Source organism: Musa acuminata, chromosome BXJ1-8 (genome assembly GCF_036884655.1).
Source record: "Musa acuminata AAA Group cultivar baxijiao chromosome BXJ1-8, Cavendish_Baxijiao_AAA, whole genome shotgun sequence".
Lineage (NCBI taxonomy): Eukaryota > Viridiplantae > Streptophyta > Magnoliopsida > Zingiberales > Musaceae > Musa > Musa acuminata.
In genome coordinates this window covers 24,148,308-24,220,396 of record NC_088334.1, presented here as the reverse complement: position 1 = coordinate 24,220,396, position 72,089 = coordinate 24,148,308, and the positions used below count along the sequence as shown (strand labels likewise).

At 38.7% G+C, this 72,089-nt stretch overlaps 3 protein-coding genes across 3 annotated transcripts; 1 reads left to right on the top strand and 2 right to left on the bottom strand.

Annotated features, from left to right (window-relative positions):
• The first annotated feature begins 31,946 nt into the window (after positions 1–31,946).
• Positions 31,947–34,289, top strand: LOC135589048 (probable calcium-binding protein CML18). The gene is made up of 2 exons (XM_065081361.1): positions 31,947–32,616; positions 33,363–34,289. Exon 1 carries the CDS (start codon positions 32,016–32,018, stop codon positions 32,547–32,549), a length of 534 nt encoding a protein of 177 aa, XP_064937433.1. The 5' UTR covers positions 31,947–32,015; the 3' UTR covers positions 32,550–32,616; positions 33,363–34,289.
• Positions 34,290–40,616: 6,327 nt separating this feature from the next.
• Positions 40,617–53,646, bottom strand: LOC135587687 (uncharacterized). The gene is made up of 5 exons (XM_065079352.1): positions 53,041–53,646; positions 51,758–51,794; positions 51,398–51,634; positions 51,281–51,328; positions 40,617–41,309 (listed from the first exon to the last, which is right to left on the bottom strand). Exons 1-5 carry the CDS (start codon positions 53,640–53,642, stop codon positions 40,908–40,910), a joined length of 1,326 nt encoding a protein of 441 aa, XP_064935424.1. The 5' UTR covers positions 53,643–53,646; the 3' UTR covers positions 40,617–40,907.
• A 1,827-nt stretch (positions 53,647–55,473) lies between these two features.
• Positions 55,474–58,106, bottom strand: LOC103994878 (protein SAR DEFICIENT 1). Its single transcript, XM_009415330.3, has 8 exons — positions 57,922–58,106; positions 57,654–57,729; positions 57,452–57,504; positions 56,844–57,337; positions 56,523–56,683; positions 56,223–56,417; positions 56,040–56,136; positions 55,474–55,957 (listed from the first exon to the last, which is right to left on the bottom strand). The coding sequence occupies exons 1-8, from the start codon at positions 58,008–58,010 to the stop codon at positions 55,830–55,832; spliced, it is 1,293 nt and encodes a 430-aa protein (XP_009413605.1). The 5' UTR covers positions 58,011–58,106; the 3' UTR covers positions 55,474–55,829.
• Positions 58,107–72,089: the final 13,983 nt, after the last annotated feature.

Below are 72,089 nucleotides of genomic sequence, written 5' to 3'. Positions count from 1 at the left end.
TCCTCCGTTCAAGTTCATTGTTTATTTTAGATTTTTGTTTAATAAACTTATTAAGATTTAGTGTTCGAAGTTCAAGTTCATCATTGTCCTCATCACTTTCATCGCTCAAGTGGTATTCATTTGTCTAGGATTCCAAATCCTTACTGTTCTTTGGAAGGTTGTTTTGTTCATCATGTTCATCATGTGCATTGTGCACCATTTCATATGTCATCAACGAACCAATTAGTTCTTCAAGTGGTAAGTTGTTTAGGTTTTTAGCTTCTTGTATTGCAGTTACTTTTGAATCCCACTTCTTAGAAAGAGAACGCAAAATCTTGTTTACGAGTTCAAAATCCGAAAAACATTTTCCAAGAGCTCTTAAACTATTGACGACATCCGTGAAACGGGTGTACATGTCGCCTATAGTCTCACTTGGTTGCATTCAAAAAAGCTCAAAATCATGCAATAAAATGTTAACTTTCGAGTCTTTGACTCTACTAGTTCCTTCGTGCGTGATTTCAAGTGTTCGCCAAATGTCAAAAGCCATTTCGCACATAGAAATCCAATTGAACTCATTTTTGTCCAAAGCGCAAAATAAGGCATTCATAGCCTTTGCGTTTAAAGAAAAATACTTCTTCTCCAAATCCGACCATTCGTTCATCGGTTTAGAGGGAAGTTGAAAACTGTTTTCAACGATATTCCATAAATCCAAATTCATAGAAATCAAGAAAACTCTCATTCGAGTTTTCTAATAAGTGTAGTCCAATCCGTTAAACAACGGTGGACGAACAACCGATAAGCCCTCTTGAAAGCCATGAAGAGCCATTTCTCTCGGGTGTAAATCTGAAATGAGAAATACCAGGCTCTGATACCAATTGTTAGGATCAAGAGCACTAAGAGGGGGGGATGAATTAGTGCAGCGGAAATCTTTCTACGATTAAAAAACGTTCAAACGATAAAAGCGATTTCGGTGTGAAAGCTGATTTTAAGATTACTTTAACTTAAGATCAAGCGAGATGACGTTAAAGTAAATCTATGAAGGCAGTTTGCAGTTATGATGAAAATCATAATATAAGCGCAAACTGAAATACGACGTTCGTACGATAAAACTGATTTGCATCTAAACGCCGATTCGGAAAGCACTGAACTTTGAAACACGTTCGTAAAAGCACAGAAGGCAATAAGCTATTGAGGAGGTTTGCAGTAAAGATAAGATACTTAAAGTAAATGCAAACCGAGATTTAGAGTGGTTCGGACCAATCTCCCCCTATGTCATTGGCAAAAAGAATGGAAGACCATTTACATTAATTTCTAAATCATGACAAAGGTAAGTTTCAATCTTATTTATGCATCATTATATTTTCAAATTCGAACATGCACAATTTTAAAAACCTTATATTTCATTCATGCATGATACTGAATAAATCAATCAATATTATGAGCATATTATACATGATACTTAAATTTTTAATTATTTATCAACATTTTGATCATGATACCAAACATTCATCATTTAGAGTATTCATGACATTAAATTAACATTTATAATACATCATTTTAGTAACAACTCATAGCATTTTAAATCATGTTTTACATCATATGCAATACATCACATCATAATTAAAAAGCTCAAGTATTGCATGCATCATTGCAAATCATAAATGCTTCATATCATGATGGTATCAATTTTGTCAAATTATATCCTACCATGCATGATCATAACTTTTCATTTGTATACATCAAAATAAATTAATGAATATTTCATATATTCATATCATCACATAAGGAATATCAAGAAGAATTGGTAATGAGATTTACGAATCATGTAGACAAATTATGAATATTAAGAGACATATTATGATTCTTTTTAGATAACTCAAATAGCAAAAAGAAAGAATCATAGTAAGTTATTTTGATTTATAAAAAGAATTCTCAAGTTATAATTCCAAGAAATCACGATTCATTTCAATAAATTTCAATAAGAACACAAAGTAGGTGATCTTGATTCATAAATAATTTCAAGTTATAAATCATGGGAAATTAAGATCATGATTTCGATAAAACCCATTAAATTCAAATTACTTTCAAGAGATTCAAAATGGCATAGATAATTTTATTAATCTCTTAGTGAAAAAGTCAATAAGGTAGAGAAAAATAAATTTTCAAGAAAAATACTTTTCTCTTTTTAGTTTTTTTAATTCATATGATTTTATTTCATCTATGCCAAACATGTAGCATGTTTTAAAATCGAAAGTGCAAGTTTTATTATGACAAAGATCAATAAGGTACTTTCATTACCATGAAAATCGAAAATTGCAAGATTCATCATCCATAATTATAAAACCAATAAACACGATTTTAAAATCTCATGCATAGAATAAAATCATGGTATTAAAACATCATTATATCATCAAGCATGATTTCATATTTTCAATCAAAATCATTTTGTTTGTTTATCATAAAATATGTATTTTTCATGATTATTTTCAGAACTACTAGCATGATCATAAATTTTGCATTTTCATCATTTTTTTTAACATGTAATTTTTAAGAAAATTAATTCTATACTAAAAAAGAAAATGCATTATGAAGAGCATCATGTAATTTCGAAATAAATTAAGGGGGTTTTGATTACCTCATCGTTGAATGTCGTTAAGGCGTGTTTGCCACCTCGCCTTTCTTGATTTTCTCCTCGTCTTCGAAGGAGCTCGATTCATCCCACTTTATGTTCTTCTTCTTTGGCCTCTTTCTTCGTTCAAGTTTATTGTTTATTTTAGATTTTTGTTTAATAAACTTATTAAGATTTAGTGTTCGAAGTTCAAGTTCACCATTGTCCTGATCACTTGAGTCATCGCTCAAGTGGTATTCATTTGTCTGGAGTTCCAAATCCTTCCTGTTATTTGGAAGGTGATTTTGTTCATCATGTTCATCATGTGCATTGTGCACCATTTCATATGTCATCAAAGAACCAATTAGTTCTTCAAGTGGTAAGTTGTTTAGGTTTTTAGCTTCTTGTATTGCAGTTACTTTTGAATCCCACTTCTTAGAAAGAGAACGCAAAATCTTGTTTACGAGTTCAAAATCCAAAAAAAATTTGCCAAGAGCTCTTAAACCATTGACAACATCCATAAAACGGGTGTGCATGTCAATAATGGTTTCGCTTGGCTTCATTTGAAAATGCTCGAAATCATGCATCAAAAAGTTGATTTTCAAATCTTTAACTCTAGAAGTGCCTTCATGTGTGATTTCAAGAGTGTGCCATATGTCAAAAGCTGTTTCGTACAAAGAAACCCGATTGAACTCATTTTTATCCAAAGCTCAAAATAAGGCATTCATAGCCTTTGCGTTTAAAGAAAAATACTTCTTCTCCAAATCCGACCATTCGTTCATCAGTTTAGAGGGAAGTTGAAAACCGTTTTCAACAATATTCCATAAATCCAAATTCATAAAAATTAAGAAAACTCTCATTCGAGTTTTCCAATAAGTGTAGTCCAATCCGTTAAACAACGGTGGACGAACAACCGAAAAACTCTCTTGAAAGCCATGAAGAGCCATTTCTCTCGGGTGTAAATCCGAAATGAGAAATACCAAGCTCTGATACCAATTGTTAAGATTAAGAGCACTAAGGGGGGTGAATTAGTGCAGCGGAAAACTTTCGATGATTAAAACTGCGTTCGTACGATAAGAGCGATTTCGGTAGAAAAGTCGATTCGTAAATCACTTTAACTTGTAATCAAGCAAGATAAAGTTAAAGCGAATCTACAAAGGTAGTTTGCAGTTATGATGGAAATCAGATTATAAGCCAAACTGAAATATGATGTTCGTACGATAAAATTGATTTACGTCTAAACACCGATTCGGAAAATACTGAACTTTGAAACACGATCGTAAAAGCGCAGAAGGCAGTAAGCTATTGAGGAGGTTTGTAGTAAAGATAATATGCTCAAAGTAAATGCAAACCAGAGAGCACCGCGATTTTAGAGTGGTTTGGTCAATCTTGACCTACATCCACTTCTGGCTTCCTCCACCAACAAGGTCACCGACATCCACTAGAGACCTTCCTTCAATAGGCGAAGGCCAACCACCCTTTTATAGTTTCACTCCTTTTGACGGGCTTAGAAGACAACCCTTACGGAATTTTCTCTCCTCTCTTGACAGATCAAAACTTGGAAGAAAAGAGGAAGGAGAACTTTTAACTCATACAACACTTTTGAGCTCTAAAAATCACAAAGTAAGATCAGGATTTTGGTGCCTTTGAGTTTGTCCTTTCATTGCTGAAAGGGTGGGGTATTTATAGGCCCCAACCCAATTTGAATTTCGAGCTCAAAACTGTCATCTCCCGGAATTCCAAGGTCTGGCGGTTGCACCGCCTGATTGGGGCAGTTGCACCGCCTGGCAGAGCTCGAAGACTGAGCCTCTGGGTGGTGCCACCTCTTGTTAGGGGTAGTTGCATCACCTGCCAGAGCTCAGAGACCGAGCTCAGGAGGTGCCACTGCCTAACTGGGGCGGTTGCACCTCTATCAGGGGCAATTGCACCACCCAGCCTCGCTCGGAGACTGAGCCCAAGCGGTGCCACTGCCTGCCTGGGGCGGTTGCATCGCCCAGCTTTCCTGGGAGATCCTCTCTTGGGCGGTGCCACCGCCAACCCAAGCGGTGCCACCTTTGGCCAAGAAATCTGGGTCAGAATGGGTTGATCCATTCGGCCCAATTTGTGTCTGTTAAGGGCCTAATTGCCCTAAGATTAAGTTAATGGGATCACCTCCCATTTCTAACTTAATCATCGTGCTAACTATGAATTTCTTAAGACATTTACTACAGCGAGCTTCCGGTGAACTTCCAGCGAACATCCGACGAACCTCCGGTGATGCTCCGACAGACTTCCGGCAAATTCCTGGACATGCGACGATCCACTTGGCGAGTTCCGACGAGCTTCTTTTGGCAAGCTCCTGGACTTCTCGGATTTGTTCCCGCAGAACCTTCGACAACCGTCCGGACTTTCGTCGAGCTCTCGAACTCCCAATGTGATCATAGTCTTGACTCTGGCGCAACTCCTACTGCATGTCTTTCTTTCATCGTAGTTAATCCTGCACACTTAAAACAAAACTTTGATCGAGACAATTAATCATAAGCAATTAACTAAGTTGTCCGGCATGTCATTGGTCCCTCGACGCTTCGTCCGATTCTTCGGCGCATCGTCCTCTCCTACGGCCTATTGCCCAATTGGTCAGTTGACTCTGCAACTCCAATATCCTTGGCGCAATACCCGCTCGTCTTGGCCCGATGCCCAAGTCCACGGCCCGAAGCCTTCTGTCGATACGTCGACCGATCAATCGGCCCAACGTCCAATCTTCTGACATGTTCCTCCGGCACAATATGATTTTTCCTGCTTTAATTGTCTCATCCTGATCAGAGCATCCTACGTCACTCAAAACGCAGATTAAAACATAAACACATATCAAGTGGTTTCATTATCAAAATACGAGATTCAACAGAAATATATCATGGATATGGCGCAATGATGGTGGCAAGGCAATCCTGTAAGCGATAGAACCAACCCTCTCAAGAATCTCAAAAGGTCCAATAAATCTTGGGCTTAACTTTCCTTTCTTCCCAAATCTTACAACTCCTTTAGAAGGGGAGACCTTTAGGAATACAAAATCCCCGACTTGAAACTTAATATCTCATCTTCGGTTATCAGCATAACTCCTTTGATGACTCTGAGTAGTCTTTAACCTTTTTCTTATAAGTTGAATTTTCTCAATAGTCTCTTGTACTTTTTTTGGTGCTAATAACTTTCTATCGCCAATTTTCTTCCCAACATATAGGCGTCCTGCACGTTCACCCATATAAAGCTTCATAAGGAGCCATCTGAATACTTGAATGATAACTATTATTGTAAGTGAACTCAATAAGAGAAATATCTTTATCCCATTCACCTTTCCAATCCATAACATAGGCTCGAAGCAAATCCTCAAGTGTTTGAATGGCTCTTTCTGATTGACCATCAGTTTGAGGGTGATAAGCTAAACTTGACTTTAGTGCCAATAGATTCCTATATCCTTCTCCAAAATCTAGATAAAAATCTAGAGTCTCTGTCAGAGATGATCTCCTTTGGAACACCATGAAGTCTTACTATTTCATTGATATATAAATCTGCAAGCCTATCAAGAGAATAAGTCATATTGATCGGTAGAAAATGTGCATATTTCATTAACCTATCAATGATAACCCAAATAGCATCATGCTTTCTAGAAGTTCGGGGTAGTCCTGAAATAAAGTCCATGGTAATACATTCCCATTTCCATTTAGGAATATCTAAAGGTTGCAACAAATCTCTAGGTCTTTGGTGTTTTGCTTTGATTTGCTGACAAGTCAAACATTTTGAAACATATATTGCAATCTCTTTCTTCATGTCTTCCCACCAATAATGACTTTGGAGATCTCTATACATCTTAGTGCTACTAGGATGCATGGTGTACTTTGAATTATGACCTTCCCTCAGGATTTGATTTTTGATATCTGGGTTATTTGGAACACATATTCTATCCCTAAATCTCAATAGGCCATCCTTTGAAACTTGAAAATTCAGTTTCAATCCTTTTTTCTACTTCATTCCTTAAGCAGATTAAGTGTCGATCTCGTAGTTGCCCTTCTTTAATTTGTTGAATGAGATCATATTGCACTTGGATGGAGGCTATTAATATCATTAAGTCTTGCTCTTTTATTTTCATAACATTCAAATCATAATTCTCTTCTAATAACTTCCATTGCTTCACATCCAAAGTCGCCATAAAACTTATAGATTTTCTACTAAGGGCATATGCTACAACATTAGATTTTCTACTAAGGGCATCTGATAACGAATGGTACAATCATAATCCTTTAGAAGTTCTATCTATCTCCGCTGCCTCATGTTTAACTCTCTTTGAATAAAAATATACTTTAAACTCTTATGATCAGTAAAGATTTCAAATGTTCGCCCATACAAGTAATGCCTCCAAATCTTTAGAGCAAAAGCAATTGCTGCCAATTCCAAATCATGAGTTGGATAATTCAGTTCATAATTCTTTAGTTGTCTAGAAGTATAAGCAATCACTTTCCCTTCTTGTATCAAAACACATCCAAGGCACTTTCTTGAGGTATCAGTATAAACTATAAATCCCTCATCACTACTTGGAATAGTGAGAATAGGGGCACTAGTCAATCTCCTTTTTAACTCTTGAAAACTTTGCTCACAATCATCACCCCATACAAATTTCACATTCTTTTGAGTGAGTTTGGTGAGAGGTTGAGCGATTCAAGAAAATCCCTCCACAAATCTCCTGTAATAACCTGCGATGCCCAAGAAGCTTCTAACTTCTATCACGTTTGTTGGTACTTCCCACTTAACCACATCTTCCACTTTCTTTGGATCAATAGATATACCCTTCCCTGAAATCACATGGCCTAAGAAAGCAATTTTATTCAACCAAAATTCACATTTGATGAACTTTGCATACAACTTCTTTTCTCTTAGTATGGACAATATATTTCTCAAGTGTTCCTCATGCTCCTGATTACTCCTTGAATATACTAATATGTCATCAATGAATATAATCACACAATCGTCTAAGAACGGCTAAAATATCATATTTATCAGTTCCATAAAAGCTGTAGGGGCATTAGTTAAACCAAAAGGCATTACTAAGAATTCATAGTGATCATATCGAGTTCTAAAAGCTGTTTTTAGAATATCCTCCTTTATGATCTTCAACTGATAGTAACCTAACCTTAAATCAATCTTGGAGAATACTTATGCACCTTGCAATTGATCAAACAAATCATCAATTCTGGATAGGGGATACTTGTTTTTTATGGTCACCTGATTCAATTGTCTATAATCAATACAAAGCCTTAATGTTCCATCCTTCTTCTTAACTAATAGCACTAGAGAACCCCATGGTGAAACACTGGGTCGAATGAAACCCTTATCTAATAGTTCTTGTAGTTGCTTTTTCAATTTCTCTAGCTCAAGTGGTGCCATTCCGTAAGGAGGCTTAGATATTAGAGTTGTCCCGGGGACCAAATCAATAGTAAATTCACCCTCTCTATCTAGAGGTAAACCAAGCAAGTCATCTGGAAATACATCAGGCAAGGAGGTAAATCATGCCCAATACTCTCAAAATAAAAGATGAGATGATCTAGTATGCAAAAAGTGATCATTTTGTATAACAATCTATACTGGTATGATTGGAAGATAGTCAATCCATACTTAGTATAATATCAAAACTCCAAATATCTAAGAGAACCAAATCAGCAAGAAGTTCATGTTCTCCAATAGAAATCAAACAAGATGACCAGATCGAGTTTGTTATCAAATAATCCACAATAGTCATATTTACATATAGCATATAATTCAGTGGTTTAGGTTGAATGCCCATGTGATAAGCAAAATATTGCGAATCAAATCATAGATGAGATACATGGTCAAACAAATATTTGCATTCTTTCAAAAACATGAATAGTACCTTCGACCACTAATTCAGAAGCTTTAGATTCATATTCCGTGATAACATACACTCTAACATGGGCTGATATTTATGAGGCAGTGATTCTTTCTTCTTGTTCAAAGGGTAGTGTTTTATTTTATGATCCAAATTTTCACAAGCAAAATAGGCTCCAATCACCTACAAATACAAACTTATTTCATAATCTAACTCGCGTCGTACACAAGATTGAATCTTTTGTGGTGACTTCCCTTTTCAAATCGATGATGTCTTGACCCTCTTATTATCACATTCTGATTCTGATTCACTTCTAATCTTTTTTTTTTTCGGTAAACTTGTGCTTGCTATTCTTGTCCTTGATCTCCAAAAATTCTTTTGATCATCAGAACAATTTCATACATCAAATATCTTCTCCAATCACATCATCTATTTTTCTGCTACTAATGTATTAGGTTCACCACGCTTCTACTGGGCCACTCTAATTTAATATCCCCGATCAACCCTTTTATCGTACTTAATTAATCAAAAGCAGATGAAGTAGGAGGACTAAATGTCCTTATCATCCTAGATTCCTAAAATGCATCAAAGAAAATTTTCATCAATCACTATAGTTCACTAGACCTCAATATATTTTGCACGTCAATATATCAAATATTTTAGTGATCCTCAAACCATGCTCTGATAACAACTCTGTCAGGCCCCCCCAAATTTAATTTTCATTCAGGAGGTATGAACCTAACTCAAGATTAATAATATTATAATTCAACAAACAATCCAAGATCCAATCACACATTTGAGGTCACTAAGAAAAACATTCAAGTCATTCACCTCTACAATCCACAATTCACAAAACCTATGCAGTTTATAATCATACATCATGTCACTAGATGATTCTTAAAATCCAAAGGCAACTTAACTAAACCATAACCACATCATAAATCCATAGTTGTGAGAATCTATACAATTACAAAACCAACATGTACCACATGTTTGCTAGTCATAAGTGCCCAGCAAGCCAATCACGTGAGTGATGGCACGTGTGACTTGATACAGAATCTTTTTGCTTATTATATTTTGGCGTATATCACTTTATAACTATTGCATAAATGCATATATATTGTGATGTCCTTGGATTTGTGCAATGGGAATCGGATCGTGATGAGATCACGATAATGAGATCGATTCACCTTTAAACACATATCCTAAATAATCCCGGTCATAGGTTACTCGAGAGGGACATCGTGATAACCGGATAGACTGGTGTGCTGTATACCCGTCCATATGATGGATGCAGCTGGTCTCATAGCTGCTCGTGTAGGGACACTAGGGATACAGTACAGGTGCTCATTGGAGAATGAGTTCACTGAATGATCCGCTTACGGAATGCTGGATGGTTGATGATGCCTTATTGTCAGACAACGATTCCGTAGTCCTAGTGGTGCATCTGGTTCTTAGACTTGAGACACCAAGGATGTCCTGTATGAGTGCTCCACTCTTTGATACCAGACTTATAGGTTTGGCTGTTCCCAGATCTAGTACAGTTGGTCATTGGGAGTGGTAGTCGACCTTACGAGGGCTATTGAGTGTCGATAGAGGATCATCCACTCTCGGTATCATGAGAGGAATATCCCATGTGTTCTTGCTCAGACAAATCCCTGGCCAGGGTCATTCGGGTTGAGAGAGAAAGAGTTCTCCGGGAGAATCCGATTAGAGCGAGACTCGAGTAGAAACCGTATGGGTCTGACAGCACCATGCTCGATATACGGTCTCTGGGATATTAGATGGATGAGGGACTATAGGTACATGGTAACTGAGGACAGACAGGTCCAATGGATTGGATTCCCCTGTATCGTCTGGGGACTACGGCGTAGTGGCCTAGTACTTCCGTAGTCGATGAGTCGAGTGAATTATTACAGAGATAATAATTCACTGAGTTAGAAGGAGTTCTGACAGGTATGACTCACGGCCAGCTCGATATTGGGCCTAGAGGGTCACACACATATGGTAGGCATTGCGATGAGTAGAGGTTCGGATATGAGATATCCGACGGAGCCCTTGTCTTATTGGATGCAGATCCAATACCCACTAGGGAAAGGACCCATTAGGGTTTTGACACGGGATCTCTATAAATAGGAGGGATTCACAGCCTCATAGGCTAGAGTCTTTGCTTGCCCTTCCTATTCTCCTCTCCCTCTCCACCTCAGAGTAGGCCTGGAGTTTTGAGGAGCGTCGTCGCAACCCTGCTGTGTGGATCACCGCTAGAGAGGAGGACGCTTGACCTCCTTCACCCTCTCCTAAGGATCTGCAAGGAAACAGGGATATACGATCTCCCTAGGTAACACAATCTCTATACGCAGTTTTTGTGTTTTTTGCGGATTTTGCGCACCAATCTTCGCACGACGATGAACATCTTTTTGGGAATCGGGGATTTTTGTTTTCTTGTTCTTCCGCTGCGCATATGATGTCGCCCCCCCTATGATTTCCCAACAGTGGTATCAGAGCCAGGTTGTTCGTGCGAATGATTGGTTTTGAACTGCGTGTATTGTGTTTAGGAAGAATTTTGACGTCAAAATCGTTGACGCAAAAGCAAGGAAGGGCAACAACAGTTGCTGCCCTCGATCTGCATGCCTGCAGCCACCTGCAGCGGCAGCCGCAGCCGCAGCCAGGCAGCACAGCGCCGGCGCATGCGCAAGCGCTGTGCCTGCAGCAGCCGGCCGGCGGCCTGCTTGCAGCAGGCTTGCTGCCGGCGGGGCTGGCAACCCACGGGCAGAGGCGCCGCAGGGCAGCGGCGCCTACCGCCGAAAGGAAGCGACGCCTGCCGCCGCAGGGCAGCGACGCGCGACGCCTGCCGCCGCTGCTCCCGCGGGCGAAACCCCCCCCACAGGGGCGGCCGCCCGGCGGGACAGCACCGCCTGCGGAGGCAGCGGCGCCCGAAGAGGGCGCCCACCCGCAGCGGCATCGCCGCCAGCGGGCGTGCCGCCTGCAGGCGAGGGCAGTGCCCTCGCCCCGCCGCACAGGCCGCCGCCGGTAGGGTGGCGGCGGCGGCAGCAGCGAAAAGGGGAAAGGGTATTAGGGTTTTCTGCGCAAAAGACAGTTTTGCCCCTCGGAATTTGAGAAATTCCAGTTTCTGTCTTTTGTCCAAATTACGAAAATACCCTTAGGAATTGAGAAATTCCCTATATATCCCTGATTTCAGAAAATATTAATTAATTAAAAGGTTTAGTTGATTATTATTTTTATTATTATCTAGTAGTCCTACATGATGATGATTATTTATACATGTGATGTATGATGAGTGGAGGGATGATCATGGACCGTGTGATGTGTGTACTTGTGATTATTATTATTGAGGTCTGCGAACCTCGATTATATTTCTCGTTTATTGTCGGGCCTGCGTGCCTATGATTAAGTTGTAATCACATGAGGAGGCGCAGCGGGAGCGTGGAAGCCAAAGCGGGACCCACGAGACGGACGATCGTGATGCATGGAGATGCATCAAGATGTCGACGGAACCGACGAGGACGAGATGGACGATCACAAGGCATGGAGATGCACCGTTGCACACATAGATCTTGATGTGAGTGATTAGGCCTACTGGCTCGGGCCTAATCATATTAGGTTGTGGTCCATGATCATCTGGTGTGATTGCTTATACACATACTAGATATGTATATATATTTGCATGCGATGTAGATATATATTAAATATGTATATGTGTGACATGTCATATTAGGAGACCAAATCATAGAAACATCTCTCGATAATATTAAGTCGGTAAACGTGAGGCAATTAGATTGACCCACGTGGCCTTCCATCGTTATGAGTAGGAACCGAATCCCGGTGTAGGTTGAGTTGGTCGAGTCCCTCGAGACTCACCTATATCGCGATTCGCTATCTTGCTTACGACATAGAGATGTCACCGGTGACCTGAGGGCATGATATGCTTGGTCGAGTCCCTCGAGGGTATATCATCAAATCAGACTCATCTTGTAACGAAGGTGTTGACTTAACCGAGCATCATGGTTGGTCGAGTCCCTCGAGGCCATGGTGATTCGGAGGCCGAACAGGACGGGAATCACAAGGAGTTGTGATCGGCAAGAGTTGTCTACCTTTTAGGCTTAGTGTGATTGGTCGAGTCCCTCGAGGTTACACTAAGACGCTGATTGGATCCTGATCCCCACTAGAAGTCTGCCGGAGACTTCCGTTTCACGTGCTGAGGGTGTCGCGTGACTCGTTAGTAAAATAGTGGGAGCATATTAAGATAGAAGTCCATATCTTGATAGTTTATTTCTTGCAAAATCTGCATGTTATTCATTTTTGCTACATCTTTATTTTCAGAAAATGTCGCTTTCAAATCCCTTACGTGGCATACTTGATGTCAACCGCCTCACTGGTCCAAATTATACGGATTGGCTCCGTAACTTGAGAATTGTTCTCACAGCGGAGAAAATCGTGTACGTCCTTGATACAGCGATGCCTACGCCCGAAGAAGGGGCAAGCGAGGATGAGATCGCTCGCTACGTGAAGTACATTGATGACTCCACTCTTGCTCAGTGCTATATGTTGGGCTCTATGACTCCAGAGTTACAGAGACAACATGAAAAGATGGATGCCAGATCCATTCTCCTACATGTCCGCAAATTGTTTGAGGAACAGGGAAGGACTCAACGATATGAGATATCCAAGAGCCTTTTCCGCGCTAGGATGACTGAGGGGACACCGGTTCAGAACCATGTCCTAAAGATGATTGAGTGGATAGAGAAACTCACAGGTCTAGGAATGGTCCTAGAGGATAACTTGTGTGTGGACATTGTGCTTCAGTCCCTACCAAATTCCTTTTCACAGTTCATAATGAATTTTAATATGAACAAGCTTGAGGTGACTCTCCCAGAGCTCCTCAATATGTTGAGGGAGGCAGAGAGTACTATTAAGAAAGAGAAGCCAGTTCTCTACACTGGTGAGACCAGAAAGAAAAGGAAAGCAGAAAGGTCCCTTAATAAGGGAAAGGGCAAGGGCAAACAAGGTAAAGCAAAGGTTGCTAAGAAAGACCCAACAAAGGACAAAGGCCAGTGCTTCCACTGTGGTAAAGATGGGCACTGGAAGAGAAACTGCAAAGAGTACCTTGCAGAAAGGGCGAAACAAAAGCTTGATGAAGCTTCAGGTACATTCATGATCAGTCTCCATTTGTCAGACTCTTATGATAACACAGGTATTAGATACCGGTAGTGCTTATCATATATGTAATTCGTTGCAGGTTCTGGCAAGACCTAGGAGACTAGAGAGAGGCGAGATGGACCTCAAGATGGGTAATGGAGCAAAAGTTGCTGTATTAGCTGTTGGCGAGGTCGCCCTACATCTGCCTAGTGGAGCTTTTATTGCATTAGATGCATGTTATTTTGTTCCTTCTATTATCAAAAACATTATCTCCATTTCATGTTTAACAGTTAGTGGATATAAATTTGTTTTTGAGAACAATGGTTGTTCGATATTATTAGATGATAAGATCATCACGAAAGGAACATTGCATAATGGTTTATTTATGTTAGACACCACTCCACATATCATGAATATAAATGTGTCCAAAAGGAAACAAGATGAGTTGAACAGTGCATACCTATGGCATTGTAGGCTAGGTCACATCCATGAAAGAAGGATTCAAAAGTTGATAAATGATGGATATCTAGATCCATTCGACTACGTGTCATATGCAACTTGTGAACCTTGCATTCGTGGAAAATTGACCAACTCTCCATTTAGTGGAACTGGAGAGAGAGCCACTGAGTTGTTGGAACTCATACATAGTGATGTATGTGGACCCATGTCAACTTATGCCATTGGAGGTTACTCCTACTTCATTACATTTACTGATGATTTCTCAAGGTATGGATATGTGTACTTAATGAAGTACAAGTCCGAGGCTTTTGAGAAATTCAGAGAGTATTGGAATGAGGTAGAGAACCAAACTGGAAAGAGTATCAAAACTCTTCGATCAGATCGAGGAGGTGAATACTTAAGTACAGAGTTTACTCAGTTCCTCAAGGACCATGGGATATTATCCCAATGGACACCTCCTTATACACCTCAGCTCAATGGTGTCTCTGAAAGGAGAAATCGTACATTATTAGATATGGTACGGTCCATGATGAGTTTCGCTGACCTACCCATCTTATTCTAGGGATATGACCTAGAAACCGCAGCTTACCTTCTGAACAGAGTTCCAACTAAGTTGGTGGTGTCTACACCATATGAGATATGGAAAGGGAAGAAGCCTGATCTTAAAGTAGTTAAGATTTGGGGCTGCTCTGCCCATGTTAAAAGACACAACCCCGATAAGTTAGAATCAAGGACAGGGCGATGTAAATTTGTGGGATACCCCAAGGAAACTTGTGGGTATTACTTCTATCATCTCGAGGACCAAAAGGTCTTTGTAGCTAAGAGAGCAGTGTTCCTTGAGAAGGAACACATTCTTGACGGAGACAGTGGGAGAATGATAGAATTGAGCGAGGTTGGAGAACCAAGCTCAAGCACCACTCTACAGCCCGAGTCTGTTCAGGTATCTAATACACAAGTTTCAACTTTACGCAGGTCTGATAGAGTATCCCATCCTCCTGAGAGATATGTGGGACATATTAGAGCAGAGGATGTAGAGGATATTGATCCTCAGACCTACGAGGAGGCTATTATGAGTATAGACTCCGGGAAGTGGAAAGAAGCCATGAATTCTGAGATGGATTCTATGTACTCCAATAAGGTTTGGAACCTAGTTGATGCACCCGAAGGTATTGTACCCATCGGTTGCAAGTGGATCTTTAAGAAAAAGATCGGAGTAGATGGAAAGATAGAGACCTATAAAGCAAGGCTAGTGGCTAAGGGGTATCGTCAAAGGCAAGGTGTTGACTACGATGAAACTTTCTCACCCGTAGCAATGCTAAAATCCATCAGAATTCTATTGGCTATTGCAGCACACTATGATTATGAGATCTGGCAGATGGATGTGAAAACCGCATTCCTCAACGGGAACCTGGAGGAGGAGGTGTATATGATGCAACCTGAGGGATTCGTGTCCAAGAACTGCCCAGATAAGGTGTGTAGGTTGCTTAGATCCATTTATGGACTAAAGCAAGCTTCCCGAAGTTGGAACATAAGATTTGATGAGGCAATCAGATCTTATGACTTCGTTAAGAACGAAGATGAGCCTTGTGTATACAGAAAGGTAAGTGGGAGCGCTATTAGCTTTTTGGTGTTATATGTGGATGACATCCTCATCATTGGGAATGACATAGGAATGCTATCCACAATAAAGGCTTGGTTATCTAGACACTTCTCCATGAAGGACTTAGGAGAAGCATCTTATATCTTGGGGATTAGAATCTATAGAGATAGATCCAAAAGGATGCTTGGCTTGTCCCAGTCCAGGTACATAGAAACTATTGTCAAAAGGTTTGGCATGGAAAATTCCAAAAGAAGTCTCATACCGATGAGACATGGGATATCGCTTTCTACGAGTATGTCCCCAAAGACTCCAGAAGAAAGGGCGAACATGGATATGATACCTTATGCCTCAGCAATAGGGTCTATCATGTATGCCATGCTATGTACTAGGCCTGATATAGCGCATGCTCTGAGTGTCACGAGCAGGTATCAGGCGGATCCAGGCTTGGAGCACTGGAAAGCAGTAAAGTGTATCCTTAAGTACTTGAGAAGGACTAAGGATCTTTTACTAGTATATGGAGGTAATAGCCTTAAGGTTGAAGGCTACACTGACTCAAGTTTTCAGTCTGATGTCGATGATAGCAAGTCGAATTCAGGGTATGTGTACACCTTGAATGGAGGAGCAGTGTGCTGGAAGAGTTCCAAGCAAGATACCACTGCTGACTCGACCACAGAGGCGGAGTACATTGCTGCATCAGATGCAGCAAAGGAGGGAGTCTGGTTGAAGAAGTTCATCACAGATTTGGGAGTCGTGCCGGTTAGTGAGGAGCCGATTTCCCTATATTGCGACAACAACGGGGCAATTGCTCAAGCGAAGGAACCTAGGTCTCATCAGAAATCTAAGCATGTTCTGAGGAGGTTCCACCTTATCAGAGAGATCGTGACCCGAGGAGATGTAGCAGTGGAAAGAGTTCCATCCGAAAATAACATTGCAGATCCACTAACAAAGCCATTGTCTCAGATTGTCTTTGAGCGTCACAGGGGTCTGATGGGGATCAGACACATAGGTGATTGGCTTTAGGTCAAGTGGGAGATTGCTAGTCATAAGTGCCCAGCAAGCCAATCACGTGAGTGATGGCACGTGTGACTTGATACAGAATCTTTTTGCTTATTATATTTTGGCGTATATCACTTTATAACTATTGCATAAATGCATATATATTGTGATGTCCTTGGATTTGTGCAATGGGAATCGGATCGTGATGAGATCACGATAATGAGATCGATTCACCTTTAAACACATATCCTAAATAATCCCGGTCATAGGTTACTCGAGAGGGACATCGTGATAACCGGATAGACTGGTGTGCTGTATACCCGTCCATATGATGGATGCAGCTGGTCTCATAGCTGCTCGTGTAGGGACACTAGGGATACAGTACAGGTGCTCATTGGAGAATGAGTTCACTGATTGATCCGCTTACGGAATGCTGGATGGTTGATGATGCCTTATTGTCAGACAATGATTCCGTAGTCCTAGTGGTGCATCTGGTTCTTAGACTTGAGACACCAAGGATGTCCTGTATGAGTGCTCCACTCTTTGATACCAGACTTATAGGTTTGGCTGTTCCCAGATCTAGTACAGCTGGTCATTGGGAGTGGTAGTCGACCTTACGAGGGCTATTGAGTGTCGATAGAGGATCATCCACTCTCGGTATCATGAGAGGAATATCCCATGTGTTCTTGCTCAGACAAATCCCTGGCCAGGGTCATTCGGGTTGAGAGAGAAAGAGTTCTCCGGGAGAATCCGATTAGAGCGAGACTCGAGTAGAAACCGTATGGGTCTGACAGCACCATGCTCGATATACGGTCTCTGGGATATTAGATGGATGAGGGACTATAGGTACATGGTAACTGAGGACAGATAGGTCCAATGGATTGGATTCCCCTGTATCGTCTGGGGACTACGGCGTAGTGGCCTAGTACTTCCGTAGTCGATGAGTCGAGTGAATTATTACAGAGATAATAATTCACTGAGTTAGAAGGAGTTCTGACAGGTATGACTCACGGCCAGCTCGATATTGGGCCTAGAGGGTCACACACATATGGTAGGCATTGCGATGAGTAGAGGTTCGGATATGAGATATCCGACGGAGCCCTTGTCTTATTGGATGCAGATCCAATACCCACTAGGGAAAGGACCCATTAGGGTTTTGACACGGGATCTCTATAAATAGGAGGGATTCACAGCCTCATAGGCTAGAGTCTTTGCTTGCCCTTCCTATTCTCCTCTCCCTCTCCACCTCAGAGTAGGCCTGGAGTTTTGAGGAGCGTCGTCGCAACCCTGTTGTGTGGATCACCGCTAGAGAGGAGGACGCTTGACCTCCTTCACCCTCTCCTAAGGATCTGCAAGGAAACAGGGATATACGATCTCCCTAGGTAACACAATCTCTATACGCAGTTTTTGTGTTTTTTGCGGATTTTACGCACCAATCTTCGCACGACGATGAACATCTTTTTGGGAATCGGGGATTTTTGTTTTCTTGTTCTTCCGCTGCGCATATGATGTCGCCCCCCCTATGATTTCCCAACAATGTTTATATCATTCATTATATAATTTTAACTTAACATTCCCAAAATCATAATATGAGAGGTACTTTTCAAATGTTTACAGGATACATCAATCTAGATTTATCATTGATACATACAAAAGAAACTTATACAACATCAACATATCAAGTACGAAAGATTTGCCCCAAAATCTTCTAGCTTCCCACTGCCTCAACCCAAACTACATATTTTAGCGAGCGATAAGCTATCCTGAAAAATTTATATATCAACGGGGTGAGCATATAAAGTTCAGCAAGCGACTAACATATCCATAGCAAAGAGGACAAATTTTCAAACAAATAAGGTATCAAAAATATAAAGCAGAGATATAAGATGAAACAGAAGCATGTGTTGTTTGAATGCAGAATTACGATGTCATTTCGTACGAAGCATGTTTTGTTCATATAATTGAGGAAGGATAATTGGAGCATATCATTGACATAAGGAGCATATCCATGGCATATGATAATTTCAAGTTATAACAAAGACTTATAACATTTCGAAAACATGAATAGAACAAAACATGAATAGAAGCTCAAATGTCACATGACGATGTATTCATTTCATTCTTATACAAAGCATGCATAGAAACATAGCCAAAGCTTTGGATATCATATCAAATACATATAAGGTGAAGTGGAATCATAACATAATATGGTCCATCCATTTCTGAATGACCACCAAACATAAGTCTCTCACGTCTGGGAGCTCCATCCACCCACGTCTGAGTGAAGTCATAGGGGGCCAGTAGAGCATCGCGGGCTCTAAGCATAACTCCCTTTACAATTTCTAGCAAAGATTCACATTTATCCCACAAACACCAGAGTACAAAGGGACAATATGAATAATGAAATTAGCATATATTAGAAGCACATGCGGAACAACGAAATGTACATATGCCTTTCGAGTCAATACAATACAAACATAATCTTTCACAAATGTATTCAGATTTGAAAGGAAATAAAAGCAAGAACATACAAGGATTTCAAGAAATCATATATAGCTCAATTGAAATAAGAAAGTTAGATGAATTCAATATCTAAAGAAATGAAATAGGAAGAGGCACATATCGAAAGCAAATGCGGAATAATGGGATGCATGCGCCGAATCATTACGATGCAAACATTAACTTTAGATGATAGTTGCAGATGTACAAATAAATAAAGGACAAAAGTATATAGGAATTTAAGGTAGTAATGTAAAGCTTAACTAAAGTAAGAGTTTTTACCAAAATCGATTTCCAAAGAGAAGAAACAAGAAAAGCCGAAATCGACCAAAGCTCAATTCTGGTAGAATTTGATAGGAACATTGTATAAACTATTGGGATAACCAATTATGCTCTAATTTATACCAAATAGGTTTCATTAGAAAGCTTTGTCAATCTAGTTTTAGGCAAATGAAGTTTTATAAGAATTTGAATTTACAACAGGGTGTTACAGATAATTTCGTAGCCAAAGGTCTGAAAATATTAGCTCTGTCTTACTGAATCCATAGGGTCGATGAAAGTAGATGTTTTAGTTAGCAATTGTACTCTAAAAATTTCAAATCAGGTATATACAGAAATCATTTTGAGTCTAGCTTCGAATAAATCATACTTTGTATGAATCTGAGTTCACGGCAGAAAGTTATAAGTAGTTAAGCAACAAGAGGTCAGAAATTTCAGTCCCTGTTTTGCAGAATCTATAGGGTTAATTTAAACAGAAGTCTTAGTAGGCATTTAAACTCCAAATCATTCGATCTTTATATCAAAATAAAGATTTTTTTTGTCTACTTTCAAATGGAATAGGTTTTGTCTAAATCAGAGTTTATTACAAAATGTTATGACCGAAACATTGCATAGAGGTCAGATTATCGAAAAATTACAGATTTATAGCTTTATATCAAAACGAAAGAAGGTCTAGGTCTCAGTTGAAATCTTTCAAATTTTACAGAATAAAAATGGAAACAGAGATTAAGGTTCCTGTGGGATAGGGTTAGAACACTTGTCTTAAAATTATTTGAATCCCAAATGTGGAAAAATTGATGAAAAAAACTCAAGCTCTTCTTCTTCTTCTTCTTCTTCTTCTTCTTCTTCTTCTTCTTCTTCTTCCCTTCTCTTCTCAAACTCACGTTGGCTGCAACTCTTCAGGTTTGTTTTTTTTAACCTTTCATTTAGTTTTTTTTTTTTTTGGGTTTTGGCTAATGCAAAATTTGCAAGGTGTCATGAATGCATGAAAGGGGCTAGGTGTCACCTTTAGAGTAAACATAAGTGGCACCATTAGGTTAGCTAGTGACACATGTCCACTATTTATTTTTTATTTTTTTTATTTTTTAACTTAAATCTGAATCTTTTATAAATTATATCAAACTTCTAATATTTACTCTTAGGTCACTAGCCATAAACTTTTAATATAATATTATTTAATATAAAATAATTATTAAATAATCCTTATTTTTAAGACAAACCTTTTACTAAATTTTCAAAAATGGGGTTACACAACTGGAGGAGGAGACCAGCTTCAATTAGCAGTCGGCTCTGGTGAGTGGCAGGGAGGTGGTTTACTATTGCTAGCGAGGATGTTGGTGAGGATGGAGTAGTAGAAGATGGCACTGAGGAGAGAAGAAGAGGGGTCCGCTGGCAAATTAGGTGGTCAACGAAAAAAATGCAGTAGTAGAAAGCGTTCTCCTCTGCCATTGGAAGAGGAGAAGCAACAGTGAGGATGGAGAGTAGTGTCGGTGAGGGAATAAGCATCAGTGTTTGTAGCGCTAGAGGCATTAATGCAAAGTGGTAGCAGGAGAAGACAGGCATCATTCACCGAGGAAAAATGAGAGAGGGTTCTCGGCGTCGAGCACCTTCGCCAATGAGGTTGATGAGGAGTCGGATAGCGAGAAGAGAGCTTGCTCTAGGCAAGCGACTCTGATACCATGATAGAGTATGAAATGTAATTACAAATTATGCTTGAGATAGTGAACTTGATGGCTATTTATACATATTAGCATAGAGGATTTTCCTCAACTACTTAAAGATTTTCTCGTGCAATTGAGGAAATCTTATATGCGATCAGCTTCCACCTAGATGGTAAATGATGAAGTTGGCAGCAGCAGCAATAGTGGTGGCAAAAACAAGCGGGTGGTGGAGGTTGGAGATTCGGGTCTGTAGGGGGCCTCCGATGCTGGGGGCTATGGAGGGCTTAGCAACCTATAGTCATTGCTATTTTGGAGAGTGACTGATACCATGTATGCTTCATGTCGATGCCCCTTCCTTCCTCTTGACCTCCTCCTTTATTTACACTAGGTCGGTCATGAAGACATGGACCTCAAGGTTATCCATCGCGTGGACTAAGGTGTTGGCGAGGCTACGATAGAGGTCTCCCCGATGTGTTAGAATTTTTAGATCACACATGTATAATTAAATATATTAAGTTATTATTTTGATTAGTCAAAATTAAAATAATCTTATTAAAGTAAAATTATTTGACTAAGGGATATAATTATCATAAAAATTAATTATGTGAATACTATCAGTAATATTTCTAACTTAGTGATGAGACAAGTTAGAAATATTAAACATCCTAGGGCATAAATGTAAATATAATTATAAATATAAATAAGGTTATGGTCCCCAATTGCAATATCAAATTCAGATTTCTCTTCACTCATCAAAGAGAAATCGAAAGGTTCTTAAGGATACTCTACAATTAAAAGGCTAACTTCGATTAATTCAAAAAAAATACTTCGATGGATTCATTAGGTACGCTTCCAGGTTAATATATTTCATAATTATTGTAGGATTTCATATATATTATTATAGATTTAATAAGTTTTATGAAAATATTTTACATTTTGATTTTGGGTCTATAAAGCATGTTTGATCCATATTTGTTATGTTAAATTATCAACACTTGGTATTAGAGCCATCCTACAATGATTACTAAATATCTAAGCTTGTTTTTTATGTATTTTAATAGTATATTGGTAGTATTTCACCATGATTTGGTTCTATCATCATTAGGGAAGATGACGATTTTATGTAATCGTGTTGTAGTGTGCTTCACGGTTTGTCATGCCTTTACGTTGTAACACATAAATATCCTCACTATAGTGTGTCCTCTAGTTTATTTTTTAAAATGTTTCTTTAATGCCTTTTTTTTAAAACACTTGCTTGCTACAGCAACATAACTACTCACTTTAGCACCTTTGAATTTCGTCTAACTAATGAAATTTATACAAATTTAATTAATAATAGTTGGTTTAAACACAATATTGGTTCTATAAAGTTGTTTGTTAACATTGAATAGTTTACATGCATTAAATGTTTGAATCAAGGTCAAGCCAATTAAACTAATATGGTTCAAATTCAATTAGTGATTATATCGTTGTTTAATATTAGATTAAGTAATTTGATGCATGAAGTCGCTAAAGTGACCTATGATGTGTGATATTTTTCATAAAAATATTAAATATAGTGTGTATTTATATCTATGCGATAATTACCCAGCCCAAAAAAAGGTTAATAATTGACAGGATTTTATATACACATGAACAATTATAAAGTTACACATGTAAATGATAAATCAATCTAGATGTGGGTTTATCATTTGACATACCTTATTGTTAGTGTTTGATCATTACAATAAGACTACCACTAGTAATTAATATTAAAGTTCAAAGATAAGATATTAATGTTGTACTTAATATCTTGAGATAGGTTATATCATTATTTGAATTTACTTAAGTTTATGGTAATATATATTAGCATAATTTCTAGTTGTCTATTATTATCTTATTTATGTTCTCTTACTATAATATCTATTGACCTCAGTTCAGTATCAGTTCTAAACGGAATTAACTTTAAGGATTGGAAGGAAAATATTCTGGTCATTTTGGGCTGCATGGATCTGGACCTTGCACTAAGGGAAGACTAACCCGCTTCTCTTACGAAAACTAGTACTCTTGATGAAAGGAGACTATATAAGAAGTGGGACAGGTCTAATCGCATGAGTCTCATGATCATTAAGCATGGTATTCCGAAGGCCTTTAGAGGTGCGGTGTCTAAAGGGATTACTAAGGCTAAAGATTTCCTTACCGAAATAGAAAAGTGTTTTCTTAAAAACGATAAGGTGGAAACAAGCACTATGCTTCAGAGCTTGATTTCCATGAGGTATAACGGCAAAGGAAATATAAGGGAGTACATTATAGAGATGTATAATCTTACTTCAAAGCTTAAAACATTAAAGCTTGACTTATTAGAGGACTTACTTGTCCATTTGGTTCTAATAACTCTCCCAACACAATTCAGTCAGTTTATGACTAATTATAACTACTAAAAGAATAAATGGTCTCTTAATGAGCTCATTTCATATTATGTGCAAGAAGAGAAAAGATTGAAGTAAAAAAAGACTAAAAGTGCCAACTTGGTTAGCACCTCTAAGGGCAAGGGCAAGAAAAAGAAATACAAATATAGAAAGAATGGGGCTGATAAGGGTCCAACACAAAAGAAATAAAATAAGGATGATACTTGCTTCTTTTGTAAGAAATATGGGCATTTGAAGGACTGTGTCAAATATCAAGCCTATCATGCTAAAAAGGGAATGTTCTTTACTTTGGTTTATTCTAAAGTCAATTTAACTTCAATACCTAGAAACAGTTAGTGGTTAGACTCCGGTGCAACTACTAACATCAGTGTTTCAATGTAAGGTTGCCTAAGCTATCGAAGGCCCAATTATATTAAGAGATGCATTTATATGGGTGACAAAAAATCGATAGATGTGAAAACTATAGGCACATTTAAATTATTATTGTGTATTGAATACTATTTGGATTTGAAAGACATTTTTGTTGTACCATCATTTAGATGAAATTTAATTTATGTTTTTTATTTGGACAATTCTGGTTATTCTTGTTCATTTTGAAACAATCAGTTTACTTTGTCTTTAAATTCAAATGTGATTGGAACTAGTTCACTTATAGCTTATGACAATCTATATTTGCTTGATACTATAGCATCCTATCATGAATCCACGAATGCGAAATTGTGAGGTACTAAACGTAAAATTAAAAATTTGGGTGTATTATAGCACAAATGTTTAGGTCACATCTCTAGAAATAGAAGTAAAAGACCTATGTCAGAAGAGATTTTTAATCCCATTGACTTATTAGGTTTAGATATTTGTGTTGAATGCATTAAAGGTAAATAAACCAAACATAAGAGATCAGGTATATATAGAGCTACGAATTTCTTAGAATTGATACATGCGGATATTTATGGGTCATTTCTTATACTTTCATGAAATTGCCAATAATACTTTATATCATTCATAGATGATTACTTTATATATGGGTACCAATATCTAATACATGAAAAATCTCAATCTTTGGATGTTAAATCATTTAAAGCTAAAGTTGAAATTCAACTCAGTAAAATGATAAAAAGCATCAAATCTGATCGTGGAGAGGAATATTATAGCAAAAATGACTGCTCAAGTGAATAATGTCTAGGACCATTTGCTCTATACCTAGAGGAGTGTAAAATTGTCCCTCAATATACAATGCTAGGGTCACCTAGCATGAATGGTGTAGCTGAAAGATGAAACCGCACACTTAAGGATATAATAAGAAGTATGATTCCTTAATCTACTTTGCCATAGTCACTCTGGAGAGAAGCAAGAAAGATTGCAGGTTACATTCTTAATAAAGTATTAACTAAAGCTGTTAGAGCTAGCCCTAGAAAATTTACCAAAGGATAATTTTGGTGACCCAACAAGACAATAAAACGGAAAGAATATAACCGAGACAAAGCAATGAATTAGGAGTATAAGTTCATACAAAACAATAAAGTTTAGGAACTTGTCCCATTACCAAAACGTGTGAAACCTATTGGTTGTAAATAGATTTTTAAAATCAAAAGTCATTCTAATGATAATATAGAGAAGTATAAGCACATCTTATAGTAAGGGACTATACTTAAAAAGAAGAGATTGATTTTAAAGTGACCTTCTCTCTAGTTTCAACGAATGACTATTTTAGGACAACTATGGCTCTAGCTATACATTTTTTGATTTGAAGCTTCATCAAATGGATGCCAAAATAGTGTTTCTTAATGGAAACATTGATGAAACAATTTATATGTTACAACCAGAAAACTTTATATCATGAGACTCGAAGAAAATGGTTTATATATTGATAAAATATATCTATTGGCTAAAACTAGTATCCCGTCAATGGTATCATAAATTTCATCAAGTAATTCTCTCATTTAGTTTTGAGATGAATGTTGTTGATGATTATGTGTATCACAAGTTTAATGGGAGTAAATTTATTTTTTTTGAGCTTGTATATGGATGATATTTTACTTGCCACAAATGATATATGCATATTGTACGAAACCAAGGGATTTCTATCAAGAAATTTTGATATGAAAGATCTTGGTGATGCCTCTTTTATATTAGAAATCAATATACATCAAGATAGATCTCGGGGTATTCTAGGATTATCACAAATGAGCTATATTGATAAGGTACTCAAAAGATTTAGCATGCAGGATTACAAACCAAGAGACACTCTTGTCGCAAAGTGAGACAAGTTCAGACTCAATCAGTGCCCTAAAGAAAATTTCGGAACTCAAGAAATGTAAAAAATTCCCTATGCATCAGCTATAGGGAGTCTAATGTATGTACAGGTTTGTACGTGCCCTAATATAGCATATATTGTTAGAGTGTTAGGTAGATACTTAAGTAATTCTGGAATGAATTATTGGAAGGCAACTAAAAGAGTCATAAGATATTTAAAGAGGACAAAAGATCATATGCTTACATATAGGAAATCAAACCATTTGAAGATTATTGGATATTTTGATTCCAATTTTGCTGGATGCCAAGATAGTAGGAAATCCACTTCGGACTACATTTATATATTGGCTGGTGGGACGATTTCTCGACGTAGTGTCAAGCAATCTCTTATTACTTCTTCCACCCAATAGGATTTGTAGTATGTTTTGAGGCATTCAATCATGAAATTTAGTTGAGGAATTTTGTCACATGGCTACAAATAGTACAAGGGGTTGAAAGACCACTAAAGATATACTATGTCAATAAATTAGCTATATTATACTCCAACAACAATAGGAGCTTGACTAAGTCAAAGCACATTAACATCAAGTTTCTAGTTATCAAAGAAAGGGTACAAAGTAGATAAATTTCCATAGAACACTTAGGGATAAACTTTATGTTAGCATATCCTCTCACAAAAGGTGTACCACCCAAGGTCTTTCATAAGCAAACTGCTTATATGGGTTTATTAGAATTTAAAAAAAACTTCAGTTTAGTGAGAGTTTGTCATATGTTTGTTATATATTCTATACCAGATTCTATATTTGTATAGATATTTTTTGATCAGAAATAAAGCTATAGTTTATTATACTTTGTATATTATAACTATTAAAGTTATTAATGATCTCATAAAGATAGAGTTGACAAGTTGAAAATTGATATGTACATATCATATTCATATAATTTTCATGCTACACATTTCATGATTGATCTATGTCATTTGGTTATGTTAATATTAGTGATCATGGGTGGGTTTAGCGAAAACCACTTTAGTCCTATACTAATATGGCTAATAGACGTGAATGTTTTATATGTCATGTTTAATAATGATAACAGTTTTGAGCTCATAAAGTATAACATATTTATAATGATACATATGTGATTGCTAGAACTTTTAGGGTCACACATATATAATTAAATATATTAAGCTATTATTTTGATTAGTAAAAATTAAAGTGATCTATAAAGTTATTTGGCTAAGGGGCATAATTATCATGAAAATTAATTATGTGGATACTATTAGTAATTTTTTATAATTGGATGACGAGATAAGTTAGAAATATTAAATATCTTAGGGCATAACTATAAATATATTTATGAATATAAAAATAATTATGTTCCCCGGTTACAATATCAAATTTAGATTTCTGTTCACCGTCAAACAAAAATCAAAATCAAAAGATTCATAAGGATACTCTCCAATTATAAGATTAATTCACTAATTGATTTAAAAAAAATACTTCGATAGATTCATTAGGTATACTTCTGTGTTAATATGTTTTGTAATTATTATAGAATTTTATGTATATTATTATAAATTTAATAAGTTTTATAAAAATATTTAAAAATTTGATTTTTAATTTATAAAATATATTTAATCCATATTTATTGTGTTAAATTACCAATACGACGAAGTTGAAGGGTCTCGGACTCGAGGGAGAAGGGGCCGAAGGTGTTGCTGCGCCTTTCCGCGTCATCGATCGGGTTCGGAATCCGTTCTACTAAAGCTTTGGGTTTCTTCCTGAACGTGGTGAGAGAGGAGGTTGTTAGGATCAAGAGCACTAAGAGGGGGGGGGGGGGGGGGTGAAGTAGTGCAGTGGAAAACCTTTTACGACTAAAATAAAAACTGCGTTCGTTCGATAAAAATGATTTCGGTAAGAAAGTCGATTCATAAATCACTTTAACTTTTGATTAAGTGAAATGCAGCAATGATATAAATGCAGTTTGCAGTTATGATTCAAATCAGATAGCAGGCGCAAACTGAAATATGATATTCGTATGAAGAAACTGATTTACGTCTAAATGATGATTCGTAAATCACTTGATTAAGCATGATGCAGTTTAAGTAAGGATATAAAGGTAGTTTGCAGTTATGATAGAAATCAAAACGTAAACGCAAACTGAAATATGATGATCATACGAAAAAGCTGATTTACGTCTAAACGCCGGTTCGGAAAGTGCAAAGCTTGAAACCCGATCGTATATGCGCAGAAAGCGGTAAGCTTTTGAGGAAGTTTGCAGTAAAGATAATATGCTCAAAGTAAATGCAAACTGAGATTTAGAGTGGTTCGGTCAATCTTGACCTACTCCACTTTTGGCTTCCTCTACCAACGAGGTCACCGACATCCACTAGAGGCCTTCCTTCAATAGGCGAAGGCCAACCACCCTTTTACAGTTTCACTCCTTTTGACGGGCTTAGGAGACAACCCTTACAGAATTTTCTCTCCTCTCTTGACAGATCAAAACTTGGAAGAAAAGAGGAAGGAGAACTTTTAACTCATACAACACTTTTGAGCTCTAAAAATCACAAAGTAAGATCAGGATTTTGGTGCCTTTGAGTTTGTCCTTTCATTGCTGAAAGGGCGGGGTATTTATAGGCTCCAACCCAATTTGAATTTCGAGCTCAAAACTGTCATCTCCCGGAATTCCAGGGTTTGGCGGTTGCACCGCCTGATTGGGACGGTTGCACCGCCTAGCGGAGCTCGAAGACTGAGCCTCTGGGCGGTGCCACCTCCTGTCAGGGGCGGTTGCACCTCCTGCCAGAGCTCGAAAACCGAGCTCAGGCGGTGCCACCGCTTGACTGAGGCGGTTGCACCTCCTGCCAGAGCTCGAAGACCGAGCTCAGACGGTGCCACCTCCTGTCAGGGGAGGTTGCACCTCCCAGTCTCGCTCGGAGACTGAGCCCAAGCGGTGCCACCTCCTGGCTGGGGCGGTTGCATCGCCCAATCTCGCTCGGAGACTTAGCCCAAGCGGTGCCACCTCCTGGCTGGGGCGGTTGCACCTCCCGGCAGAAATCAGGGTCCGAATGGGTTGATCCATTCGGCCCAATTTGGGTTTTTCAGGGGCCCAATTGCCCCAAGATTAAGTTAATGGGATCACCTCCCATTTCCAACTTAATCATTGTGCTAACTACGATATTCCCTAAAACATTTACTGCAACTTGCTCCGGTGCGTCAATCGCTTCTTCCGGCAAGCTTCCGGCGAACTTCCGTCGATCATCCAATGAACCCTCGGTGATGCTCCTACCGACTTTCGGCAAACTCCTGGACTTGCGACGATCCACTTAGCGAGTTCCGATGAGTTTCTTTGGCAAGCTCATGAACTTCTCGGATTTGTTCCCGCAGAACCTCCGATGACTGTCCGAACTTCCGTCGAACTCTCGAACTCCCAACGTGATCATTGTCTTGACTCCGGCGCAACTCCTACTGCATGTCTTTCTTCCATCGTAGTTAATCCTGCATATTTAAAATAAAACTTCGATCGAGACAATTAATCCTAAGCAATTAACCAAGTTGTCCGGCATGTCATTGGTCCCTCGACGCTTCGTCCGATTCTTCGGCGCATCGTCCTCTCCTGCAGCCTATTGCCCAATCGGCCAGTTGACTCCGCAACTCCGATATCCTTGGCACAATACCCGCTTTTCTTGGCCCGATGTCCGAGTCCACGGCCCGAAGCCTTCTGTCGATACGTCAACCGATCCACCGGCCCGACGTCCAATCTTCTGACATGTTCCTCCGGCACAACATAATTTTCCTGCTTTAATTGTCTCATCCTGATCGAAGCATCCTGTGTTATTCAAAACGTAGATTAAATCATAAACATATATCAAGTAGTTTTATCATCAAAATATGAGATTCAACAGAGGTGTGTCACGTAGTTGTTTAGCTTCGAATCTCCATAACGAGGGTAGGTAGGTGGCATCATCTGAATGGCTCGGGCAGGTGACCGGTAATGCAAGTCTTCGATTCAGGCATTTGTGACCCACGAGGCTTCATGTGATCCTGATCGAGCCAGACACCGAAGTTTTGGGCTTTTATGCAGTCCGTGAAGAATGTATACAATTAGATATTTCATGTTTGTCAGTTGACAGTGTCCAAGGTCTGTCTGTACTCGGTAAATTCAAATCAAAGTTTGTCTCCCAACTATTTCTGAAGTTTCCTTCTCAAAGTAAGTTTTTCTAAAGAAAATAAAATTATTTATTCAATAAGGACCGACGAGTATATCCAGAAAATGATAAAGAGTCCTCCTAAATTCTTACCTCATTGGCAAGGTAGTAAACAGAAAAGCTTACTTGTCTACTAAAATAAATCCAACCTAAGACGTTGACCTCCCTTACTAGCTAGTAACAAGATATTGCTGTAGAGATAGGGTAGGGACAAATGGTGCAACCTTGTGCGGTTGAAAATTGGAACCAACTCAAAGGCATCGATGTTAAAAAGGAGAGGAGGTTCAATATCTTGGGTTTGGTGTGGTCCATTCCACACAATCCAATACTCAGTTTGTAGGGGACTATAAATAAGCCCTACGATTGTTTCTCCCAAATAACGCCATTAATATCGTAGTTGATGTTTACCAAACCAAGTAGGGTTAGTGGAAGAACCATCACGGTAAGCTGAAACTACACATTTTGTGGGGAAAATAGGGATGAAGAAGGGGTTGGAGGTTGGGGATTACACGCTTGAGAAGAGGGACAAGAGCTTAAACTAAAGAGTGATAGCCAGGAAGAGCATGGTTTGTGGGAAAGTAAGGTGGGGAGTCCTTATCATTAGTGAGATCAACATGCATATTTTGAGGGGGTCGAGGGTGGGAAGTCCTCATGATTAGTGAGATCAACATGCTTGGAAAGGGACAATAGCTTAAGCCGAAGAGTGATGGTTAGGAAGAGCGGTTGCAATATTTATACTCCAATTTCTATTCTTCGAAAACAACCAAGTGAGGAGACAACAATGGTAGTGATGCTGAGATGAATAGTCGGATTTAGTTGAGATACCTCTTTAAGCCAAAATTTGTCGATCGCTAATGAAGTTCACCTACAAGATTGAATTTAACTTGCAAAAATTTGTGGAGAGTAGAATCATTACTTACCTAAGTCAGATTGATTCAAATTCTAAAATTCCATTTGACTCGATGAGTCTCATGACCAAACACTATTTCAAAAAAATATATGGAGTATATAAAATCTTTCCCATGCTAAATATAACAATGTAGATTATAGGAAGGAAGAAAGTCTAGGAACAAAATCGATCAATATAAAAGGACTAGGAGTCCCATGCTTACAAGTGAGGATTTTCTATCAGAAATAATATTAAGATTTATTTAAGGATGGAAAGTATGCGTACAAACGTAGAGCAAGGTTAATATCCCTCCCTCATTCACAGACATCGACATTTTTAGGGGCAGAAACCTACTTTAACTGATAAGGTTAGGAAAAGGAGAATCACCCCAAGAGAAGGGGCAGTTCAAACTAAGTTAAATACTCTGTACTATTAGATAGATTGCTTGAATTATCTAATATGATTTAATAGAAAATAATCGAGAATTTATGATAATTAATCCTACTCGAATCCTCGTAGTAACAACAATTAAATCTGTCTAAATCTTTTTTTTTTCTAAAACAAAAAAAAAATGCTTCAACTTTTGGTCCCCAACCAAAAAGTAGGTCACAACATCATGAAGAAAATAATAGAACACTTTTAGTCTCTATCATGAAGAAAATATGTTGCCACACAATATAAAAAAAGAATTTCAGAATTTAGGGATATTTTAATATATTTTTAAGGGAAACAAAATAAATAAGAATTTTGATTTCCTTGGAAAGATCAAATCAACGTAAGAAGTTTGGATGGATGGATGGATGGATGGATGGCTTTCCTATTTGGTTTGATTAAGAAACCAGTGAATAATAATATATTCAATCGTAGTTTAAATAAATAGCAATCACAATAATAAAGATGGTTAAATTTCTCGCATACTGAAAAACAAAAAAAAAACACACACACCTCGTTTTATAGATTTAGATTTTGTATTTTCTATATTAAAAAATGAAATAAGAAATAAATACGTTCTCAAATATATAACGACGTTAATGTCGTCTCACCTTTGGCGATAAATGTGATGCTGATATCTCACGTTCCCTCTTATAAAGGAAACCGAATCCTTTGGTCGCTGCTTCACACACTTACATTAATCCTCCCCCGTTTCAATGGCGAAATCACAGATCTCGTCGTCGTCTTCCACGCCCTCGCGCTCGTCTTCCGTCGGGTTGCACCGGATGGACGAGCTCGAGAAGGTCTTCGCCCGCTTCGATGCCGACGGCGATGGCAGAATCTCCGCCTCCGAGCTCGCCGCCGTCCTCCGAGCCCTCGGATCCGACCCTTCTCCTGATGAGATCCGCGACATGATCGCCGAGATGGACGCCGACTGCGATGGCTTCGTTGATCTCCAGGAGTTCGCCGCCTTCCACCTCTGCGGCGTTGGCCGCGGTGGCGCGGAGGCGGAGCTTAAGGACGCGTTCCGGATGTATGATCTCGACAGCGACGGGCTGATCTCGGTGGACGAGCTCCTCCGGGTCATGAGGAGCCTGGGGGAGAAGTGCACCCTGGAGGACTGTGCGCGGATGATCAGGTCGGTCGACTCGGACGGCGACGGCAGCGTCAGCTTCGAGGAGTTCAAAACTATGATGACCGGCGGTTGTGGCGGTCTCGGCAGCAGCGGGAGGAAGCCGGCCGCAGCATAAGAACGTGTCGTTGAGATTAAATTGGTAAAAGTGTGCTGATAATATGTCAACAAAGTTTTCCAAAAAGGTATTAGGATTTTGTCTTCTCAAAGCTTATTATCAGTCAAAATTGACTAATCGCTAAAATCAAATAGGAATGCTTTTTATTTTCACGAAGAAAGAAAGTTTGATAGATGCTCTGTTTTTGTTAATGTGCACTTCAAGTGTTTGATAAATTGAAGTTTCTTTAATCTGTTTTTTTTTATTTTTTTATTTTTTCCCCCTTTCTTCCAAATCGAGGTTTAATATTGACGTGAATGCAGATGATATTTTCCATCGGTTGCTGTATGCTAGCTTGCAAGTATCATAGTCTTCTCCTTTCTTCCAAAACCTGTTTCACACTTGCAAGTATCATAGTCTTCTCCTAAACCAGCTTTGTTTCATGTGGTAATTGATATGATCCGACGAACTACTTCAGATCCTCCACAATATTGATCTTCTCATTCCTGCGAACCAAAGCCAACAACAGTAAAGCAAAACTGGCTGATATGTTTACCTTTTTTCCTTTTTAATTCTATATTTCGATAAGAGTGAGTTATGCAATATTTAAATGTCAATTTTGAATCCGAAACAAAGAAATGGAATAGCTGCATATGATTTGTTATTCAACTAGAGCAATACCTACATCTTTTTTTTGTTTTTTAGACACTAATTTTCATCTTTTCAGCAATGTGTCTGTGATTCTCTGCAATTGTTCAGAACCAATTGAGAAAAAGAATGCGTTGTGTAAGATTTGTTGGTAATCATTCTAAATTTCTCCACAAACTATTAAAGGCATGAAATCATTACCGAAGACACGAAGGAAAACAAAGTAAATGGTTTCGAGCCTTGGTTGTTCAACGAGGAGAAGCAATGCGGCGAGGATGCAGAACCGAGTAAGTGGCAGAGAAGAAGCAACTCGGGGTGCAGGTAGAGCAGAACCGCACTTGAGGTGAGAGTGAAGTGAGTGAGGCGTTGTTACCTTTTTTATATTAGTTGTCGTGCATATAATCTCTTACTTTCTTTTCCTACTTCACACTTGAAACTTGAACTCCTCCTTTGGCACCCGCTCCAGAAAGCCTAAGCACTAAGGCTGCAATGTGGTGAACAAAGCATTTGCTGACACTACTAACAGATGGTATGTTCTGTTTAGCAATTTCAGGTGAATCCTCGTCCATAAAAGCCATTATTGGCAACTCAAATCAACACTAAAATGCTGACTATAGAAATGCTTTCTTTTTGGCACATTGTTCTGTTGTAAATAGAAATGCTTTCTTGGATTCAACTATTGTAGTAGTGAAGGTGAGGACTGATTGAGAACTGATGGTGGTGTTGGGTCCAGTCGGGCTTGGACAATTGGGTCTTCAGAGCCCAAATCAATAATTAAAAAGGAAGCACCGAATGAGGGCAATCAGTGCAGCGAACTATGGCAAAAAAGAGAGAGAGGGTAGAGTGCGTGCGTGCAGAGAGAACGACGACAGCGCACAACGAGGAGAGAGAGAGAAAAGAGTAAAGAGATAAAGATTAGGATCTTGAGTTTTCTACTTGATAATTAGTGATCAAATATTGTCAATTTTGATCTAAATTTTATGCAGATAATTCTTGTAGTAAGCTCTATAATCCTAACGGTGTTGATCTGCAGTTTACCCTCTCTGAGGTACTTTCTTGCTATACCCACTTTGTGAGACATAGAATTCTCTTTTACTGAAATTCATCCTATGTGATGATGATATGTTATTCTTGAGCCAAGATCTATGTTCTTGATGTTATTATGATCCTCTGGTTATTCTAAAGAAGATTTACTGTAAACCTATTATCATTACTATTGATAGCGGAAATTTGAGGTGGATTACGGTCCTGTGGTTTTTTCCCGCATTGAGTTTTCCACGTTAAAAAGTTAGTCTCATTATGTGATTGATTTATTGCTCTATTGTTTATGTTGTTCTGGTTAATATTTGCATTTTGATATCAAGTTGGTATTTTAATGAGGAACTCATTTTGATACATAAAGAGGGAAAAGAATTATTTCGCTTTAATAGTTTTTTCCCAACAAGTGGTATCAAAGTGGTATCATAGCAACAGGTTATTTGGTGCTAGTTTTTCTTGTGTGATTGAAATGGAGCAGTCAGATGGTATGATTAAATTGAACTCATCAAATTATTCTATTTGGAAGCATATGATGGAAGATCTGCTTTATTGCAAAGATTTATATAAGCCCATCAAGGTTAACGATAAACCTTCTATTATGGATGATGAAGAATGAGAAGTTTAATATAAAAAAGCTATTACTTATATTAGAAGATAGATGGATATAAACTTGCATGAGTATATTTTAGATGAAACCAGAGCTGATGTTGTTTGACAAAGATTAGAAAATCTCTTTACGAAAAAGACAGCGGGAAATAGAATCTCTCCTCATAAGGCTTGTAAATTTGAAGTATAAAGATTGTGGTAATATTATTGAGCACATAAGCCTATTTCAGAGTCTTGCAAATAAGTTAGTTACTATGAAAATGAATATAGATGATGAGATACAAGGATTATTACTTCTCAGCTCTTTACTAGAAAGTTGGGAAATGTTTATGGTGACTATTTATAACTCCACGCCAAAGGAGACTCTAATTATAGATATGGTTAAAGATAATTTGTTAAATGAAGATGTCAGAAGGAAAGAACAGAGTGAATATTCTTCTGGTGCATTTGTTACTGAAAAACAAGAAAGACGTGGAAGAAGTCATAGTAGAAATCTACATGGTTGTAGAGGAAGATCCAAGTCTATAGGAGATATCAAATGTTTCCACTATAACAGACCAGGTCACATGAAGAAAGAGTGTAAGTTTTGGAAGCGAGAACAGAATGAAAGGAAGAAAAATGAGAAAGAGACTAATACAATTGCTGCTGAAGGTGATATCACTATTGTTTATGATGATGGTTGTGTCAGTCTTGTAGCTCAGGACAATAACTAGGTAATTGATTCTGGTGCTTCATTTCATATTACTTCTCACGGTGATTTCTTCAGGTCTTACACGACTGGTGATTTTGGTAATGTTAGAATAGGAAACAATGGTACATCTAAGATTGTGGGTGTTTGAGATATTTGCTTAGAGACTAGTATTGTGAGTAATTGATACTCAAAGATATAAGGCATGTTTCAAATACTCGTCTTAACTTGATATTTATAGGCAGACTTGATGATGAGGGCTTTGCACATTATTTTGGTGAAAGCAAATAAAAACTCACTAAAGGTTCTCTAATTATGGTAAGAGGAAAGAAGTTTAACTCTTTTTATGTCATGGAAGCTAAGCTACACAAAGAAGAGATTAATACAATTCAAAAAGGTGAAAGTATGGATCTTTGGCATAAGAGGCTTGGTCATATCAGCGAGAAGGGACTTCAAACTCTTGCTAGAAAGCAGTTCTTACTAGAGTTACAAGGTACATATCTTAAATCTTGTGATCATTGCTTATCTGAAAAAACACATAGAGTTGCATTTCATATATATCCATCATTTAGAAGATTATATGTTATTGATTTAGTTCATACTGATGTTTGTACTATACAAACTAGAACTCTTAGATGTGCTCTTTATTTTGTTACTTTTATTGATGACCATTCTAGAAAAGTGTGGGCTTTTGCTTTGAAATCTAAAGACCAGGTACTCGATATTTTCAAGGAGTTTTATGCTAGTGTTGAAAGAGAAACTGGCAGAAAGCTAAAGTGTGTTCGATCAGATAATAGTGACGAGTACAGGGGTCCTTTTGATAATTATTGCAGGTTCCATGGTATCAAGCTTAAGAAAACAAATCCTAAAACTCATCAACAGAACGGAAAGGAAAAGATATATCTTATAATCATTTGAGAGTATTTAGGTGTAAAGCATTTGTTCATATTTCCATAGATGAAAGGTCCAAGCTTGATAGTAAGGCAAAAGCATATATCTTCTTGGGATATAGTCATTAAGAGTTTGGATACACATTATGAGATCCAGTGAATAAGAAGATTATTAGAAACAGAGATGTTGTATTTCTTAAATACCAATTATTTGATGATGATGATGATAATATTAAGAAGCCAGAAACCTCTATTTATATTCCTTTAAGTTTGAGTCCAGTTCCTTCACTTGTAGTTCATGATGATCATGGGGGAGATGAACAAGAAGATTATGGTGAGAATGCCAGTGATGATACTCTTACAGTTGATGATGTACAAGCACCTCCACCACCAGTTGAGATTCCATTGAGAAGATCCACTAGAGAGTGACAACCATCTACCAGATATCCTCCACATGAGTATGTTATGCTTACTGACGGGAGACAGCCAGAAACTTACTAAAAAGCTATTCTACATGAGCATAAGAATGAATAGGTTAAAGCCATGCAAAAAAAAATAAGATCCTTGCTTAAGAACCACACCTATGACTTGGTAAAGTTGCCAAACGAGAAAAAAACTCTCAAGAATAAATGAGTTTACAAATTGAAGTCTGAAAATAATAGCTCACAACAAAAATACAAGGCACTACTAGTTGTAAAAGGATTCAGTCAGAAGAAAGGTATTGACTTTGAAGAAATATTTTCTCCCGTGGTGAAAATGTCCTCTATCCAAGTTGTTCTTGGTTTGGCTGCCCGCTTGAATTTAGAAGTTGATCAACTTGATGTGAAAATAACATTTCTTCATGGTAACTTAGAAGAAGAAATTTACATGGAGCAACTAGAAGGTTTTAAAGTCAAAGAAAAAGAAAATCTAGTGTGTAAGCTTAGGAAAAACTTATATGGACTCAAATAGGCACCTAGACAGTGGTATAAGAAGTTTGATTCCTTTATGATGAGCCAAGGCTATGATAGAACCATATTTGATCATTATGTGTTTATGAAGAAATTTTCAGATGATGATTTCATTATTCTCCTGCTATATATTAATGATATGTTGATTGTTGACCATGATACTAGTAAAATTAAAAAGCTTAAAAGAGGGCTAAGTAAGTCTTTTGCCATGAAAGACTTGGGATTGGTGAAATAAATACTTAGCATGAAGATTTTTCATGATAGGAAGAAAAAAAAGATTTGACTATCTCAGGAGACCTACATTGAAAAGGTTCTTGAAAGATTCAACATGAGTAAAACCAAAGCAGTTTGTTATCTACTTGTAGTTAATTTCAAGCTTAGTTCGAAACAATATCCTACAAACGAGAAAGAAAAAGAAAAAATGTCCAGAGTGTCTTACTCATCTGCAATAGGCAGTTTGATGTATGCTATGGTTTGTACTAGGCCAGATATAGCTCATACAGTTGGGGTTGTCAGCCGATTTCTCTCTAATCCTAGAAAGGAACATTGGGCAGCAGTGAATTGGATATTAAGATATCTAAAAGGTACTTCCATGTTATGTTTATATTTTGGAATGATGAACCTGTGTTAGAAGGGTATATAGATGCAGACATGGCAAGTGATATTGATTACAGGAAGTTCACTTCGGGATTCTTGATTACATTTGCAAGAGGAGCAGTCTCTTGACAGTCTAAGTTACAGAATTGTATTGCTCTATTAACTACAACAACAGAATACATAGCAATTACTGAAGCCTGTAAGGAAACTTTATGGATGAAAAGGTTTCTACAAAAACTGGGCTTGAAATAGAAAAGATATACTGTTTACTATGATAGTCAAAGTGTCATTCACCTCTCCAAGAATTCAACATACCATTCTAGATCCAAACATATTGATTTGAGATATGACTGAATTTGTGATGTGCTTGAGATGAAAGAATTACAGTTAGAAAAAGTGCATACCAATGAGAATGGTTCAGATATGCCTAAGGAGAAGCTTGAAGTATGTAGGCGAAAAGCGGGTTTGGTACAGCCCACCATATGAGTTGGAGGGGGAGAATTGTTAGGTCCAATCCATATGTGGGCTTGGACAATTGAGCCTTTGGAGCTCAAATCAATAATTAAAAAGGAAGCACCGAACAAGGGCAATCGGTGCAGCGAAGAGTTTTTGTGTGTGCGCAGCGAGCAACGGCGGTGCACAGTGAGAGAGAAGGCAGAGAGCACGAGTGAACTGTGGCGGAGAGAGAGAAAGAGAAGAATAGAGAGAGAAAAAAAGAGAGAGAGGGCAGCGTGCATGCGTGCAGTGGCAACGCACAACCAGAGGAGAGAGAGAGAAAGATTAGGATATTGAGTTTTCTGCTTGACGATTAGTGGTCAAACGTTATCAGTTTTGACTCAAATTTTATGTAAAGAATCCTTGCAGTAAGTTTTACAATCCTAATGGTGTTGATCTACAGTTTACCCTCTCTGGGGTACTTTCCTGCTATACTAACTTTGTGAGATCTAGAATTCTCTTTTGTTGAGATCCATCTTTTGTGATGATGATATGCTATTCTTGAGTCAAGATCTATGTTATTGATGTTATTATGATCCTCTGATTATTCTAGAGAAGATTTACTGTAAACCTATTATCATTACTATTAATAGTAGAAGTTTGAGTGGACTACGATCATGTAGTGTTTTCTCGCATTGGGTTTTTCATGTTAAAAATTTGGTCTTACTGTATGATTAATTTATTGCTCTATTATTTATGCTGTTCTGATTGATATATGTATTTTGATAAAGAATCCATTTTGATAGAAAAAAAATTATTTCACTTTAACAAGTTTTTTCCTTGACAAATGACACGTGCCATTAAGCTTGCAGCCAAAGGTACCTAAAGGTTGAGCCACTCGGGTGGCTTTTGCAAAACTGTCGGGGGTGGGTTTCGGACGCGAAATAACACCGACTCTTTGCATGAGAAATATGGAACGATATTAGTTAAATACGATATTGTTAAGCTTCTTCTTTCCATCCTCGTTTGGGTAAGAAGGATCGCAGACTCGCAGTGTGTGTGTCGATGCCAAATTGGTGACAGACGAAGTCTAACTGATAGATAGATACATCAGCAAGAAATATTTTTGTGAAGGTCCTGTCCTGGGTTCGAAGTAAAAAATAAAAATCGTTACTTATCCAAATGTAACACAAAAAAATAAAAATTTCTATCCTCTAAAACTTATATATATATATATATATATATATATATATATATATATATATATATATATATATATATATATATATATATATATATATATATATATATATAGTCCGGTATATATATTTTCTTAACTTCGTGCTTGTTGAGGTAATGGTTTTAAGATATTATCGATAGTTGATTCTCTCATACGTGGAGAATCAGGAGGGAAAAGCGGGTGTATTCTTTTGTGTTTCTGGGCCCAACCAGGAGGAGTAGGCACCAAATAAGCAAACCACGTCGTAGAAACAGAGGAACAAGATGACGCTTGCGGAGAGCAACGGACGTGTGAAACATGCACACGCCGTGCACTGCGTGAATCACACGGGTAACACCGGGCATGAGTCCCGAGATGTACAGTATCAATTAGAGTATCTCTTGAAAGTATCGCCGAAGGTCCAAAGGGAAACTTGGTACCCCAAGCCAAACAAATTCACCCGAGAAAAAGCATGCACAGTAGCAACTGGGCGCAGTCTCAATTTCCGAAACGAACACACGATAAAAAAACAAAGAAAAATGTGATCCTAAATTCTAAACCGATTTTGGGTTTTTACCTATTAAATGGACGAGAGGAGGAATGAGAGATGGTTAGTCAGTCTTTGCTTGTTCTTCATCTATTGCAAGACACGTAAGAAAGATGTGCCGGATTGAATAGGCTTTATTACGATGCCATCAACACGACAAATGCAGACTCGAGCTGCCTGAAGCTGCCAATGCAGGCAGAGCACGAGAGAAGTGAAAGAAGAAGCTGCACAAGGTACTCACTTTATACGCCATTTTCACTCTTAGAAGAAATGGAAGAGGCTGCTGAAGCCTTTGGACTCTGCATCAGAGGTTGTCGCTTGGGTTCCAACTAATTTACATTATGCGACCTCACGGAGCACAAATTATTGGATTGACACAGAGCACGGAGCACAAATTTAGAGTGTCGAAGAAGCCGTTTCCTCTTCTCGTCTTCCGTCCGACAGGATTTAGAAGATAATTGTCTTCTAGATCGAAAAACTCAATACAATCAATTGGCTGCTTTGGCACTTCAAATTGATTGGTATGTCACAGGGAGAGCTCAGTTATATGGAGTCACCATTTGCATCTGCATCAGTTTTGCCTTCTTTTGACAATTACCAGAAGATAACCGAGTTATGCACCAGTTAGATACATGTGCATAGTATTATCATTTTATCAAAAACAGAAGAAATTTTTTTTCCCCTCTTAATGCTGGATCATGACTGGAGGCTGTTCAGCTCCCGATACACTATCATTCGAAGAAACCGGCAACAAGTCATCTTCACCATACCAAGCCTTTCCTCCTCTTTCGCTCGCCAAGGTCGGTGCTCATTCGTGACTTCTCAGGTTGGTCCGCCTTTGGTGGTTTCCTAAGCTGACTGTCCAAACTCTTTCTTGCAATCTCAGAACAGCTGCATGCCCTGTGCTCATCATCTGCGGCTTTAATCTCTGATTGACCGCATTCATCATCCCTAGTCGGTGGCTTGGTCTCCTTCAGATTGCTCCTTGCGGCACTGTCCTTTTGAGTAGCCGAAACAAACTTCTTGAGGTGTCTGATGTATTCAGGGTATAGCTCAAGGTTACAGTGGCCTCCACCGTTTAGCCAAAGAGGCTCATATTTCTGTTTGCTTAGCTCCCAAAGCTGTTTCCCATGTGAGCAATCAACTACTTCATCTGAAGTACCCTGCAACAAGATAGGTGGATTATAGTCATTCTTCTACATCTACCAACGAGCTCTAAAAAGATTAATAGTGACATATCACAATCAAACTACTAGGTTGAACCACAATCAAACTATCACATTCTATGCATTTAGCATTATCATTATCTATCTAGTAATCTCAGAAATTATATCCAAGTACTGGAATTCTAGATTATCTTGTTAAGTTATTCAAAATCCAAAACAACAAGGTCAACCAAAGAGGTTCTCATTTTCGGCAGACATCAGTATCTTCAATGAAAAATTAAGCAGCCATTGTTGAGATACTGTTTGAAAAATTAGTGCTTTGGTACTTGGTAATGGTTAGCCTGTTAATGAGCTGACACCTCCAAGACATTCCCTAAGTTCCATAAAATTTTTGTAATCATATTTATTGTGTTAAGCAACAGAAGTTGTTAGACAACATTGATCTAAATGATTCAAACAACTTGCTGAGACCTATTAGAGATTAGAGAAGAACCTTGATGTGTTCCACAGAGTATTGTCTATAGAATGACCAAAACACTAGTTTTCTAAAATCCAATTAATCTAGATCCTGAAATAGTTAAGATATCATGCCTTGCATATGTGCCGTTTCTCTCCAGTAATATTAAACTCATTTCTGCTAATATGAAAAAAAAAAAATTATATGTTTTAGTAAATTGGGTTGTTTGCTCATTTGGCAGATGAAGCACATTTTCATGATAAATGGCATTATGGGCCTCACTTTTAAATGACAGCTTCAAGGAGTAATAATTTTCCACTTTACAGTTTGAAGAACCCTCTTGTTAATATTATGTATAATTTTATGGCTAAAGCATTTACTTAATCTAACATCTGGGCCACCTAGTTGTTAGGAAAGCCCTAAGAATCCCCAATATCACACAATTGTAACTCTTGTTAAAGAAGTACTCTAATCGGAGAATTTGAGCTCACATTCTGCTGATTCCTGTATTGCAATGATTCACAAAATCATGGCCATCTTTAAAATTCTTTCTTTGGTTTGCTTCATTATTCTCTCAAGTCTCACCAGCACTAAATTAGATACTGAATTTCTGGCAATCTTGTGTGTAACCAATTTGCAATTGACCAAAATCAATATGATTTACCAAATATTTGGGAATTAGCTTAAAATGCTCCCCTTTCAAGAATTGATAATAAAACTAGCAAAATCTTGTCAGATAAAATCTATTGCTCCCTTAAACCAACCTCAGTGAATGTGAATATTCTCGATGATTATAATTTTGTTCAGTAAATCAACATGCATGTGGAACTCTGAAAAAAATTTCTCACATCCTTATCACTGGTATGAATTTATCTTATGAGCTAAAGGATAATATGTGGGCTTGGAAAGATGATTCTAATGGGCGAGTCACTGCTAAGACAACATATATAGATTCCTAGACCTAGAGAATTGGTGGTAGAGGTTGTGGAAGCTCTCAATAACTCCAAGAATCCCTTGTTTTGGTCGAAGCTCATCCATTGTTATCTCCCCACTATGGAGAGAACATGAAACTTGGTCTTGGTGATGGACACACATGTTATATATGTCAGCAAGGCCCTGACTTTATGAATGATATCTTCTTCAATGTAATTTTTTTCATTATTTTGATATTTGGTACTCTAGAAATTGGCTTGCTGAAGGGAAACACAGACATGCCATTTTGGTTGGCATATCCGTGTCAGACACGGATACATCACTGATATGGTCGAACATGTGTCTTACATATTTATTTATTTTTTGGGACACGACATATCCATGTCGGACATCTCTTACACCCTTCCTCATCACTCCCGCGCCCTTCCTCACGTGATGCTCACGTGTGTCGCTAAGTTGTGTGGCCTTTACGCGGGGACGGGAAAGCATGATATCAAAGGAGTAGAGGCTTAAAATCTAGAGAATTTGGGGATTTCTCGCCAAACCTGGAGGATCGGCGACATTAAATTGTGGACCTCAAGAGTTTGGGGAGACATGAAATCGAGGATTTGTACAGTGTGTGAACACCAACGACAAGTGGCAGCATAATTAGAACACCACATTGCATCAGAAGTAAATTCATCGACAATAAGGAACGCCAATGATAGCAGAAGCAGTAGAACATCATATTATAGTTGCACCGGTGGCGCCGTTGTAGCTCTGCGCTAGTGCTCGGAGGCCACTTCCACAATGTGCACCATGACCCATCGTGTGACGTGCACCCTCGATGACTCGCGACCTCACCCTCGTTGCATGGCGTGTGCCCTCAATAGCTTGTTGCTATCACCACATGCCCTCGATGTCCCTCTTGCCCTCAAGAACCCATCGCCTATCACCGACGACCTCACTCGTGGGTTTCTCTCGATGCACCTCTCGTTGATTCATCATTGGCAACAAGGATCATGGGTTTCCCTTGGCATCCCTCTCGTCGACCTATCCATCGTGTGTAGAAGAGGTGACCCATCACTTGTGCACAAAAGTAAGTCGATTTCAATCCTTTTGTTTTTGTTTAGTTTTTCTTAATCAATTGATCACCTTTTATATTTGTATTTTGATGTCTGCATAAATTATATGTTAAGAGATATAATGTCGGCCTCTTATTCATAATAAGTCTGTGTATAACAAGAGGAATAGGTTAGATCTTATTATTATGCTTTTTTATTACTACCTCTTATTTATAATAGGTTAGATGTTATTTGTTATGCTTTTTTAGCCATGATATATGTTACATTATGAATATATCATGATTATTGCAATAAAATTTTATTTCTTTCGTTTTTATGAGAACATATATAAAATCACTAATTAGAAATATAATTAAAAAAATCAACCAGAATTATAACTAGAAAGTTTAATATGAAACCATTAATTGAAGTACTCTATCTTATGTGACATTTATAAAATATTGAATTATGCTTTAGGTTCTTAATGATCACAGTGATGGCTTTCAAATTTCAATTATCATAATTATGTCGGTTCTCCATTTTATTGCATTTCCTTGGTCAATTTCTTGTACTTTAGAGATAACAATCTAAATCTACAATTTTATTACATTTCCTCCTCCATTTTATTAATAATCACTTTTATGTTTTTTTTCCCATGATATTCGATGAAAAGGAGAGTCATCCACTAAAACTATCAAAATGAGTTCGTCAAGTTCTATCAATAGCTCTTCTGTTCATCGTACAGCTAATGATGAGGATGTTTATAAACCGTTATAGAGAAATGTTACTAAAATGGACAAATTAAGCAGAGAGGGTGGGAATATTACATGACAATGTAAGTTTTGTCATTAGGTCAAGAAAAGCTCTTATATAAGAGTTAAAGCACATCTATTAAAGTTGACCATCAAAGAATTATAGTATGTACAAAAATAACAATAAAAGATGCCTCTGATATGTGTAAAGATTAAAAGGAGCTAAAACAAGACATCAACAAAGTGCTCCGAAAAAAGTACCATTACCCCCCTTGTACTATTTGTACATAGCTAGATGAACAGTTATACACGATTAAAAGAAAAGAAATTTAAGTGGCAGTGACAAATGGAAAGGTATCATAGCCGCATTTAATATGACAACATGTGATTAGTTACATTCTAAGATAGCTAGAATGTTTTTTAATGCTGGTTTACCATTTCACCTAGCAAGAATTTCATATTTTGTTATTGTTTTTGAATTTGTGGCCAACAATCATTCATCTCGTTGTTTACCATATGGTTACAATTTATAGAGAACTATTCTATTTTAGAAAGAAAAAGCAAATATTGAGAGGTTATTATGACTGACTGAAGGTACACGGAATGAAAAAGAAGTTAATATTGTAAGTGACGAATTGAGCGATTTACAGATGATGCCCTTAATTAACTTTATGGCTATAACTAATAGTAGAGTCATAAATATTTTACGTCAAATCTAATGAAAAAAGTTACTAATGAGGTTGGTTATCAGAACATAATACAGATTATTGAATTAAAACATAATGTTTGGACAAATTATTGAATCATAGTTTTCAAATATTATTTGGATTCTATATGTGGTTCACACTCTCAACCTAGCACTAAAAGATATTTATATAATAATGAATATTGAACAAAATCAATTAACATATAATGCATGCAGTTGGATATCTGATATTGCTAGTGATATTACGATGATAAAAAGTTTTACCATGAATCATTCGATGATATCGTACATACTTAATGAGTTTGTGCCATTAAAGTTACTTTCTATAGTAGACACACGTTTTGCCTTAACAACTATTACGCTTTAGAGGTTTAAACTTATCAAAGGTGTACTTCAGTCTATGGTTATTAGCAAGGTTCGCCGAACCGTATCGTACCGGCGTTTCGACGCTGGCTCGGTACGGTACGGTATGGCGTACCGAGCGGTATACCGAGGTGTACCGCTCGGTACACCTGATTTCACTGATTTATCCCTCCGAAAATACCTGAAAATTAAAAAAAAAGTTAGGATAGAGTTTTCAAGTTACAAATAAATATAGTAATAATATAAGTTTAGCAAAATCAATGTAAATTTGGTAAAAATAACATCACATATCTTTTTCGGGCTTTGAGGTAGTCTTGTTCGAGGTTCGTATTTCAGCTCGTTATAGATTGAAATATCTATAGAAAAATCAGTTGAATTGTTAGACTATTTTGTTACAATATAAACTCTAAAATTCAAATGAATTAAATAATCATATATCTAGATATACCTGATTGTTAATTCTACCACCAAAACGAACGACAGGCCTCCACGGGTGGTGGATCGGGGTCCTCGATCCGATACATATCAATATGATACGTTTGTTTGACCCAATCATGAAATTGATCACATGACATAGTGTATTGATACACCGTATGCCATTGATGCATCAATGTGGTACTGATCGTAGATTGATCGTCATAAATCATATTTGTCCGAGGCAGCTCTTAAGGCATATATTGGTGTTGTTCTGTATCATGCTGTTGCTCAGAGAAGGATGACCAACTATCACCATACTGTTGTTGCCCATATGATTCTTCATAATACGATGGCTGTGAATACGATGAGTCTCTTTCTGTGTCTATATCATGTATGCTCTGTCGCATTTGTTCATATTCATCCACTGCCTTCCCCTTCCCCTTCTCCTTTCCCTTCCGCGCATAAACTTAACCAGTACCTTGTCGAGTTCCATGATCTAAATCTTGAGTGGCATGTGTAAAATATTGCTCCTCAGTCCATTCACCACCCTCAAGTTGTACAGACGAGACCAACGACTGCCCGGTATCACCGCCATCATCTGTTGAGGCACTGCTGTCCGTGTTGCTGTCATGTCTCTGGACCGAACGAGAAAGAGAATGTGATTGTGAAGGTGTCTCATCGCCCGACTCGATTCTTTCCAACGATGCAACTGATGCTATTGCCTTCCCCTTTGCCTTTGCACGTTGGGCGGACGAGTGTGACCGTTGGGTATCGGTAGTTCCTCGAGCAGTTTGACTCATACCTCTTGATTAGAAAGTTCTTCCTCTTAATCTTCCCAAATTTACCTCGATTGAATTCACAAATCGTTGTTTTATAGAGTTTATGAGAGAAAAGAAATGTTTGAGAGAGAGTTTAAGAGTGTATAATGAAATAGGGGAGAGAAGATTAGTTTAAATAGGAGGAGAAATGGCTACAACGGTCAATTTGACCGTTGGAGCACTGTAGCGCTACTACAGTGCGGTAACGGTCGATTTCGACCGTTACCGAGTGGTATCGGGCGGTAACGGTCGAAATCGACCGTTACCGAATGGTACCGGGCGGTAACGGTCGAAATTTCGACCGTTACCGCCCGATACAAGCTTTTTTTGGTGTACCGCCCGGTAGAGGGCGGTCCGCGTACCGGTCGCCTCTCGGACCGGTACGTACCGCCCGTACCGGGCGGTACACATCGGTATGGCGAACCTTGGTTATTAGCGACAAACGGGATATGTTACAGAGATGATGATATTGGTAAAGCAAAATCTGTAAAGGACAAGGTACATGATGACATTTGGTATTGATTATATTCTTGATTTCACAAGATTTACTTATGATATACTTAGATTTTATGACACGAATAACCCATATTTTCATTTAGTATATGACATGTGGGATAGTTTGATTGAGAAAGTGAAGGAAAAAAATATACACATGAAGGAAAGAAATCAAACAAATATTTATCTTTCTATGATGTAATCTATAAAATTCTTATTGATTGTTGGATAAAGAACAACACTCTATTTCATTACTTGATCATTCTTTAAATCTAAGGTATATGCCGATTTTAATTTTTAACGATATTTTTACATAATTAAGCATATTTACAGAATTATTTATTTTTACTTTTTTATTTTAAATATTTAGTATGAATGACTTCAATGGGATCCCAATTGAGTACCCCACATAGAGATCTTGAGGCCTCTCAAGAAAGATTGAAATGTCTAAGAAGATATTATTCAACCATTGAGGAGAGAATACTTATCAACGAAGAATATGCTAATTTCTCTTACAGAGTTAGATATTTTATTGATTATGATCGTTTACATGATAGCTACCATATGGATCCTAAAAGTTGGTGAGTTGTATATGGTTCATCAACTCTCATGCTTTAAGTGTTAGTTTTGAAGTTAGTTGTGCAGTCTTCTTCTTCATCATGTTGTGAGAGAAACTTGAGTACCTATTCTTTCGTGCACTTTTTTAAAAGGAACAAAATGATTCCTCAACATACAGAAGATTTGGTATTCATTCATAATAATCTTCATCTTCTTTCCAATAGAACCCTAGGATACTTAAAGGGAGAGACTAAGATGTAGGGTATTACTAGCGAAAAATTTGATTCATTTGAATACGTTGGAGTACTTGAAGTTGCAAATTTATCTTTGGATGAACTAGAGCTAGAAAAAATTAGTTTTACTAATGATATCGATGAATCACCAGATACAGGTGATAATGATGTAGAGAATGAGCCTAGTGATTGTTAAATATTATTTGCTTTATTTTGGATACTTCGAATTAGATTATTTTAATTATTTAAACTTGTGTGATGATATTTCTTTGTTCATATTACTGAGTCTATAAAATTTAAATATAAATATTAAAAACCTCATGTTATCAAATATTATATATGTCAAAAAATATATGTGTCCTCATCATGTCTATATCCTAATTTTTTAAAAAATAACATGTCGCCATGTTTGTGTCGTGTTATGTCTGTGTCCATGCTTCTTAGGATGATACCTCTTCAAATGTTGACGTCCTTAGGGGTTTCATTGCAATATGCTTGTGGTTAATTTAGATGTTAGAAATGAAGCTTGCTTGATGGGGTTTTCTCTCATTCATTTTATATAAATTGCTTGCTTATCTAAAAAATCCTATTTTATTGAGGCTATACTTTCTAAACAATTTGATGAAGGCTTAATTGAGACATATCCCAAAATAATTAGATAGGCGAAGCCAAGCCAAGCCCTAACCAGACTAAACTTAACATTGATGGTTCTTAACACAAATCGATGGATGAGGGAGGCCCCAGACTCCTTGTTGAATGAGGGTGGCCCCGGATCATGTATTGTCACTCGATGCTCTTATATGCATGGTCATCATGCGCTCTATTATGAGACCAAGATAATTATGGATGGACTAAGAACTATTATTCAACAAGGAATCTCCATTTTCTCTCGTCCATTTTTTATAAATTGCTTGCTTATCTAAAATACCCTCTTTTATTGAGGCTAAATTTTCTAAACAATTTGATGAAGGATTAATTGAGAAATATCCCAATATAATTAGATAGGCGAAGCCAAGCCAAGCCCTAACTAGACTAAACTTTGTTGAATCTTGGATTTTGATGATGAAATAAATTAGTAAATTATTTGATCAAATCTATATGTTAAGAAAAGTGTGCAGGATTAACTACGATAGTCATCAAGGCATAAAGCAAAACGAAATGCCGGAGTCAAGATCGAGATTTCGTTAGGAGTTCGAGAGATCGACGGAAGTCCGAACGTTCGTCGGAAGTCCAGACGTTTGTCGGAAGTTCTACTGGAATTGATCGAGAAGTCCAGGAGCTTGCTAGGAGTCTGCTGGAACATTGCTGAGAGATTATCGGAAGTTCATCGAAAACTCGCCAGAAGAAATCTAGACTAACCGGATTTAATTTGTTTAGTGTATACCTTAAAAATCATAGTTAGCACATAATTAGGGTTAGGTTTGGGAGGTAATCCCATTAACCCTCCTAAGGGCCAATTGGGCCCATAATTGGACTGGTTTGGGCCGGATTCAAGGCCCAACCAAGTTGATGGACCCTGTCTGGCGATGGCACCGTTAGATTGGGGTGGTGGAACTGCCTAGGGAACGATCTCCCAGGTGGTTTAGGCGATGGTACCGCCGGTAGTTATTACATGCCAAGCGGTGGTACTGTCAGAGCTCAGTATCCGAGACTCTGTCAAGCGGTGGTACCACCAGATTAGGTGGTGGTACCGCTCAATGTTAGAGTGTCAGGCGGTGGTACCGCCAGTACCCCGGAAATCCGGGATGAAACACTTTTTGGCTCCAATTTTGAAGCCATTGGGGCCTATAAATACCCCACCTTTTTTTGCATGAAAGGGTAACAAAGTGCAATCAAAGTGTGAAAAAAAACTCTTAAGTGTTAGGGTGTTAAAAGTGTTGTAAAAGTTAGAAGAGTCCTCCTCTCTCTCTTTCGCTTTGTAATCATCCAAGAAGATGTGTGAGGCTTATAAGAGTTATCTCCTAAACCCGTGAAAAGGAGAAAGCACTGTAAAAAGGTGGTTGGTCTTCGCCTATTGAAGGAGGACCATTAGTGGACATCGATGACCTCAACGGAGGAGGAATCAAAAGTGGATGTAGGTCATAACGACCAAAACACTATAAATTCCGGTGTGTTCATTCTTTACTGCTTAATCTCTTTATTGCATTCAACTTTACTTCATTACAAACTGTCCAATCCCCTCTTCTCTACTCATTCAAGAAAAACGAAATGGTTTTCGTCAAAATCGGATTTTATCATATGAAGATTTTTAAACCGACGTAATTTTTCCGCTGCACTAATTCACACACCCCCCCTTAGTGCCGCTCTTGATCCTAACAAACTTAACATTAACAGTTCTTAACACAAATCGATGGATGAGGGAGGCCCCGGATCATGTATTGTCGCTCGATGCTTTTATATGCATAGTCGCCATGCGCTTTATTATAAGACCAAAATAATTCTTGATGGACTAAGAACGGTCATTCAACAAGGAATATCCAAAATCAATATTAGAATTGATGCAAAGCTTCTAGTTAGACTAGAAGGGAAACCTACATACTCTGGTCTTCAAACTAGGGGTGTTTGCGTAGTTCTAGCTTTGTATGTTAAAAGATTGACCACCTGATTTTGACATCCTACTCTCCTTGGATGCACAAGCTCTTTATGTCCCCTGCCTAGTTAAGTAACAAAGTTTTACTTTTTAAGGAAAAAATTCCATTGGATTTTTTAAATCGGTCAATAATATTGTTTGCAATTATGTGTTTTATGACCAACATCAACTAATGCAAACCAACTACACATGTATAATTTATGGCATCCTTGCTTCCTTTATAAAAAAGTTATGGCAGTATATCATGACATATCCTCTAACGAGTTATATGTTTATGATCTAGTATGAACCACTATTCAAATCTGAAGTTTACAACTTTCATCTGTTTTATTTTTTCTAAATACTGACTGTGGAATTTGATATTGACGTAAATAAGACTTCTGATAAGATCTTCAGCATGTTAATGAATGCCTCGTCCTGAAATGCTTGCATAAATAACCAAAAACTGACTACTGGGGTACTGTTTAACCACTTAATGCATGCTATTAACAAAAGTAAGCAACCAGTAAGCCACAAAGAAGTAAATTAGGAAAAAAAATAATTTGGCAATGTATTGAAGATAATCTGCAGAATAAAGATTGAAATATGAAATGAAAAGCTTACATGAATAACTAATATCGGACAATTGACAAGGCCAATTTTGTCAATGTTCTGCAAAAGCAATAAAATTATTTAGAATGTAAAAGGATTATTACACCAGATGAACACTGAAAAATTTACCTTGTAAATGTCAAACCAATATGTTCGCTTAACTGGATATAGTACCCTAAGTCCAGAAAGGATAGGACTGTGTAGAACAACAGCTCTTAACTTCTGTAGACGGGAGGCCAAATCAAGAGTTGGACCACTACCCACTGACTGACCATACAAGATTAGGTCCTCATCTGCTACTCCGTATTGTTCTTTAAGACAGTTATATACTGCCTCTATGTCCGCATATGTATTATATTCAGTAGGCTGTTAGGAACAATAGATTTTGACACAAACAAAACAGTTAAGAAAGATGATATTTCATGTATTATTTTCTTTATGAGCCAAAATTCATGTGAGGTTTTGCCATAGTAACAAATGAACTTTGACCTTTCCCGTTGATTGCCCGTAACCTGAATAATCATACCTGCAACAAATAGTAAAGAGTCAACAACTATAAACAAAGCCTTGGCGCAAGTATTTGATCTGTTGAGAGTCCCAATAGGCAAATAAAGCAACTCCTAATGTCATTGATCTTTCACCTCAGTTCCAAGTATTGTCGTTTTTAATGAACAAGAAAATTACAATGATAGGTAGAGTCATACTCAGAACAGCATTAGCAACAGTTATTTTGCAAAAGTATAGGTTTGAGTCATACCTTGATGAGAGTATATATATGAAAGAATTACAAGTTGATAAAAATAGATCATTAAAGTGTCTCTTTACTGACTAAGCCAAAAAAAGCTTTACAAGAATTATTAGACATGCAAATACATACAATTGTTTTGAGATATTTCTGTTAACGTGTCAGCAATGTCACGCATACGAACCACAAACATATGCATGCAGGCTTATTAGGTATGATAATTATAATGGATTATCAGAGTGTATGATAAGCATTAGAGTTAAAAAAGAACAACCGTACTACTTTTGGATGTCAATTCCGTAGATATGCACTACATCATATCCATATTTTCTAAACTAGAGATCCTATTTACTGGCAGTCAGGAATTTTAATCCTTGAAGCATCAGCAATCATGAACTTCTTATCCATAATTACTTTCAACAACATAAAAAGCAAGTGCACCAACAAAAAGGACGTACCCAATGCACAAGGCTCATCCAATGCAGGGTCTGAAGAGGGTAAATGTACACAGCCTGCCTGACCTTTAAATATTTTGAAGAGATTGTTTCTATAACTTGAACCCTTGATATACTAGCAAGTAAACCAACAATCTCTGTGACTTGAACCATTGCTACCTCAAAAAGCACAGAAAAGCAATTATGTTCTCGCTAATCGATCAGGTTTCCATTCAGCTATTAAGTTCTGAATGGCAGTTTGTCGACAATAGCTGACTACTTCTCACTAGTGATATCATGGCATCTGCAACGAATTTAAGCTACATCTTGTTGATAGGAAATCATAGTCGCTTTACTGGAGAACAGATCTACAAAAGGTTAATTCGTTGCTCAGAAATCAACCTTGCAGAGATTTAGAGGAAGTCCACAAACACATAATTAGATCCCATGAATCACAAAATTAAGCAAGTAACAACAAAAACCAACTAGAAATAGAGACCAAATTATTATTAATCGCAAAGAAAAAGAGATTTAGAAAGAAAGTGTCACCAAAGTGGAATTCACCAGGAGGAGGGATAGGGGGGGTGACGAACCCGATGAGATTGACGCGAAGATGGACGCTGAGCTCGACGAAGAGATCGAACATCTGGCCGATGTCGGCGGCGTTCCCGTGCGAGTAGAGCAGCGTGGCGGTCGCCCGGGGGTGACGCAGGTACACCGCCACGATCTCGTTGCCCCGCCGCGTTGGGAGGCGGACGACGTGCACGTCGTCGCGCCCCGCCGCCGCGATCCCAGGGATGGCGAGCCGCCCGCTCTGTTCGTCGGCGATCACGGCGTAGGTTGGCGGGTTCGGGGGAAAGAAGGCGAACTTGGCGGCGATCGAGGACGTGACTCCGCCCATCTCCGCCGCCGCCGCCTCCGCGGACTCATCAACGGCCCAGAGGGCGACACCGCTTTCGCCGCCGCCGCCGGTGACGGGATCAAGAAGCCAGGCGAGGAGGCTGAAGGGGAGGAGCAGGTGGGCGGTGGGTTTATCACGCAGCTCACCACCGCCGGAGCCCACAAGATGGTCAGTCACGTGCAGATCGGGTGGGGCCTCCCCAGCCTGTAGAGAAGGTGGGCGGGGCCCGCTTCTTTTGGGAGTTGGATCGTGGTACGGCTCACCTCTCTTGGCCGAGCCAGCAGCCAGCCTCATGCGACTGTCCTTTACAGTATGGTTGGAACCCACATTTACCGACTATTACAAAACTCAATCTTTAGCATCTGTTGCCTCGTCCATGGCATAGGATCCGGACCCGTGGAACGCGGTGTCCTGGGGATGATAACGCGCCCCGCTCTTGACCAGATTCCCAAAAGAGTATATCCTATCCCGAGATCTCCCTAATCCGGGATATCGGTATATGCACCTCTGCTATCCGTTCTCTTTGATAGGATCCGGAATCATCTCCAATAATTGTCCTGATCCAAATCCAATCACCAAATAACATTACAATTCTCACATACAAAAAAGACACTTGGATCCCAATCAGCAGCACTACATGGCCCTCTCAAATCAACGATTATTTAGTTTCAATTGAGAATTCATTTTTACCATTGATATTTTTTCTTATTTCCATACAACGAGGATAGGTGATCAGGAGGAGATTGTCATTGTCAAGTTCTAAGCGGTATCTGAGATCATATGGATTTTAGAACCATAGCAATTTTTGATAGAAGATAAGATTTTCCTAACTATATGAGGAAATTTCTCATTCTATTGAGGAAAATCCTCTATTCTGTTAGGGAAATCTTCCCTCCTAATTTGTATAAATAAGAGAGGGAACATGTTAATAGATTCAAGCTAAAGCTATTTCATTTATACAATAAAGCTTCATTCAATATTTGTTCTTATCTTTTATTATTTTTATCATGGTATCAGAGCCGCTTGCCTAGAGCAAGCTTTCTTCTCGCTGCCAATTCATCATTGGTGTTGCCACTCTGCGCCAACGTCCGTTCCCTCGCTGCCAATTCATCATTGGTGTTACCACTCTGCGCCAACCTTCCTCTTCTGCTATAGCTTCCTCCTCTGTTGCAGTTTCCTTCTTTGCTGTAGTAGCATCACTGCAACATTGCTGTAGATTTCTTCTCTACCGTCGTAGCCGTCGTAATCGCAACCACGACCAACGTCATTGAGAAAAGCAAAACTTCGCTCTTGCCTTCGGCCAGCGACCAACGTCGCTGAGAAAAGTGAAGCTTCACCCTTCAGCCAGCGACCAACGCCGTTGTATTCCTAAGAGGCTCCGTGGTCAATCCTCATCTTCCTCACCGCGGTAGTCTTCAATGATCTATCAACATTCGGTAGACTTAAGGAGAATGAAGGGAACGCCTGTGCCATCACAGCAACAGCAATCGCAGCAGCAGCAGCAGCGATATACACTTATCTTACTCATGAAGCCTCTCGCTTGTAAATAATTCTTTGCATCGATCCAAGATTGGTATCCTTGTTAGGAGCACATCTTGCGGGGGCATGATAGAAGATAAGATTTTCCTAACTATATGAGGAAATTTCTCATTCTGTTGAGGAAAATCCTCTATTCTGTTAGGGAAATCTTCCCTCCTAATTTGTATAAATAAGAGAGGGAACATGTTAATAGATTCAAGCTAAAGCTATTTCATTTATACAATAAAGCTTCATTCAATATTTGTTCTTATTTTTTATTATTTTTATCAATTTTGTCCATGTTCCGAACAGGGACTCTACAATCTGACAGTGAATTCCCAAGTTTGGGACAGCAGTAATTTTCACTCCACTGCAACACAGTACTTGGATTCCAGCTAACGAGAGTGGTTGCTTGTTTGTCGTACAGATATGCCTTCGTGGGGTTTCTTCTATCACTGCCATAATTCTTGTGAAGGCTCGCCGTGAGCATCTTTAGGTGCATCATAAAAGATATCCTTTTGCAAAATCATTGATCAAGAGAATTATGGCTGATGTGACCATTAATTTGGCATTCATTCCATGCATGTTCAGGAAAAAGAAATGCAACTCAAGAGAAACGTGAACATTTTTGGACCAACCTTTTTCCTAATATGATGATCATTTGTACAAATGAGGGACTGTCGTTAGGAATAGACCGGACGCCCACATGTTTGTGAACGTCATCAGTCTTTACTCCACCCCGCCTCAAACAAACAGACTTACAATCTTCAAAGAAAAGTGAGTTACAGTAGAAGAACAACCAAAGAATCCGTATACGTACGTACGCCTCTTGTCGCTTGCTACGTTCTGTATCATCGTCAACAAGCAAGCAATCAGGGCACCCGATTCGTACCTAACAACAGATGCTATGATTTCTAAGCTTAATTTACATCGAGACTAGACTTTATGGGTTGTCGTTTGGTTTCAGTCGTAGAAAGGCTGCACAGAGCTGACGATATCGTATCCTCCAACTCTGTAATCTATTGCATTCTCTTGATGAACGGAATACCAAAGCGATGTATCCATCTCACATTGCTGTTGCATCCCCAAATCTGTCGAAAGAGCTATAAAACATCAGTACATTCACAAGTCAGTTCAATCTGCATCGATAATTTACCGAGCTGGTTTACTAACTTTGTGGCAAAACAACGCTCGGATGAAGCAATCCATCAGTCTCTTCCAAGTTGTCCCAGTTTCGATATGCTTCTTCAACCAGATGCTGCACATAGGCCTGCAGAATAGCGGAGCACAGTGAGATCAGCATGTCAAGAGTCAAACATAAGTAAAAGATCTGAAGAAGCTGGTTTTGGTGCTCACCATCTGAGGTCTGCTTAGCTCTTGCACTGTGCAGGTCATGCTACCAGTCACAATCGACACCACTTCACATATAGGGTTTAAGACAAGGCTCCATTGTGGTCCTCGGTGTAGGTAAAGCTTGTCTCCGATGATGCAGGTCTTTGCATGAGCAACTGTTCCTTCCCACATGCGATCCGACATCCCCACTCCCAATATCTGATCCATGAAAGCAACACCTCAACAAGGGCACAAAGCATTTTGGCACATCGGCCACATTACAACAGCATTACTGCGTTCAGCAAGGGAATTAAGAACACGTACACTGCGGAGACGATCAGGTTCGACGGCGCACAGCTTCAAGAAGTCCTGGACCGTGTTGATGCTCTCTGCCGACAGCTTTCTGTGGAACGCCCCATCCTTCCCTATCCTCTCTAGTCGCCATACCTCGTCCCAAAGAGCTGGGGGATAATGTTTCCTGTACACTGCATTATTATAATCATTCACCGATTAGTTCTGTCTATCGTTAGAATTTTGTATTGAAGCACGTATCGATGATTGATCCTATACCAAAGATCTAGCTTTAGATATGCACCTTGAATTTGACTGCATCAAAAGTAACAAGAGCAAGGGTTTCATACTTACATTCTCCTCTGTGATCCTTGACCATGAAGGGCTCGGTCATGGCTTCTTTAATGCTTGGACCATTGTAGCCCTTCGGCACGACTCTGGCACCAATCCTGAAGTGTCGACTTCTTATCCAACTAGAATTATCAGTGAAGGAGATATCAGAGATGTAAGCAGTGCCATCTCTCAGTGTAACATTGACATCCCCTGTGAGCAATGGCCTCTTCCCGGTCCTCTCCCTCACGATCTTTTTCTGGAATCCTGCGCTGGTCCACTCATTTCCATCTCCCGAAGGAAAATCTCCATCTAAGACAAGTATTTCTACTTTGACAGCTGATGGTAATGAGGATAAAGGAACCTCTCCGTTAGCTACATCTACGATGATGATCTGGAGTGGGTTATTCTCAATGTCCATTATCTTGCTGCCAGTGAATATGGGGAGTGAAGGTTGCTGCTTGAATGCAAGCTTCAAGCTTGATGATTCTGCTGCTTCAATCTGAGTCGGGATAGACCTTAAACAACATTTTCGGACCAATATTAGTCTTTTGTAAATGGAATTTACCCAGGATTTTGAGTTCCAATCAACAAATCAAGCTGAAGTAGACAGAGATATACACATTCTTCACCTCTGAAATGAGTGGATGCTGCGAATTACTCCTTGCTCAACCTCCTCTTGCACCTAGTTTATGTACGAGAAGAATTATTAGTTGAGATCAGTTGGAATGAAAAAGAACATAAATTTGTTCTCTTATTCGTTGTGACTTTGAGGGATTAAGCAGTAAAGAGTTGGTTCCAAGGCAGCATCACTTGTAGGATATATCATCATACCACTTTGCGAAGCAATGGTTCCAAGACAAAGAAGAAGTTCTGTAGAGATTTCGCCATCATAGCCTCTCTAATCACCCTGTCAAAAGGCAAGAGGGAGGTTATACATCATTTTAGACCAAAGCAACCACATAAACAAAACCTTAAGGCATCTGAGACTTGTTCTTATTCATGTACGCAAAAGAGAAGCCATGATCAGATGGATTTTGGACAACGACAAAGCAAATAGTGGGAGAAGGGTGAGCAGAAGAAGGCCGTTGGGATTACTGACGTCGAGAACGAAGGTACGCTTCGCATCCGCTTGTTCTGCGATGGGTCAGACCCTTGATCGGAGTCATCGCGGAGCCTCTTCGCTGCCATGTCCTGTTGCTCTCTTTGTGGAGGGAAGGGATGGAAGCTGAGGGGTCTCGAATTGGTCTTGGAAGAGCAGGGGCTTATGGATGGAACATGGAGGTCGCAGAGAGGGTGGCCTTGGACTTATATGAACAGCCGCAGTAGAGGCCTGTAGAACTAAAACCATAGGAAAGTACTAGGAAACAGCTGGGAAGGTGAGGGAACAAAGCGCGTTCCCTGCTCCTACAAGAAGGTTGACGTAATGCCTCCGATGTCACTCTCCCGCCAACGGTCAACTACCAAACCTCCTCGGCCCTCTCTTTCCCATGCGCAAGGTATGTCCTTTATGACCATTTACAGTAATCCTTCCTACTCGATCTATTAGTAGTTCTTTCCTCCTCACCATGTTCATTTACTAGATCTGCTCCAATACATGTAAATTGTCACGATTCAATCTGCAATTTTATTGAATTGGAGCTACCAATCTAAAGTGTTCCAAGTCCAAATGAATGATATATACTCACCAAATGCTTAATTCTTACATATAGGGTATCAAATATGTTTTGTGGGATTCAACCATCAAAAGCCTTCTACTGGATGGATGTTTGCAGTTTCTTCTTAAAGAATTACCGAGTGATTTTTCCTTCTCATCTCTTTGAAGAAGGAACCATCATTGCACATGCAGTTTATAATAGACTACTGTTGACTCGAACATAGGCGTGTCTTCATCTGTAACTCTAACTTATGCGGGAGTGACAGTGACGATCTCAACAAAGCAAGGAAACCTAGCTGCATTTGATGTTGAATATTGCACCATATGTTGTTGTTCTTTAAAGCCCAAAACAAGTAGATAGAGACACAGGAGTGCTGACTTCCTTACCAACCCAATATACAAAAGTAACCGAAGCAATTGTCTGTTAAAATCGACTTCCGGAAGAGCACAACAGCCTGCTGAAGAAAGTGATCAAATCTTTATTGCAGCGGATAGCCTCTCTTTCGCGACAAGATGCAGATGCAGATGCTGATGCTTCTACCAAACACGGTTACTTGCAATAGCTTCCGCGTTAAGATAAAGAGAGACGCGTGAACACGTTTGGCAAAGACTTGACTCCCATTACAGCATCGAAGATTTGGAGAATCCTTACGTATTGAGATCATATTGTATTGAGAGAGAGAGAGAGAGAGAGAGTACAACTACCGTAAAGACTAGACCAATAACGCGTCAGGTCTTGTTTGCTTCTTTCATTCTTTTTCTTTAAATCAATGTCTGATGGCTAGACTGAAGCCAATTGATCAGTCTTTTTCCCTGTCTCCGCGTGTGGACTTCCAAAACAATTGACATCGGAAGAGCAAACATAAACAAAAACGAATAAAAAAGAAAGAGGAGAAAATAATAATCGAAAGATAATAGAGAAATTAACATAGGACGAGTAAAAAGGAAGACAATGAAAGAAAAATAATAATAATTATAAGGTTTTACAAAAAATAAATAGATAAATATCATATTTATATTGGTTATAGGAGAACATAACCCAATTTATTGATCTATTTTTTATTGGTACATTACGGTATCTAACCTTGGGATAAGTAATATATATATATATATATATATATATATATATATATATATATATATATATATATATATATATATATCAAATCAAATATATGATTTAATCTTTTCATAAATTTTTTTTCATTAATCTTCAATCAGAATTTATAATCTTTGATTATAGTTATAATTTGAAATTCTTTTCATTTTTTCTATATTTTCTCACTTTAAATATTCCTTAGTAAATTAGGAAACTAAATTAGAGTCATTTTGGATATTGCTATGTGACAATTTATAAAATAAATCATAAACTAATAAAATTTATAAATAATTGATAGACTAAATTCGTCTCATGATCATAATGATACGAAAAGATTGGAAAGATTGGGGGAGGGAATGAATTAGTACCTTAACAAATTTAATCAATTATAAAGTTCGTTCGATAAATTCATATAAAAAATATGATTAACCAAAAATGTGGATAAAGGTTCAAGTAAAATAAATGAGTTAGCAACAACAAATCAAAAGTAAGAGAAGCAATGTGAACATATTTATAATGGTTTGATCTTCCGTTGACTTTCACTATCAATCTTCTTTTCAATGAACAAAGATCAACTTGCTAGTTATAAGTGCCCAGCAAGCCAATCACGTAACTGATGGCACATGTGACTTGACACACAATCTTTTTGTTTATTATTATTTGATATTTTATTATTTTATATTGCTTGTTACATGAATATACTATGATGTCTATGGATTTATGTAATGGGAATCAAATTGTGATGAGATCACGATAATGAGACCAATTCACTTTTAAACACATATCCTAAATAATTCTGGTCATAGATTATTTGAGAGGGACATTAAGATAATCGAACAGACTAGTGTGCTGTATACCCATCCATATGACGGATGCAGCTGGTCTCATAACTGCTCGTGTGAGGATACTAGGGATACAGTGCAAGTGCTCATTGGAGAATGAGTTTACTGATTGATACGCTCATGGAATGTTGGATGGTTAATGATGTCTGTTGTCAAACAACGATTTCATCGTCCTAGTGGTGTATTTGGTCCTTAGACTTGAGACATCAAGGATGTCTTATATGAGTACTCCACTCTTTGATACCGAACTTATAGGTCTGGAGGTTCTAGATTTAGCACAACCGGTCATCGAGGATGATAGCCAACATTACAAGGGCTATTGAGTGTCGATAGAGGATCATTCGCTCTTAGTGTCATGAGAGGAATATCTCATGTGTTCTTGCTTAGACAAATCCCTGGCCAGGGTCATTCAGATTGAGAGAGAAAGAGGTCTCCAAGAGAATCTGATTAGAGTGACACTCATGTAGAAACTGTATGGGCGTGACAACACCATGCCCGCTATACGATTTTTGGGATATTAGATGGATGAGGTGTTGAATCTCGAATTTTGATGATGAAATCAATTAATAAATTATTGATCTAATCCATATGTTGGAGAAGAGTATTGTAGGATTAACTACGATAATAAATAAAGCATAAAGCAGATGTTGGGCCGAAGTCAAAGATAGGACGATACGTCGAAGATTCGAATGATGTGCTAGAAGCTCGTCGAGAGTTTATCGGGAACTAGCCAATAGTTCGTCAAAAGTTCACTGAGAATTCATCGAGAGTTCCCTAAAAGCTTACCGAGAGTTCACTAAAAGTTTGCCAAGACTTCACCTGAAGAATAATTGACATACCAGATAAAGATTGCTTAGTTATTACCTCAATTATTGTAGTTAGAACTTAGATTGAGTTCGGATTGAGAGATAATCCCACTATCTCAATTAAGGATCAATTATGTCCAATTTAGAGCTAGTTTGGGTCAGACTGATGGCCCAAATATTAACCTAGAGCCCAGTCAAGTGGTGGTACCGTCGGACTTGGCAGTGGAACCACTTGAGGCTCAGCCTCCTAAGTGGTCTAGGTGGTGGTACCATCGGTAGTTAATGTTGCCAAGCGATGGTAACATCCTGTCAAGCGATGGTAACGTCAGAGCTCAGTCTCTAAGGCTCTATCAAGCGGTAGTATCGCTAGACTGGGTGGTGGTACCACCTAGTGTTAGAGTGTCAAGCGATAGTACTGCCCAATACTGTCAATGGTACTGCAAGTATTTTAGAAACCCGGGATAAGACACTTTTTAGCTCTAATTTTGAAGTCATTAGGGCTTATAAATACCCCTCTTTTATACATGAAGGTACAATAATGTGTGAACAAAATCTTGAAGAGTTAAGGTGTGAAAGTGTTATAAAAGTGCTAAGTGTCCTCCTCCTCCCTTTCTAAGTCTTATGATCATTCAAGTGAGGTGTGAGGCTTATAAGGGTTGTCTCCTAAACCTATGAAAAGGAGAAAGTGTTGTAAGAGGGTGGTTGGTCTTTGCCCATTAAAGGAAGACCATTAGTGGACGCCAGTGACCTCAATGGAGGAGGAATTGGAAGTGGACATAGGTCACAACAATGAACCATATAAATATGATGTGTTCTTTCCTTACTGCTTACTTTCATTACTTAGCTGCACTCTACATTGTACATTTACTTCAAGTCGACATCTTCTCGATACAATTTCTTTGTTACGTTTCTATCAACTCGGAAAGATTTGGAATTGCAACCATCATATTTATCACTACACTAATTCACACCCCCCCCCCCCCCCCTTGTGTCCTATTGATCCTAACAGTTGGTATCAAAGCAAGGTTACTCTCAATTTAATTTAAAACCCAAGAGAGATAGTTTTTATCGATAATCATAAGGGTGATCCTAACAGTTGGTATCAAAGCAAGGTTACTCTCAATTTAATTTAAAACCCAAGAGAGATAGTTTTTATCGATAATCATAAGGGTCATTCTATCACACGTCCTCTCATGTTCAATGGAATGAATTATACATATTAGAAAACTAGAATGAGGATTTTCTTGATTTCTATGGATTTCGAGTTATAGAATATCATTGAAAACATATTTCAAAAGTCTTTTCTTCCAATGAACGATTGGAATGATTTGGAGATGAAGACTTTCTTTTTGAACGCCAAAGCTATGAATACTTTATTATGTGCTTTTGATAAAAATGAATTCAATCTAGTTTCTATTTATGAAACAGCTTGTGACATTTGGCATATACTTGAAATCACAAACGAAGGCACAAGTAGTAAGAAGTTAAAAATTAATCTTTCGGTTCATAGTTATGAATTATTTCGCATGAAACTAAGTGAGATCATTGGAAACATGTATAACTAGTTTACGGATGTCGTCAATGGTAAAAGAGCACTTGTTAAAAGTTTTTCGAATTTTGAATTTGCTAATAAGATATTACTAGTTATAAGTGCCCTACAAACTAATCATATAAGTGATGACACAAGTGACTTGACATGCAGTCTTTTTGCTTATTAATATTATTATAGGAAAATATAAGGGCGACATCATATGCGTAGTAGAAGAACATAAAAAAAATCTCAAAAAATTCCCAAAGATGTGTTTGTCATTATACGAAGATTGGTACACAAAATCCGTGAAACTTTAAAATGTGTATATGAAATATTATGTTACCTAGGGAGATCGTATATCCTCCTCTCTAGCGGTGATCCATACAACAGAGTTATAACGATGCTCCTCAAAAACTTCAAGCATGTTATTTGAGGAGGAGAAGGGAAGGAGAATAGGAGAGGCAACCCAAAAGGGTCTAGCTTATGAACCATTGGTTCCCTCCTATTTATAGAGGTCCCTTATCAATATAACCCTAATGGATCCAGCTCTATTGGGTATTGGATCTCCATCCAGCTACCCAAGCCTATTCGATTAGTGGATCTCTATCCAATAATCTCTTATTGGCTCTTATTATATCTCATCCAGAGGATCCAATAATTTAGGGACTTATTGGATATCCAATAAAATAGAGGCTCCGACGGATATCTCATATCTGAACCTCTACTCATTGCAACGCCAACCATAAGTGTATGATCCTATAATCCCAATATTGGGCTGGCCATTAGTCATACTAATCAAAACTCCTTCTGATTCAGTGAATTATTATCTCCATAATAATTCACTCCACTCATCGACTATGGATGTACTAGGCCACTACGCCGTAGTCCCCAGATGACACAAAGGAATCCAATCTATTAGACCTATCTATCCTTAGTTATCGTGTACTTATAGTCCCTCATCTATCTAATATCCCATAGATCGTATATCGGGCATGGTGTTGCCAGACCCATATGGTTTCTGCTCGAGTCTCGCTCTAATCGGATTCTCTCAGAGAACTCTTTCTCTCTCAATTCAAATGACCCTGGCTAAGGATTTGTCTGAGCAAGAATATATAAGATATTCCTCTCATGATACCAAGAGTGGTTGATCCTCTATCGATACTCAATAATCCTCGTAAGGTTGGTTACCACTCTTGATGACCAACTGTGCTAGATTTAGAACCTCTAGATCTGTAAGTTTGGTATTAAAGAATAGAGTACTTATACAGGACATCCTTGGTATCTCAAGTCTAAGAACCATATATACCACTAGGACTACTGAATCAATGTTTGACAATAAGGCATCACCAACTATCTAGTATTTCGTAAGCAGATCTATTAGCAAACTCATTCTTCAATGAGCACTTGTACTGTATCATTAGTGTCCCCACATGAGCAGCTATGAGTCCAGTTGCATCTATCATATGAACGAGTATAACCTCTCGAGTAATCTATGATCGGGATTATTTAAGATCTGTGTTTAAAGACGAATCGATCTCATTATCGTGATCTCATCACGATCCAATTCCCATTGCACATATCCGTGGACATCACAATATATTCAAGTAATAGGCAATATATCCATGCACATATCCATGCCATCAGCGGCGGCAGTTGGCCCACGGACACTATGCCCGTGCGCGAGCCCCAACGGGTGGCACTCGCTTGCTGGTGTGGCACCACCCGTAGGCACAACGCCCGCAGTGGTGCCTACTAGGGCTATAGTCACCCGCAAGGGGTAGTATCATCCGTGGTAACAGCACCTGCGAGCAAGTTGCTGCCAAGCAAGGGCGCTCCCGCCCGCAAAGGCCACCGCCGGTAAGGTGGCAGTGGTCGTAGCGCCGCAACACAATATGGGAGTAGTAGGGTTTCGGACAAAAGGTAGTTTTGCTCCTCTGAATTTGAGAAATTTCATATTTTGTCCTTTTGATCAAGTTATGAAAATACCCCTTATAATTCAAAAAATTCTCTATATGTCCCTAATTTCAAAAAACAATAATTAATTAAAATTAATTGATTATTATTATTTTTATTATCTAGTAGTCCTACATGATGATGATGTGTACATATGATGTATGATATGTGGACGGATGATCATGAATCGTATGATGTGTGTGTACTTATGATTATTATTATTGGGACCTATGAGCCTCTATTTTATTTCTCGTTTATCGTCGGGCCTACGTGTCTATAATTAAGTTGTAATCACATGAGGAGATGTATTGGAATGTGAAAGTGATAGCGGGACCCACGAGATGGACGATTGCGATACATGAAGATGCGTTGAGATGCTAACAGAACCGACGAGGACGAGATTGACAATCACAGGGCATAGAGATGCACTACTGCATATATAGATCTTGATGTGAGTGATTAGGCCTATTTGCTCAGACCTAATCATATTAGGCTATGGTCCATGATCATCTGGTTTGATTGTTCATGTGATGTGTGATTGCTTATACATATACTAGATACTAGATATGTATATATATTTGCATGTGATGTAGATATATATTAAATATGTATGTGTGTGACATGTTATAATGACGATACCAAATCAAAATCCTCTCTCTTGATAATATTAAGTCGGTAAACATGAGACAATTAGATTGACCCATGTGGCCTTCCATCATTATAGCCAGGGTCTGATTCTCGGTGTAGGTTGAGTTGGTCGAGTCTCTCGAGGCTCACCTATATCGTGATTCTCTATCTTGCCTATGACATAGAGATGTCACCGGTGACTTGAGGACATGGTATGCTTGGTCGAGTCCCTCGAGGGTATATCATCGAATCAGACTCATCTTGTAATGATGATGTTGACTTAATTGAACATCATAGTTGGTCGAGACCCTCGAGACCATGGTAGTTCCGAAGCCGAACATGACGAGAATCATAAGGAGTTATGATAACACATGGGTATTAGATACCAGTAATGTTTATTATATTTGTAATTCATTGCAGGTACTAGCAAGATCTAGGAGATTAGTGAGAGGCGAGATGGACCTCATGATGGGTAATGGAGCAAAAGTTGCTGTAGTTGCTATTGGCGAGGTCACCCTACATCTGCTCGGTGGAGCTATTATTGCATTGGATGCATGCTATTTTGTTCCTTCTATTATCAAAAATATTATTTCTATTTTATGTTTGATAGTTAGTGGATATAAATTAGTTTTTAAGAATAATGATTGTTCAACTCTCCTTTTAGAGGAACTAGAGAGAGAACCATTGAGCTGCTAGAACTCATATATAGTGATGTATATAGACCCATGTCAACTCATGCTATAGGTGGTTTCTCATCCTTTATTTCTTTTACTGATGATTTCTCAAGGTATGAACATGTGTACCTGATGAAGTATAAGTCATAGGCCTTTCAGAAATTCAGAGAGTATAAGAATGAAGTGGAGAACTAGATTGGAAAGAGTATCAAGACTCTTCGATCAGATCGAGGAGATGAGTACTTGAGTACAGAGTTCACTCAATTCCTCAAGGACCATGAGATTCTATCCCAATTGGCACCTTTTTATACACCTCAACTCAATGGTATATATGAAAGGAGGAATCGTACACTGTTAGACATGATGTAGTCAATGATGAGTTTTGTTGACCTACCCATCTCGCTCTAGGGATATGCCCTAGAGACCGTAACTTACCTTTTGAACAAAGTTCCAACTAAATTGGTAGTGTCTACACTATATAAGATATGAAAATAGAAGAAGCTCGATCTTGTTATTAAGATTTGGGGCTGGCTTGCCCACGTTAAAAGACACAACCCCGATAAGTTAGAATCGAGGTGGAGTTGTGCAAGTTCGTGGGATACCCCAAGGAAACTTGTTGATATTATTTCTATCATCCCGAGGACCAAAAGGTCTTTATAGTCAAGAGAGCGATATTCTTTGAGAATGAACACATTCTTGATGGAGACAGTGGGAGCTTGATAGATTTTAGCGAGATTGTAGAACCTAGCTCAAGCACTACTCCATAGCCCGAGTTTGTTCAAGTACTTAGCACACAAGTTCTGACTTTACGTAGGTCCGACAGAGTATCCCATCCTCTTGAAAGATATGTGGTACATATTAGAGGAGAGGATGTTGAAGATATTGATCCTCAAACCTATGAGGAGGCTATTATGAGTATTGACTCCGGGAAGTGGCAAAAAGCCATGAATTCTGAGATGGATTCTATGTACTCTAACAAAGTTTGGAACTTAGTTGAAGCACCCGAGGGTATTGTACCCATCGATTACAAGTGGATCTTCAAGAAGAAGATTGGAGTAGATGGAAAGGTAGAGACCTATAAAGCAAGGCTAGTGGCTAAAGGGTATTGTCAAGATAAGGTGTTGACTATGACGAAACCTTCTCACCCGTAGCCATGCTAAAATCCATCCAAATTCTATTGGCTATTGCAGCACACTATGATTATGAGATCAAGCAGATGGACGTGAAAATCACATTCTATTGACTATGACGCAGGGCTAACATCAATCAGAAAAGACAAATTGATTAAAGTAGGAGGAATCGGACATTGGGCCGGAGCAAACATGTCAGAAGATTGGATGTCGGGCTGGAGGAACGGTCATCGTATCGACATAAGGCTTCGGGCCACGAATTCGGGTATCGGGCCATGAAGATCAAACATTGCGCTAAGAAGATCGGATGCTGCGAGAAGACAACATACTAATTGGGCAATACACCGAAGGATCGGATAAAGCGCTAGAAGAACCAATGACATGCTAGACAACATAGGATTCGCTTACAATCAATTATGTCTAGATTGAGTTAGTTTAGAGTCTAATTGAATCAGTTTAGAATGTAATTAGATCAACTCAATTAGGGGCCAATAAGGCCCAAAATAGTGTTGTTTTGGGCCAAGAGAAAGGCCCATTCAATGACCCAAGTTTGGGATATGTTGGGCCAAGTGAAAGGCCCAAATAGTGACCAAACTACTAGTCATAGGTGCCCAACAAGCCAATCACGTGAGTGATGTGTTAGAATCAAGAGCACTAAGAGGAGGGGGGGGGGGGGGGGGTGAATTAGTGCAGCGGAAAACTTTCGACGATTTGAAATGACGTTCGTACGTTGAAATCCGATTCTGATGTAAAAGTCGTTTCGTGCAGATAATAACTTTGAAAGCTTATGGAAACGTATTTGAAGTAAAGTAAGGAAGGCAGTTTGCAGTTAAGATAAATAGCACAAAGGAAATGCAAACCAGATTTTAGAAAGGTTCGGTCAAACATGACCTACATCCACTTTCGGCTTCCTCCTTCGACGAGGTCATCGTCGTCCACCAGAAGCCTTTCTTCAATAGGTGAAGGCCAACCACCCTTTTACAGTTTCACTCCTTTTGATGGGCTTAGGAGACACCCTTACAGAATTTTCACTCCTCTCTTAAATGATCGAAACTTAGAAGAAAAGAGGGAGGAGAACTTTTAGCTTATACAACACTTTTGAGCTCTAAAAATCACAGAGTAAGATTGGATTCTCGGTGCCTTTCGGTTATCCTTTCATGCAGAAAGAGTGAGGTTTATATAGGCTCCAATCAATTTGAATTTGGAGCTGAAAAGTGTCATCTCCTAGTTTTTCGGGGTCCTGGCGATACTACCACCATAACTGGGTGGTACTACTGCCTAACACCATTCGGAGACCGAGCTTAGGTGGTACCATTGCTTGATAGGGGTGGTACCACCACCTGACTTCACTCAGAGATCGAGCTCTGGTAGTACCACCACCTGATAGGGGTGGTACCATCGTCTAGAATTCTTGGGAGACCAAGTCTCCTGGGCGGTGCCACCGCCGGCTAGGAATTCTAGGTCCGAATGGGCTGATCCATTTGGCCCAATTGCCCCCAGATTAAGTTAATGGGATCACCTCCCATTCCTAACTTAATCTACATGCTAACTACGATATTTAAGACATTAATACTGCAACTTGCTCCGGTGCGTCAATCGCTTCTTCCGGCGAGCTTCCGGTGAACTTCCGGCGAACATCCGACGAACCCTCGGCAATGCTACTGCGGACTTCCGGCAAACTCCTGGACTTGCGATGATCCGCTTGGTGAGTTCCGACGAGCTTCTTTGGCAAGCTCTTGGACTTCTCGGATTTGTTCCCGCAGAACCTTCGACGATCGTCCGGACTTCCGTCGAACTCTCGAACCCCCAACGTGATCATGGTCTTGACTCCGACGCAACTCCTGCTGCATGTCTTACTTCCATTGTAGTTAATCCTGCACATGTAAAACAAACTTCAATCTAGACAATTAATACTAAGCATTAATCAAGTTGTTCGGCATGTCATTGGTCCCTCGACGCTTCGTCCGATTCTTCGACGCATCATCCTCTCCTGCGGCCTATTACCCAATCGGTCAGTTGACTCCACAACTCCGATATCCTTGGTATAATACCCGCTCTTCTTGGCCTGATGCTCGAATCCATGGCCTGAAGCCTTCTATCGATACGCCGACCGATCCACCGGCCCGACGTCCAATCTTCTGACATGTTCCTCTAGCCCAACATGATTTTTCCTACTTTAATTATCTCATCCTGATCGAATCATCTTACATCACTCAAAATGCAGATTAAAATATAAACATAATTATCAATTGGTTTCATCATCAAAATACGAGATTCAACATGATGGCACGTGTGACTTGACATAGAATCTTTTTGCTTATTCAATTTTAACATTTATCACTTTATATTGACTATTGCATATATGCATGTATATATTGTGATATCCTTGGATCTGTGCAATGGAAATCAGATCGTGATGAGATTACGATAATGAGACCGATTCGCCTTTAAACACAGATCCTAAATAATCCTGGTCATAGGTTACTTGAGAGGGACATCGAGATAACCGGACAGACTTGTGTGCTATATATTCGTCCATATGATGGATGCAGCTGGTCTCATAGTTGCTCATGTGGGGACACTAGGGATACAGTACGGGTGCTTATTGGAGAATGAGTTCACTGATTGATCTGTTTGCTGAATGTTGGATGGTTGATGATGCCTTATTTTCAGACAATGATTTTGTAGTCCTAGTGGTATATCTGGTTATTAAACTTGAGACACCAAGGATGTCCTATATGAGTACTCCATTCTTTGATACCAGACTTATAGGTTTAGATGTCCCAGATCTAGTACAACCGATCATTGAGAGGGCTATTGAGTATTGAGTATCAATAGAGGATCATCCACTCTCGGTGTCACGAGAGGAATATCTCATGTGTTTTTACTTAGACAAATCCCTAGCCAGGGTCATTCGGATTGAGAAAAAAAGAGTTCTTCAAGAGAATCCGATTAGAGCGAGACTCGAGTAGAAACCATATGAGTCTGACAGCATCATACCCGGTATACGATTTCTAGGATATTGGATGGATGAGGGACTATAGGTACACGGTAACTAAGGACAGACAGGTCCAATAGATTGGATTCTCCTATATCGTCTGGGGACTACGACGTAGTGGCCTAGTACGTCCATAGTCGATGAGTCGAGTGAATTATTATGGAGATAATAATTCACTGAGCCAGAAGGAGTTCTAATAGGTATGACTCATGACCAGCTTGATATTGGGCCTAGAGGGTCACACACATGGTAGGTACTACGATAAGTAGAGGTACAAATATGAGATATCCGTTAGAGCCCCTATCTTATTGAATATCCAATAAGCCCCTGAATTATTGGATCCAATGGATGAGATCCAATAAGAGCCCATAAGAGATTATTGGATAGAGATCCACTAATCTAATAGGCTTGGGTAGTTGGATGCAGATCCAATACCCAATAGGGGAGGATCCATTAGGGTTTGACGGGAGACCTCTATAAATAAGAGGGATTCAGTGGTTCAAAGGATAGAGCCTTTGCTTGCCTCTCCTATTCTCCTCCTCCTCTCCACCTTATAGTAGATCTAGAGTTTTAAGGAGCATCGTCGCAGCCTTGCTTTGTGGATCACCACTAGAGAGGAGGATGGTTGACCTCCTTCACTCTCTTCTAGAGATCTGCAAGGAATCAGGGATATACGATCTCCCTAGGTAATACAATTTATTTTATACGAAGTTTGTTTCACGGATTTTTGTGCATCAATCTTCGCACAATGATGAACATTTCTTTGGGAATAGGGGATTTTATTTTTTGTTCTTCCGTTGTGCATGTGTTGTCGCCCCTAGGATTTACTAACAGTAGTATCAGAGCCAGGTTGTTCATGTGATAGATTGGTTTTGAACTACGTGTATTATGTTTTGGAGAAGCTTTTGGCGTCATGATCGTTGACGCAAAAGCAAGAGAAAGGGCAGCAATAGTTATTGCCCTCGATTTACGTGCATATAATCGCCACCTACAATGGCATCGTAGGCGCTACGCCTGCAGGCTTGCGACCGCCCCACAAGGGCAAGCGAGGCACCCACAAGGGCACCCACCCATAGGTAGGGGCGGCACAACTATGCCCCCTACTGCACAGGCCGTCGTCGGTAGGGTGGCGACGGCGATGGCAACCGCAAGGGAGAGGGGTTAGTGTTTTTGGGCAAAAGATAGTTTTGCCCCTTAGAATTTCAGAAATTCTAGTTCTATCTTTTGTTTAAATTATGAAAATACCCCTCAAAATTTAGAAAATTCCCTGTATGTCCCTGATTTCAAAAAATATTAATTAGTTAAAAGGTTTAATTGATTATTATTTTATTATTACCTAGTAGTCCTACATGATGATGATTTATACATATGATGTATGATGTGTGGACGGATGATCATGGACCGTGTGATGTGTGTACTTGTGATTATTATTATTGGGGCATGCGAGCCTTCATTATATTTCTCATTTATTATCGGGCCTGCATGCCTATGATTAAGTTGTAATCACACGAGAAGGCGCAGCGGGAGCGTGGATGCGATAGCGGGACTCACGAGATGGATGATTACGATGCATGGAGATGCTGACGGAACTAACGAGGATGAGATGGATGATCACAGGGCATGGAGATGCACCGCTACACATATAGATCTTGATGTGAGTGATTAGGCCTACTGGCTCGGGTTTGATTACATTAGGCTGTGGTCCATGATCATCTGGTGTGATGACAGAATTAACCTTAACTCCCGGAGTTTAAACAAATTCTCCCTATCAATATGTCATATTGATAGAATGCTTGGATTCAAAAATCCAAGCAATATGTTATCATAAACTTATGCATAACATCATCATACTTCTCCCCATTTGTCATCAACAAAAAGGAGAAGTATAACTATCAAGTGTTTAAGATATACAAGTTCAAGTCATTGCATAATAAACATAATTTCCAGTTTTAT

Excerpts from the sequence above, each read along its gene's own strand:
- LOC135587687 (XM_065079352.1), bottom strand. The coding sequence starts at position 53,642 with ATGAGGCTGGCTGCTGGCTCGGCCAAGAGAGGTGAGCCGTACCACGAT. Across the intron at positions 51,329-51,397 it reads ATTGGTTTGACATTTACAAG|AACATTGACAAAATTGGCCT; the intron begins GTAAATTTTTCA and ends TTGCTTTTGCAG. Across the intron at positions 41,310-51,280 it reads GTCCGATATTAGTTATTCAT|GGTACTTCAGATGAAGTAGT; the intron begins GTAAGCTTTTCA and ends ATCTTGTTGCAG.
- LOC135589048 (XM_065081361.1), top strand. The coding sequence starts at position 32,016 with ATGGCGAAATCACAGATCTCGTCGTCGTCTTCCACGCCCTCGCGCTCG.
- LOC103994878 (XM_009415330.3), bottom strand. The coding sequence starts at position 58,010 with ATGGCAGCGAAGAGGCTCCGCGATGACTCCGATCAAGGGTCTGACCCA. Across the intron at positions 57,505-57,653 it reads AACCATTGCTTCGCAAAGTG|GTGCAAGAGGAGGTTGAGCA; the intron begins GTATGATGATAT and ends TACATAAACTAG. Across the intron at positions 56,418-56,522 it reads AACCTGATCGTCTCCGCAGT|ATATTGGGAGTGGGGATGTC; the intron begins GTACGTGTTCTT and ends TTCATGGATCAG.